This window comes from Camellia sinensis, chromosome 6 (assembly GCF_055761805.1).
Source record: "Camellia sinensis isolate YWXY chromosome 6, ASM5576180v1, whole genome shotgun sequence".
In the NCBI taxonomy this organism is placed as follows: Eukaryota; Viridiplantae; Streptophyta; class Magnoliopsida; order Ericales; family Theaceae; genus Camellia; species Camellia sinensis.
The window spans coordinates 51,297,985-51,358,932 of NC_138966.1; the positions used below are offsets into that span (position 1 = coordinate 51,297,985).

The 60,948-nt window shown below is 43.8% G+C and overlaps 1 protein-coding gene across 1 annotated transcript; it reads right to left on the reverse strand.

Moving 5' to 3' along the window:
- Positions 1 to 31,066: 31,066 nt before the first annotated feature.
- Positions 31,067 to 60,629, reverse strand: LOC145793298 (uncharacterized). Its single transcript, XM_082876091.1, has 5 exons — positions 60,495 to 60,629; positions 32,668 to 32,829; positions 31,982 to 32,575; positions 31,802 to 31,900; positions 31,067 to 31,593 (listed from the first exon to the last, which is right to left on the reverse strand). Exons 1-5 carry the CDS (start codon positions 60,627 to 60,629, stop codon positions 31,231 to 31,233), a joined length of 1,353 nt encoding a protein of 450 aa, XP_082732217.1. The 3' UTR covers positions 31,067 to 31,230.
- Between the last annotated feature and the right edge of the window lie 319 nt (positions 60,630 to 60,948).

A 60,948-nucleotide genomic window follows, 5' to 3' on the forward strand; every position in this document is an offset into this window, starting at 1 on the left:
ATGGCTTTGATCTTGGATAGGTCAACTTCAATTCTACGTTGTGTGATCAGAAACCCCAGCATCTTTCATGCAGTTACCCTAAAGATATATTTTTGGGGATTCAGCCTTAACTTGTACTCCCGAATCTTTTCAAAGAACCTCCTCAATGTGTCATAATGAACCTCTCGCTCCTTAGACTAGACAATCATGCCATCCACATATACTTCAACGTCTCTACTCTCTGGTAGGTGGCTCCAGCATTTTTCAACCCAAATGGCATGACTTGATAGTAGTAAGTCCCCTACTAAGTGGTGAATGTTGTCTTCTCTCTGTCCTCAGGTGCCATGGAAATCTTATTATACCCTGAAAACCTATCCATGAACAGAAGTACAGTGTGACCCGCAGTGAAGTCTACCAACTTATCGATTTGCAGAAGCAACAAGTCATCCTTAGGACTAGCCTTATTCAAATCCCTAAAATCAACATAGACTCGGATCTTGCCATCCATCTTCAGAACTGGCACAATGTTCGCCAACCACGTCGGATGTTCTGACACAATTAAAAACCCCGCGTTTATATGCTTGGTGACCTTCTCCTTAATTTTTAGTGCCTAATCTGGCCAAATTCTATGGAGATTCTACTTGACAAGTCAGGCTTCAAGATCAAGAGGGAACCTGTGTTGGACAATCTCAGGGTCGATTCTAGGTATGTCTTCGTAGGACCATGCAAAAATATCTTTAAATTCTTTTAACAAAGCGACTAATTGCCCGCGTTCCTACAAAGACAGTGTGAAACCAATTTGGACCATGTGAGGATCCTTCTCAGTACCCCCATTAATCGAAACAATCTCATTAATCAAAGGTTTTGCATGCCTTTCCTCTTCCCAATTAATCAAATTTTCAAAACCCGAGGAATTTGTTCCTCTTCATTTTCATCAAAGTTTTGAAAATCTTGGTCAATGCAATAAATTAAAGGCACAAAAAAGTAAGCACAACCTACATCATTCTCATTCATCAGGCCCAGTTCAGTAGTTACAGTGGACTCAAAAGAAAAAGAAAAGGACGATTGGGACAACACAGTGGCATCTTGGTCATTACTTCCAAAATTACCAGACCCCGACTCGAGTTTGACTTTGACTCTACATGCTCAAAAGAATTAGACTTGGACTCACTATCAGATTTAGAGCTCATAATGCAACCTTTCTCGAGTTGCCAAGTCGAATGAGGTGCTTCTGACGCATCCAAGATAAGGTCGCTACTGTCTACAGACAATCCCTTCCCGATCACAAAAATACTGGCATCCTCCAAACCCAGTAAGTCAATGATAACTTCAAAGTTGGCCAATGTCAACTCCACTTTATCCCCTTTGCTTTTTGTCCAGATGGTTGCTTTTGTTCTGGTTTACGCCACTAGCATGGTTCACTTCCTTATCATCATTCTCAGACAACTAGTGATCAAAGAAAACCTCAAATCTGGGGAGACGCCCCTTTGTCTCGAGGTTGACCCATGGTTTAGGAAAATCGCATAAGGGTTTATCTACCTCTTTGACAAAACACCCATTCAATGTTCCGTTGATTGGTTTATGTTGTAGTTCATACTGTTTGCTAGCCCTCTTAGCCTTAACCTTTTCTCTCACCTCATTTTCCTTCTTCTTCCAATCTTCCTTCATGGGTTTGTACCCTAATCCAAATGAATAGGGGTTATGGGTAACCTTTCCTGCCACTCCTTCCCAGCCCCATCCCTAGGATATGCCCTAACTTGCTCATGAAGTAAATTGATTTAGTGCTCAAGTACATCCATTCTTCATTAGCGATGATAGTTTAGACCAATTGGGCTTCAGCCAAAGTGAATCTATTCTTTCCCATGATTTATCTCTAATACTGGGGTTGTAACCTCGGGCGGAGGATTGATGAGTTCCCAAAAACAGTAGTGATTCCTCTAGCGTACGGGTAGTTCATCAGTTAATGCATTGTGGAGGAAATGACTTCCATCTGGTGCAGCTATGCCCTGCCTAACAACAAATTGAATGTCGTCGGCACATCCATGACGTGGAACTCAGTTTCATACTCAAATGGTCCTACCAAAATATGTACTTTGATGGTACCCATAACCTCTGGACTGGTGTTGTCAGATGCTAGAATTAACTAATTTGTAGGTGTGAAGTCTACCGGCTTCAACCCTATTACATAAGAAGTGCGTGAAGGCTACACATTTATGGTCAATCCAATATCAATTAGGACCACAGGTACCCATTTTTTCCTACATTCCAAAGACACATACAAAGGTTTGTTGTGCTCTGATCCTTCTGGGGCAAGTTCTTTATCAAAGAAAGTCATGGTTGGGATTAGCTCGATTGGTGTAATCAATTATACCAATTGATCTAGTGTGGTATCGATTCATAACTTTGGTTTAGTAAGTGTTGTGACCATAGCCTATCAGTGTTTTCGTGACGCCATGAGCAATGCCCAGATCGAGATGTTATCTTGGATCTTCTTTAGTTGCTTAAGGACCAGATCTTCCTCTGCTTCTTTCTCTTTTGCTTTCCCTTTTTCCACATCTTTTCCTGACGGCTCGCATTGATCTAGGTGTGAGGGTTTGAAGAAACACCCGCCCCTAGTTAGATAATCAATTTCCTCAGAATACCTGGTTTCTTATGGCATATTGTTTCCCTAGCCTTCATTAGTATGGGCGAGGTAGAGATCATTGTCTTCCTACTATTCTCCTTCACTTATATACAAGCAGTCATCTGGCTCAATATGTATCATTCCTATACTGTAATCATCTCCTTTTGGCTGGTACGGTGATGTTAACTGAATTTCTACAAAGAACTCTCTTCTTTTCATGTGCGCCTATGCCAAATTGGATCTCCATCTATCTTCTTCTATTGTCGACCCAATTAGTCCAGTTCTCTTTGGTTATGGTGTTACCCCTCCAATTTCCTCTCTCTCAATTTTTTGTCGACATTCCTTTCTCAGTCTCTTCTGCTTTGGATTATTCTGGCTTACTACTTTCCCTAGTTTTACCACTTTAGCTTGCCTTTTCCTTCCGCTTCACTTTTCTATTGGCTCATGCTTTGCTCCTTGTTCCCTCATCATCTCCCTCTATTTCTGAATCCCCTTCACTACTTGTCCATCTATGAATAGTAGCCAAATTGTTCAGGCTCCACCATTTGATTTGTACATCTTCTAGGCTCTTCCCTTCGAAGAAATGGAGTGTGATGACCCTAACATGCATATCATTATTGCATTTATGTTATTATGTAAATTTGAACGCTTATGTGCCTAATTTTTGTTTATACCTATTTGATTAGGGAATGTCTATTAGAATATTTGATTTGAATTAGAAATTGAAGACCTAAATGAATTTAGAAACATAAATTGACAATCCTAAAGCTAATTTGAATATTTAGAACTTTTTAGGAAAGTTAATTAAATTTTGGTTCAGATTAAATAATTAGAATTAAGCTAGATTAATTAGCCTTAAGCTTACTTAATTAACTTAACCTAATATAACCTATATATATATATATATATGTTATTAAGTGATGTTTGATTCTTCATCAATTTAGCTGAGATTTAGAGAGAGAAGGAGAGCAAACTCTAGAGAGACCGAGAGAAGAGGAATTCTGTGGAGAAAAAGAAGAATTGAATGGAATTGTGTTAGATTTCATCAAATTCAAGCTTAAGGTAAGGAATTGACCTTTAGACCTTACAATTAAACTATCTAAGAGTTGAATTCTAGAGATTATTAGGATCAATTCCATGTATTATAAGGATTTAACTCCATAATGAAAGATCATAAGGTTAATTGAAAAATTAAAACCTTTTGAACTAGAATTTCATCATTTTTGAGTTTGGTTTTCAAAAACCGTTACATGCATGAAGTTCACACTTTTTATTTTTAAGAATTGTTCATGAATTTACAGTCATTAGTTCATATTTAGACATTTTGAAAGAAATGAGTTGCAGTCTTTGCATGCATGGCTAAATTATGAAGTTTTGAGTTTGGTTTTGTGAATTGAAGGGGGTTTGGGGCCAAAGACTTGTAATTGATCAAATATACATGATTTACAAAGTGTTTTCATATGTTTGTACTAGCCATGCAACCTTTTAGACTTTAAACTTTTGTTTTGAAAACCCAATTTTCGACCACATCGTTCGACCAGTGAAGTTATCACTCAAGCGCTCTTTGCAACCATCTAGTAGATTTATAAAGTTTTGTAGGCCGCTTGACCGACCTTAGTTCTCATGTCTTATAGCTCGAGCGACCATCAAGCCTAGATTTTGAGCGTCCAAAACTTTTGCAAACTGACCAGACCGCTCGAGCGACTGAAGGATCGCTCGCCGCTCGAGCGAACACCCTATTTTCCGCAACTTTTGAAAAACACTTTCATGTGCATATTTCTATTCCCATGTTTTTTTAGTCATTCTTGGGTATTGTTTAGGCATCATTAAGAAAGAAGTAAGCTAAAAACCGATTTAAGGAATTGAATTGAATTGAATCGGAATAGGATTGGATCAATAAATTATTAAGTGGTATGTTTCATTGTATCTTTGTTATGTGTTTTGTGTAAGTTGGTCACCCGAAGCTCAACATCAGTTCAAGCCTGTAGACACCCCATTTTTGACCGTCCTCAAGACTTGGTTGTGCTTACAGGTACATCAAGCAACAAGTTTGGTTGTTCGCCGAGCATTCAAACTTCGCAGCGGGACGTCACAGGTTTGAGCTTTCCAAACCCTGTTTCATTTCTGCCCCATCTTTGGACCATGCTCTGGTCCCTCCCTATTGCTTGTTTTAGTGCACTGCCGGCCATGGTCTAAGCCCTGCCGGCCATCAATGAGGCACTGCCGGCCACCACTGGTGGCCGGCCGGCCACCATGTTTCAACAGATATTATTTTAGATCTTTTGGCCAGCTGTGGCTCACTCAGCCATCCTCCATACACGTATGGAGGGATGGAGGCAGGTTGAAGCTTGTCAAGCAAGTTTGTGCTTGCATTGCTCTATATAAGGGGAGCTCCCTCCCCCTATCTGAGGGTACACAAAATTTTAGAGACAAAATATCTCTCTCTCTCTAGAATTCTCACTCTCTCTCTATATATTGTGCTCAATAGTGTCTCAAAGTGTGTTTTCTCTTCACTTTTGCACTACAACACCTAGTAAAGCACCATCACTTCATTGCTGAGGTACTTGAGGGTCTTGTTTGGACTCAAAAGGCTAGTTTTGGCTCAGAGGAAGGCCTATTTTGCTGCTGTTCTTCAAGGGTGAGTGTATTCCCCTTTTAAGCTTATCTTTGTATGCCATCTTAGCCACCTTTGCATGCTATTTTAGGCTTGGCTTTCAACTACAAAAAGCTTTATTTTTAAGTTTTTAAAATGATTGTTTGAGGCCTTGTGGGAGTTGGGGTTGTTTCACCCCCTCGTATGCCTTATTTGTTAACCTTTGGAGCCATTCCTTGAAGCTTTTGTAGTGGCCTTTGCATGGCCTTTCTACCACTGAAACTCAGAGGAATTTTAGTGGTGGAAAGGTGTTTTTGAGGTCCAAAATGAGAGGGGGTGGTCCCCTCTCCTCTTGTCTTGCTTCCTTGCCTTGTTGGCTTCATACTTGAGCATGCTTTGCTACTTCTCTTAAGCTGAGTCCAAGCATGTTTTTGTGACATTTTGGACCTGCCATTACTCTATTTTTGGTTGATTTGGTCATTGGTTGCTTGCTTTTGGTACTTGTAGTGCAATCATGCTCTTTGGCCTAACATGCTTCATGCTTTAGTTCATCATTCTAGCATGTGTTAGCTTTGCTCCAGCACATTTTTGCCACTGATTTAACATGCTTAAGGTCTATTTTAAGTGGTCTTGGTCATATACGCTTAGCTTTGTATAGCTATAGTGTAGTTGGGCTTCACTAGCTTTGTGTTGGAGGTCCCTAGCATGCTTTGAATGTGATGATTGCATGCTTTAGCCTCATTTCTTACAAGATTTCAGTGCGTATAGTGTAGTCACACTCTCACATGTTCCACTCTTTCAATGCTTTTGAGAGATGTGCCTTATGCCTTCTTTGTAAGCCAATACGTATGCATGTTTGTCTAAGCTTTTGGGCCATCATTTCAGCATATTTTGGCCTCTGATTTGGCATGATTGAGCTCTGTCCAGAGCTGATTTGGTTGTTTAGGCCATGTATTGCATGCTTATTGTATAGTGCTCTTTACTAGCCTTATGCTTTAGGGCCTCTTGCATGCTATACTTGTGATGTTTTCATGATATAGCATCATTTAATACATAATTTCAGAACATATAGCCTTGTTATACTCTCATGTTTATCACTCTTTAATTATGTTTGAGAGTTGAGCATTGTGCCTTGTTTGTAGCCTAACATGTATGCATATTTGTCTAGTCCTTTGAGCTTCAATTCCAGCATGCTTAGGCCTTTGTTTTGGCATGCATAAGGTCTATTTGGGGCTAGTTTAGTCCATTGAGCATTGTATTGCATGCCTCTTGCCTATTGCACTTCACTAGTTTTGATGCCTTAGCCTTTAAACATGCCATGCATGCATTGCTTGCATGATAGAGTCTCATGCATGCCATCTTAACATGTCAAGATTAGCATGATTGTTTGCATAACATGTTGTTTGTGTGCATTGCATCGTGTTCAACCGGGCGTTACGTTGAACACAAGGCAGATTAGCCCACTTCATACTCAAAGTGATGAAAGTGAGCCAATCCCCTTTGTCTCCATTGCCTTTGAGCACTCATGATAAGGCCGTGGTCTTAGTGTCTTGTTTGTTGTGCATTCATTGAATGTGTATAAGATTAGATCTTTGGCCAACATGCATCACATGCTTGATTGATGGTCTTGGATCCAATTATGCCTCCGCATTGATGTTTTGAAGTGGTATGGAGTGGCACAGTACATACATGCCCTAGGGAGACCCTCCATTTCCTCTATTTTTGTGCTCTGTTGCAGAATGGTGTCACAGCACACCAGTGGCCGGCAGTGCCACATTGATGGCCGGCACCCTTCCATCCTTGGCCGGCAGAGGCCCACTCTTGGCCGGCAGGTGGCCGGCAGCCACCTTTCATGGCTGGCAGGCCACTGGTGCATTCCCCAGCCTTGATTTGGTAAGGTTCAGCAGCAAGTTCTTAAGGACACCCTGCAGACAGAGCCTCAAAAGAGCAATTAGAGAGCTTTTCGAGGCGGCAACCAAGAGAATGCATCCTTCATTGTTCAAGGCAGAAGCTGAGGCAGCCTAATTTGCACATCTTGCATGCTTATTTAGATGTCATGATTAGTTAATTTGTTAATTAATTAAGTGTTGTAATAATTAGTAAGTAGATTGCTTATTATCCAATTTGGTTGTGTAATAATTAGTCTAATTAGATTATTAGATTAGTTGATTAGTTTAGCTTAGATTAGCTTAGCTTTTATTCGGACCCTCCGTCAAGAGGGCAAATGTTGTAATAAGGGTGCGTTTGTGTGTGCATGTCTTCCAACCCCCATTTCTTTCTCCCTTTTACTTATCAGCTTTTGATGGTTAGTTTAGGGCATATTTCAATTAGCATACCTTATGTTTGCATGTGTGCATCATTCATTCGTATTGCATGCACCGGGCTCGGCGCATCATTCAAACTATATTGAATTTCAATACTTACTTGAATACATGTTTCAAAGCATGTTATCGAGTGTTGCATTCATATGCCATCTTAGAATAGCCGAGCCTACTTAGTTGCATTTTTCATGTGTTGCATTAGGCATTGCTTAACATAGCTAGGATCATGCATGATTTCTAACTAGCTTCTGTTTTGGCTTAGAGTACACTGTGAGTGTTTATGCTTTAGCATACTTGCATGAGTGTGAGTGTTGCCATGATAGCATGCTTGCCATGAGGCTATGTGCTTAAGTAATTAACTGCATGAATGCCTGTGGATGAAGGCTTTATTACTTGAATTGGAACAATTCATCAAATGCGAGTTTTAAGCCCACTTTGCGGAGTGGCACATCATGTTTTAAGCCCACTCGAGGGTGGCAAAATCCGCGCGTTAGCCTACTTGTGAGTAGTACTTCCAAACCATTTTCGAAAAACAAACATTAGATGTTTTGTTCCAAATCGAGCGATTTAGTCTATACTTGTATGTTGTACGCATCACATAGTAAGTTAGTTAATAATCAAACAAGAACACATGTGTTTTCAAAAACAACATATCATATTTAGTAGAGGCCGATCTTTGATCGGGCGAGTGGGGGTGCTCATTTCAGGACCTTCCCCTCTCGTACCCAAGTTCCCGAGCCGAGGCAACTTGGGTGATGATGGACATGTGGCCTTAGGCACGAGTCCGGGTTTCCTAAATTTCCCAAAACAAAATATTTAGGTGGCGACTCTGAAATCTGGCAAAGCAGTCCATGTTTGGCGCTTTTTGATTAAAATCGATTTTCCAAAACGATTTGCCAAATTTGGACTCTTTGGTGATTTATCAGTCTCACATTGCACTTTGTGAGATTAGATTTAGAACCATGACAGGAGTCCGAACTGTAATAGCTAGAACACAATTCGCGCCCTCTCCGAAAGGGGGGCGCGCAGAGCGAGTTCGGGCGGTCTACAAAGCCCATTGTGAGTAATATCTCTATAAAGATATGTTCAAATGTATTTGACTTGTTCAAGAATGATATTTTGAAATCTTATTTTATTTGAATGAATAAAGATCATTTTTGTTAAATGTATTTGTGGCATCCTTTAGTGAGGCATTTTCCTAGGAGACACAATACCATGGCCCTTCGATTATTGGAATTACAGAGATCTCTGATATTAGACCTGAGTAGTCCCTTTGTTAGATCTTTATGGTCCCTTTGATAGACCTTAATGGTCCCTTTGCTAGACCTTGATGGTCCCTTTGATTTAGGCCTTTTGGCCCTTCCGTTACTCTATTGGGTGTTACCATGTATGATATTTTGATAATGGATTTTGTTATGGAAAATACTTTTTTTGAATTCGATATATGATTCATTTAGAAATATAAGACATGTTTTATATTATGACGGACTTCATTCATTGACCTCCTTATTTTGGTATTATTCACTAGGCTCTAGCTCACCTCTTTCCCTTATATATATGTAGGTGAGCATGCAGATCGTCAAGTTTATAGTTGCTTTGGGAGTCCACTCTCTTTTGTGAAGCCGAATGAGAAGTGCCTCAATGATGAGGCGTTGCTTGGTCTCTAACGGAGACAATGTTTTGTCAACCCTTTCGTTTAATCTTTTGTTTTGTTATTTGAAGAACATATAATATGTATGTTGAAGAAGTTGAAGTTTAAGTATATTGTAAATATTATTTTGTGAATATGAATGAAACTCATGTTTCCTTTGAAAGATTATCATATAAGCACCGCTGAATGGGCTCGTTTCTCTATTGTTATTGCTTCCGCTAAGCCCCACTTATAATTATGTAATTGATTTCACTTTGAGGCTGTAGGTAATCTATGATTACTGGCCGGTCATGACCTAGACCTCTAGGGGCAGGTTCAGGTTGTGACATGGAGGCTATCCAAGTCTTCTTCCAAATCAACCAAATCGTCCAATCCCTACTCAAGTACATCCTCCCTGATAACACTAATGGAGCGTGCATCAAGCAAGATGACCTTTGGGTTTGGATGGCCAGCCGGTACCATATATCTGCTGGGATCATATCCTAGCACCTCCGTCATTTCTACTTTAGGTTTTGTCTCTTCTTTTATCCCATTTTGTTCTTCATTCTCTATCACTGCCTCTCATTCTCTAGATTCTGCCACCACAAGGATTTTGGGTTCTAGCTAAGATTGGGGTGCATCCATCATGCATAGGTCAATGCTCTTAGGAATGTGAACCTCAGGTTTAGGTAACTTAGAAGGAGTAATGTATATGCTAGGGTTAAAGGTGGAAAGTAGTGTATGAATAAGGTTAAGAAGGGAAGGTGGCGGTATGCAGTCATGAGTAGGCAATGGGTTGGTGGTGATATTTGGCCTTTGTGCTGGAGCTATGATTTTGCACTCTATGAGATCTTGAATCTCATGGCAGAGGCAAATGCATCGATCAGTTTCATGGCCTTGTTGCTAGTGGAAGGAATAGTATTTGGATGCATCATACCTGGGTGAAAGAGGGTCAAGAAGAGGGCAAGGATCAAGAAGTTAGATGGCCCTTTTCCACCAACATTTTTAGGGCACAGGTTGGGGTCATATAGAGCGGGTGGAAATTGTGGTTCAAGAATCGATTTTGATTATAGGGGTGTCAGTTGGCATCGGCAAACGGATTAGTTGTTTTAGCTGATGTGGCGACAGTACTAACTTCTGATGGCTTTGCGCCTGCATTACTACTGCTAGTAACATTGGAACAGCGAATAAAAGTCTTTCTTATGGGCTCTTTCTCATCTACAATGATTCCCTGTTTCATAGCATCTTCAATCTGGACTCCTATTTCGTGTAAATCTTTGAAGGTGAAAAGCGGGAGTACTATCATTTTTGTAACATCTTGCCATGAAGATTCCTCACCACCATCCAGATCTAATCCTTTTCTAAGGGTCTATTAGTCATCATGGCTGCCTTAGCCCTCCACCTTGTTACGAATTCAACAAAGCTCTCCTTAAGTTCTTGGCGGGTCACTTCTAAATCCTGAGTAGTTACTTCGATCTGTGTGTTATAGGAGTACTAAGCAATAAATGCCTCAGCCAACTCCTCCTAACTTTGCTTCACTTTATCATCCAGCTTGGTATACCAAGTGGTAGCAATTCCCTACAATGTCCTCCAAAACAGAGACAATTTCTAATGATGGTTCAGACCCATGGGTTTCAAAATATCTAAGAAAAAGTGGATATGCACCACAAGGTCCTCTGATCCATCAAACCGATCAACATGTGGTATTTTGAATCTTTCTAGTAATTTGACAGCTACTTCTATATACCCATCCATAATGTCAAGAATAGAATTGATCCCCTGAGACTCCTTGAACAACTTGTCTAACTTGATTATTTTCAACATAGTGATATTGTAGACGTCCCCGAACGTCCCGGGAGGGAACCCCCCCGTTTTGTTCATATGGGCTCACTACAGTTTAGGACTCAAATGTCACGGTCCTGTATCTAATCTCGCAGAGTGCAATGCAAGACCGATGAATCATCAAAGAGTCCAAATTCGGCAAATCGTTTTTGAAAACAGATTTTTTTGAAAGAAGTGCCAAACATGGACTGTTTTGCCAGATATAGAGTCGCCACCTAAATATTTTATTTTGGGGAATTTAGGAAACCCTGACTCGTTTTCCTAAGGCCACGTGTCCGTCATCACCAAAGTTGCCTCGGCTCGGGAACTTGGGTACGATTGGGGAAGGTCACTTCGTGAGCACCCCCGCTCGCCCGATCAAAGATCGACCTCTACTAACCATGATATCGAGTTTTGAAAACATTATGTGTTCTTATTCCGGTTATTAGCCTAGATTTACTACGTGATGCACACAGCATACAAGTATAGGCTAGATTGCCTGAATTGGAACAAAATATTTCATGTTTGTTTTTTAAAGTGGTTTGCTACTCGTAAGTAGACTTAAAATGCAGATTTTGTCACCCTCGGGTGGGCTTAGAAAACATGGTTTTGCCACTATCTAGTGGGCTTAAAACTCACAGTCAATGCATTTTTCCAATTCGGATAATCCAACCTTCACCCACAGGCATTCAGGAAGGTATATCAGATAAGCACATAGCCTCATGGTAAGCATGCTATCATGGCAGTCACTCACACACATGCAAGGATGCTAAAGCATAAACACTTACCGAGTACTCTAAGCCAAAACAGAAGCTATGTTAGAAATCCATGCATGATCCTAACTATGCTGAAATGCCTAATGCAACACATGTAGGAATGCAACTACAATAGGCTCGGCTATTCTAAAGATGGCATGTGAAATGCTACAACTAACACGTGTTCAACTTGGAATTGGAATACAATGCAGTTAGTATGATGCGCCGAGCCCGGTGCATACAATACAAATGAATGATGCAAACATGCAAGCATAAGTATGCTAATTGAAACATGCCCTAATCTAACCATCATAAGCTAGTAAATAAAAGGGAGAAAGACGTGGGGTTGGAAGACATACATCACACACACACACACTTATTACAATTGTGCCCTCGCTCGGAGGGTCCGAATAAATAATACAGTCCGAATAAATAATTAAATACTCTAGCTAATTAAATATTACAAAACCCTAATTAATTAACAAATTAACTAGGAAAACGAATAAACTAGCATGCAAGCTATAAAATGGACTGCCTCAGCTCTTGTTCCGAATGATGAAAGATGCATGCATGCTTGCATCGCCTCGTCGGTAAATTCCATCGCGATGCCTCACCTCACCCTTGTTTGCATTTGATCTCAGAAACTTGCACAAAGCTCCAGAAGGCTGAAACTCCACCTTAGGAAGGCCACCGACCAGTTATTAGCATGGGAGACCACCTGCCGACCACTTGTAGGCAGGCCCGCGGAGGGACCTCGCTACAGCTCGGACTCGATTTTCGTCAGTCGGTTCTTAATCTGAACCAAAGAGTCCAAATCCGGCAAATCGCTTTGAGAAAAACTGATTTTTGAAAGAAGTGCCAAACATGGACTGCTTTGCCAGATACAGAGTCGCCACCTAAATATTTTATTTTGGGAAATTTAGGAAACCCTGACTCGGTGCCAAAAGGCCACGTGTCCATCATCACCAAAGTTGCCTCGGCTCGGGAACTTGGGTACGATTGGGGAAGGTCACTTCGTGAGCACCCCCGCTCGCCCGGTCATAGACCAGCCTCTACTAACCATGATATCAATTTTTGAAAACATTGTGAGTTCTTATTCCGGTTTATTAGCCTAGGTTACTATGTGATGCGCACAACATACAAGTATAGACTGGATCGCCTGAATTGGAACCAAAACATTTTATGTTCGTTTTTTGAAAGAGGTTTTGCTACCCGCAGGTAGGTTTGAAACATCTGATGATTTATTCCAATTCAGATAACCCAACCTTCACCCACAGGCATTCAGGCAGATATATCACATAAGCAATTAGCCTCATGGTAAGCATGCTATTCATGGCATTCACTCACACGCATGCAAGGATGCTAAAGCATAAAACTCACCGGGTACTCCGAGCCAAAACAAAAACTGTATTAGAAATCATGCATGATCCTAATTATACAGAAATGCCTAATGCAACACATGCAAAGATGCAATTATAACAGGCTCGGCTATTCTAAACATGGCATATGAAATGCTACAACTATCATGTATTCAATTTGGAATTGAAAGTACAATGCAGTTAGTATGATGCGCCGAGCCCGGTGCATGCGAAACAGATGAATGAATGCAAACATGTTATCATACTGTATGCTAATTGAAATATGCCCTAATCTAGCCATCATAAGCGGATAAATAAAAGGGAGAAAGACGTGGGGTTGGAAGACATACATCACACTCACGCACACTTATTACAGTTGTTCCCTCGCACAGAGGGTCCGAATAAATAATACAGTCCGAATATTACAGTCCCGAATAAAAGAATATTACAGTCCAAAATATTACAAAATCCTAATTAATTAATGAATTAACTAAGAAAGCAAATAAAACTGGCATGCAAGCCAGGGACTGCCTTGCTTCTGATAGATGATGCATGTCCGGGTTGTCTTGCGCGGAAATCCACCGGAATGCCCCAATTAGCCTCTATTTACACCTGTTCTTGAAATGCGTGCCAAGCCTCCAAAAAGTTGCTGATTCTTTGTTTTGCTGCAACAGAGAGCAGGAAAGGGGCATAGCAATGTATTTGCACAGATATATGCATGTCTCGATCCTCGTGCCACCAATCACGCATACCGAGGCATGATGGCCGAGGAGTCGAAATGCACAACTCAATATAGGATGAATGCACATGAAACTACAGCTAAAACCTAACTCCATCATGGATAATCCGGAGTGTCGGTGACTGGGAAATTGAGACACATTCCGTCACTCGGAGTACGAAATGTACCTCGTTTCCCGTGCCTGGGCTAACTCCTATTCCGGACACGATGCAATATGCATGACATGCATGAAATGCAACTAAGATACAATCCTAACATACACAATGCTGTGAAAATGAGATGCCTCGAAATGCGTGCACACGGGCACACAAACCGGGGAAACACATGAATGCGATCTAAGATACAACCTAGTATGCACTATGCTGTGAAAATGAGATGCCTCAAAATGCGTGCACACGGGCACGCAAATCGAGGCGATGACAGAATGCGATGAAATGACATGGAAATGACAAATGGGCTTATACCAACATGAGTGAGCCTCAGCCACACTCACATAGGATGCCGGTGAATGAAAAATGAAGTGCCTCGAAATGCGTGCACACGGGCACGCAAACCGAGGCGATGACAGAATGCGATGAAATGACATGGAAATGACAAATGGGCTTATACCAACATAAGTGAGCCTCAGCCACACTCACATAGGATGCCGGTGAATGAAAAATGAAGTGCCTCGAAATGCGTACACATGGGCACGCAAACCGAGGCGATGACAGAATGCGATGAAATGACATGGAAATGACAAATGGGCTTATACCAACATGAGTGAGCCTCAGCCACACTCACATAGGATGCCGGTGAATGAAAAATGAAGTGCCTCGAAATGCGTGCACACGGGCACGCAAACCGAGGCGATGACAGAATGCGATGAAATGACATGGAATGGATAGCAATCATTCTAATGGAATTTCAGCACTAAAATATGTGGGAAAACAGTCCCGAAATGAGGCGAAATGACACGAAATGCATGAAATAGTCCCGAAATGCGATATTAGGTACCCGGAATGACCTATAGCTATGCCAAACATGCACAATATGGACATGCAATGCAAAGACAGAAGCTAGACAGTCCCAAAAAAGGCATTTTTACAGTTATAAACATGGCCAAACAGCAAGCATAGTGTAGACACCCCATTTTTGACCGACCTTAAGACTCAGACGTCACCGATGGAGCGCTCGGTGATGTTGCATAATGTGCTTGTTCAGAAGTTTCAGAGTCGCGGCCGTGAGCCCTGCCTCCGGACTTCCGAACCCTCTTCTGTGCCTTGCCTCGGTTTGCGAACCAGACTCGGTTTTCTCTGTTTCTTTTCTTGAGGGAAGGGAGAGGTCCCGTAGACCATCTCTCAATGTCCGTAGGGTACTTTTGGTGGCCGCAGGCCATTTTGCCCATTTCGGAGTCCGATTCCCGGTTTTCGGAGCTATCAGGCCGTGTGCCACGGTTCAAGACCGCTTAACCACCTCCTATTGCTCTGATTTTTGGCATGCATCTTATTTGCTCCCTTTTGAGAGACACTGGGGGCTGAGAAACCCACTTCGAGGTCGAATACCATTTTCGATGCTTAACAGCCCATTTTCGGGACCCCGAACTGCGTGTTTTGGCTCCCGAACATTCGTTTTGCAACGGTTTTCGTTCATTTTTGGCAGGTACCTCTGTTTTATCACAGGGAAGGTCACTGAAGGGTGGGAGGCCAGCAATTGTTGCAGCAACCAGTTATCTCTCCTCCGGAGCCTCCCGGCGCCCGTTTTTCGCACTTCCGGGCTAATGTTGAATACCTTGGAGCTAATGTTGCCAACTTTCAACCACATATCTGTGATCTACACACCTGGGAGGCCCCTAAAAGTTCATGGCCGGCCAGTAATTCGAATTGACCCTTTTGAACCCCTCTTTCTAGGCTAATGTTGAACCCCTTGGACCCATTTTCTTGGAATTTTAACCACATGGTTGTGTTGTACACACATAGGGGTACCTCTCCAGTAGCTGGCCGGCCAGAAAATCTCATTGACCCTTTTGACCCCTAGCCGGCCGGCTAGGGGGTGTGGCCGGCCGGCCACCTGCAACAAAAGTGATAGGCCGACCGTGTTCCTTGCACTGTGCACTTTACAGCTGTGGGGCAATATCCCCCAGATATTATCTGTATCTGGGGGATATTTTGTGGGGGAGTTTTGCTCTCCTTTTCCCCCACCTTTACACCCCCTTTTGGACCCTTATAACCAGCTGGTGGCCTCCTTTGTAAGGGTTAGAAAAACTCTCCTTCAAGCTTCCATAGCCAACTCCATCTTCTTCCTTCTCAATTCTTGAAAAAACCCTAAGTCCCTAACCATCATTCCTTCTACACCACCAAGCTCTACCACCACCATCTCATTTCCAGCAACAAGGAAGGATTCTTGAAGGCTAAAGAAGCTGCAAATCCATCCAAGAAGCAACAAAAGTTTGATTCTTCAAGGGTAAGTAATACTTTTACCCTTTTGAACCTTTTTCTTGATCTATTTCTAAGCCCCACTTCCTTTTTGTTTCAAGCTCCGGCCCTAACTGAAAAGGGCCATCTTTTGAGCTCATCTTCACTTTTCATTAAGGGCTCAACCCTATTTGAGCCCTCCATGACACACTTGCTTCATTGATCCTCTTGTATGTCATAGTTTTGCATGCTATTTTTAACCCATGAGAAATTTATTTTCGAGCATGTTGTAAACTGACATTAGGCTTATTTTGAGCCCCTCTTCAACATTGGAGAAGGGCTAAACATTTTTTGGTGTCTCCATGTGTCACTTGTAGTTATATCCCTTATTTGGCCCCATTTTTGCATAAATTGGCAGCCCCCTTTGCTTCTGTTTTTGGACCTTGGTCCGAACTAAAAGTGGCCTTTTTTTGGCCTATACTTCATTTTTCATTCACACGTTTTTTCTGTTTGGTGAATATTTTGTATACTTCATGTTATAGCCATTGTTGAGCCTTATTTTGCATCACATTTCTATCATGTTTGTATACTGATTTTGAGGCTTCCATATACTGTAAATGTTCATATTTGTGGTCCATCTTCAGTGTTGTAGAAGGAAATTTTTCAGTTTGGGTTTTGCTTATACCACTTGCTTCATTACCCCTCTTTTGGCCCCTATTCTTGCATGCTATTTTTGCCATATCTATGCTTGCTGTTTGTCCTTGTTTATAACTGTGAAAGTGCATCTTTTTGGACTGTCTAGCTTCTGTCTTTGCATTGCATGTCCATATTGTGCATGTTTAGCATAGCTATAGGCCATTTCGGGTGCCTAATGTTGCATTTCGGGACATTTCCTTGCATTTCATGTCATTTCGTTTCATTTCGGGACTGTTTTCCCCCATATTTTGTTTCTGAAATTCCATTAGCATGATTGTCTTCCATTTCATGTCATTTGCATTGCATTTTATCATTGCCTCGGTTTGCGTGCCCGTGTGCACGCATTTCGAGGCACTCTTTTTTATCCGCCGGCATCCTATGTGAGTGTGGCTGAGGCTCACTCATGTTGGTATAAGCCCATTTTTCATTTTCATATCATTTGCATTGCATCTGTCATCGCCTCGGTTTGCGTGCCCGTGTGCACACATTTCGAGGCACTCCATTTTTTATCTGACGGCATCCTATGTGAGTGTGGCTGAGGCTCACTCATGTTGGTATAAGTCCATATCATGTTTCCATGTCATTGCATCGCATTCCGTCACTGCCTCGGTTTGCGTGCCCGTGTGCACGCATTTCGAGGCACTCCATTTTCATCCGCCGGCATCCTATATGAGTGTGGCTGAGGCTCACTCATGTTGGTATAAGCCCATTTGTCATTTTCATATCATTTGCATTGCATCTGTCATCGCCTCGGTTTGCGTGCCCGTGTGCACACATTTCGAGGTACTCCATTTTTTTATCCGACGGCATCCTACGTGAGTATGGCTGAGGCTCACTCATGTTGGTATAAGCCCACTTGTCATTTCCATGCCATTTTATCGCATTCTATCATCGCCTCGATTTGCGTGCCCGTGTGCACGCATTTCGAGACACATATCATCGCCTCGGTTTGCATGCCCGTGTGCACGCATTTCGAGACACATATCATCGCCTCTGTTTGCGTGCCCGTGTGCATTCATTTCGAGACACATATCATCGCCTCGGTTTGCGTGCCCGCGTGCACGTATTTCGAGGCATCTCATTTTTCATAGCATATTGCATACTAGGTTGTATCTTAGATTGCATTCTGTCTTTTTCTCGGTTTGCGTGCCCATGTGCACGCATTTCGAGGCATTTCACTTCCATGACATTGTGTATGTTAGGATTGTATCTTAGTTGCATTTCATGCATATCATGCATATTGCATCGCGTCCGGAATAGGAGTTAGCCCGGGCATGGGAAACGAGGTACATTTCGTACTCCGAGTGACGGAATGTGTCTCAATTCCCCAGTCACCGACACTTCGGATCATCCATGATGGAGTTAGGTTTTAGCTATAGTTTCATGTGCATTCATCCTATATTGAGTTGTGCATTTCAACTCCTCGGCCATCATGCCTCGATATGCGTGATTGGTGGCCCGAGGGCCGAGACATGCATATATCTGTGCAAATACATTGCTATGCCCCTTTCCTGCTCTCTGTTGCAGCAAAACGAAGAATCAGCAACCTTTCGGGGCTTGGCACGCATTTCAAGAACAGGTGTAAACAGAGGCTAGTTGGGGCATTCCGGTGGATTTCCGCGCAAGACAACCCGGACATGCATCATCCACCAGAAGCAAGGCATCCCCTGGCTTGCACGCCAGTTTTATTTGCTTTCTTAGTTAATTCTTTAATTAATTAGGATTTTGTAATATTTCGGACTGTAATATTCTTTTATCCGGGACTGTAATATTTGGACTGTATATTTATTCGGACCCTCCGAGTGAGGGCACAACTGTAATAAGTGTGCGTGAGTGTGTTGTATGTCTTCCAACCCCACGTCTTTCTCCCTTTTATTTATCCGCTTATGATGGTTAGATTAGGGCATATTTAAATTAGCATACAGTATGACAGCATGTTTGCATTCATTCATCTGTATTGCATGCACCGGGCTCGGCGCATCATACTAACTGCATTGTACTTTCAATTTCAAAGTTGAATACATGATAATTGTAGCATTTCATATACCATCTTAGAATAGCCGAGCCTGCTATAGTTGCATTTTGCATGTGTTGCATTAGGCATTTCTGTATACTTAGGATCATGCATGATTTCTAATATAGCTTCTATTTTGGCTTGGAGTACCCGGTGAGTTTTATGCTTTAGCATCCTTGCATGCGTGTGAGTGACTGCCATGATAGCATGCTTACCATGAGGCTAATTGCTTACGTGATATAACTGCCTGAATGCCTGTGGGTGAAGGTTGAGTTATCTGAATTGGAATAAATCATCAAATGTTTCAAGCCTACCTGCGGGTAGCAAATCATTTTCAAAAGCAAGCATGAAATGTTTTGTTCCAATTTGGGCGACCCGATCTATACTTGTATGCTGTGCGCATCACATAATAACCTAGGCTAATAACCGGAATAAGGACACACAAAGTTTTCAAAAATTGATATCATGGTTAGTAGAGGCCGGTCTATGACCGGGCGAGCGGGGGTGCTCACGAAGTGACCTTCCCCAATCGTACCCAAGTTCCCGAGCCGAGGCAACTTTGGTGATGACGGACACGTGGCCTTTTGGCACCGAGTCAGGGTTTCCTAAATTTCCCAAAATAAAATATTTAGGTGGCGACTCTGTATCTGGCAAAGCAGTCCATGTTTGGCACTACTTTTTCAAAAATCAGTTTCTCAAAACGATTTGCCGGATTTGGACTCTTTGGTTCAGATTAGGAACCGTGACATTCAAGAGTCCGAGCTGTAGTAACCCCAAATGAACAGAACGGGAGCTAAACCCTCCCGGGGCGTTCGGGGGACGTCTACAGTTTCTGGCGACTCTGCTGGGGACTTAGAGAACTTGACTCGAACTCATGATATCTGTTTTTGACTACACTTGTGTGTTTCTTTGCATTGCATTTGCATTGGTGCGCCTAGGACACCGTGTTTGCCATCTGCTATTCCTGAACGGTTTGCCGGAGGCTTGTCTTGTCAAGGCATGACCATAAGGCTGACCGGTTGTGGGCTCTGCCAGTATGGGAACACAAACCCCAGTTTTACCGGGGCACCCTCTTTGACCATTCGACCTAGTGCATATTCGGATCCATAGTGACCATTCCAAATTAGGACAGGTTGCTTACCCGTTTATAAGTTGTTTGAAACCGCTGCGTGCGTAGTGAAACCCTAGCTCCTGACAAAATAGGACAGGGAAACCCTACCCCAACATAGGGGTGTTTTGGGCTCTCACTTATCTGTTATGTGCTTTAGAGTGCGTCTCTACAGGAATGCATGTATCAGTATATGAGTTTGGGCGTCAGGCCTGCGGGCATCAGTTCAGTATTGTCAGTATCAGGCCTGCGGGCATCAGATCAGTACATGAGTTTGAGTATCAAGCCTGCGGGCTACGGTTCAGTATTGACAGCATCAGGCCTGCGGGCATCAGTTCAGCATTATGGGTATCAGGCCTGCGGGCATCAGCCAGTATTTGAGGATTAGTTATCTGCGGATATCAGATTCTGTTTTGGGGACAGTGATACAGGGATGATAATCAGTGTTTGAGGACAGTGTGTATTCAGCTTATTGACTATGTGTTGATTATGCCCGACTGTATGTCATGCATTTTATTTTAAGCTGTAATGCTGCCCGTTTATCTGTTTATTTATTTCCTTTTCGCTTTATTTATCTTTTGCTAGGTCAGTTTTAGCACGATTGCTTCCAACCCAACAGGCATTCCCCAAGCACTTTGGACACGAGGTCGTCGACTCCATCGATCTGAGGATCTAATCGACGGACAGCCAGTGTTCCATTCTCTACCCCCTGTTACCAGAAGGAAGCCGAAAAGGCGCAGTGTGTCAGAACAGAGGTTGTCAGGGCAGTGGGTTACCCCGTCAGAGGACAACAGAGGTGAAGTCCTGATTAGTGCTATAAGAGTAGACATACCAGTCAGTCGAATGGAGCAGCAAAATACAACAGGGATGGAGGCCTTAATGCGCCAGATGCAGGAGAGTATGAAGCAAATGCATGACGATGCCGCCCGTCAAGCGGAATTCTCCAAACAGCAGGCCGCAGTCATGGCCCAACAGGCTGAACTAATCACCAGATTGCAACAGCAGAATACAGCATCTGCTTCACACCAAATCCCTCCTCCGGCAGGAGCCCCAATACCTGAGCAGGCACCTGCTATTCAGAACGCTCCTCCGAACACCCAGAATACTGTACCGACTGTCCAAAATGTACAAGAGGACACGAGTCTTCCAACGGGGCCAGCTCCGCCCCCGCTTCCACCACAACTGTCCAAGGTCCATACATCCAATCACCCGGACTCTCCATCCGAGGTTGAGGTTGATCATACAGCTCTGAAATTGAGCAAACTGGAAAAGCTCTTCAAAAAATCCCAAGGGGTCAAGGCTATGCCGGATATCGGAGATGGATATACCGAGGAGGCCGTAACGCTCCCCGATAGATTCAAAATGCCACAAATCGACCGTTTTGACGGGACCGGCGATCCCATGGTCCATATCCGACTGTTTGCGGATGTCTTGCGGCCAATAGGCCTAACGCGACAACAGAAGCTCTCACTATTCGGCCGAACCCTGTCGGGTGTGGCCTCCCATTGGTACGCAAGATTACAAGATGAAGTAAAGAAGAATTGGGATGAGATGGCTGAGGCCTTTGTCACGCAATATTCATACAACACTCAGATCGAGATCACAACCCGTGATCTTGAAACGACGAGGCAAGAGCCCAAGGAATCTTTCTCGGACTTTGTGATCCGCTGGAGGGCAAAGGCGTCAACAATGACTTTAAGGCCTACTGACAAAGATCAAATTCGGATGATTGTGCGCAATCTCCACCCAAAGCTAATGCAGAGGATGATTGTAGTCCCCTTCCCTACTTTTGCAGATTTACATGATATGGGGGTGCAAATCGAAGACGCAATGAAACAAGGTCTGTTTGACCAGGACAGAGAACAACCGAGGAGGACATTTAACCGTAACAACAATGCGGGCCCGAGTGGCGCTGCAAATACGAGAGCCTCGGAAGTTGGTATGGTCACCACCACTCCCCCTCCCCCTCCAAGGCCCATGACTGCCACACCCTTCTCCGGCGCGTCCGGAAGCAACGCACAAAACAGATTCCAACCGCGGGGCCAAAGAACCTTTACCCCACTATATATGCCTCTGACCAAAGTTCTGGGGATATTGATCAGAAAAAATCATTTAAAACCCCTGGAACCAAAGCCATTACCGAATCCACTCCCCCCCTCATATGACCCGTCAAAGTACTGCACATATCACCAACAACACGGTCACGACACCGACCGTTGTTACAGATTGCGTCATGAGATTCAAGATCTTATTGACAAACAGGTGATCGCGCCTCCTGATAAACCCAATGTCACAACCAACCCCCTCCCACCACATAACCAAGCTCCTCCTCCCAAAAGAATTAACTTTATCCAGACTGGGGTCGCATCTTACGATCCTAGCATCTATATTACGCCCACCCACCTACCCAAGCCGGAGGTGCTCCTCCCCGATTGCACTGATTTCTTGTGCATGGTGGACATCTCCAAAACCCAACCAGAACCGGTGGTGGTGACCGTCGAAGACGGAGTAGGGCAGATTTTGGGAAGAAATGAGATTGTTGAATCTGAGACTAGGCAGAATTTTGCTGAGGGAGTCTATGATCCAAGCAAGTACATCCTATCAATGAGCCGAATTGGGCTAAGTGTAGAATTGCCAGAGACAGGAGAACTATGCATGATCCGGGGGGATGGATCTGGGCTATGGGCAGATGAGCTGACAGCCGTCGAAGAAGACTTGGCCAACCTGCAATTTCTCGACGACCAGGAACTGGGGGATGCGTCAATTAATTGGTACGATTATGAGGGATCAGAGGAGGCCACGGGATGGCTCGAAGATCAACCGGATGCAATGGGGGAAGCCCAACCAGAACAGAGCCCGGCAGGGGCAGAAATATCAGTTGTGGCCGGAACGGCCGAAAATCAAGTTGTACCGCCGGAGAGCGCCGGTGTTAAGAATTCCGCTCAGGACATGGGCATTATGGATATGGGAACTGTTGAACAACCAGCTGTACTGACGCAACTAGAGCAAGGAAAGTTTGAGGAGGCTGAGAGAATTAGAAAAGCTAAAAGCCCCGAGGGGACCGAAAGTGCTGCGTGCACGAAAATGGAGAATGCTGCGAGCATATGGACAGAGAGCACTGAGAGTGCAACTAAACCGGAGCCAGACAGGTGTCTGTTGGCTGCCAGCGGAATGTGGTGGGAAGATGACGATTTGTGTCTTGCCCACACCGATGAAGACTGGGGGAATAACCAACCGGATGATACTTGGTATCTCGATGAGGTTGACCATATGACAAGAAGTGGGCGGTACTTCAAACCCCCACACCTGGACCAACCCGAGGCATCCGGGAAGGACAGAGAAGCAGAAAGACAGAAGGAGAAGCAGATTGAAGAGGAAGCTGTGCTGAAGCAATTAAAGAAAATACAAGCAAACATCTCCATCTGGGGACTGCTAATGGCATCACGAGTACACAGAGAAGCTGTCCTATCTGCTATGGACAAGTCCAAACTCTCCATAGACACCACGCCTGAACAGCTGGTTGGGCTGGTTTTTCCGGGAGGAGGTTCCCCGGCATTAACCTTTTCGGACAAGGAGCTACCGCCTGAGGGCACAGGTCATAACAAACCTCTCTATATTTCTGTGGAATGTAGAGATAAGTGGATACCGGTGGTACTTGTTGATACCGGGTCTGCGATTAATGTCTGCCCAACCAGAACGGCATATGCAATCGGGTTAAAACCCGCAGACTTCGTCCCAACTACCCAAGTGATCAGAGCATACGACAATACCAGCAGGGAAGTGATGGGGACTGTTAAAATTCAAACCAAGGTTGGTCCGGGACAACACAGCATTGAATTTCATATCTTGGACGTTCCCGCAACCTTTAACTTACTTTTGGGGCGACCATGGTTGCACCAGGTCAAAGCAGTCTCTTCCACTCTACATCAAATGCTAAAGTACCCCCACGGGAAAGGGGTAGCGATCGTTTTTGGGAATTCATCAATCCATCCCCCGCCAGAAGTGTCCACACCTGTCTTGGAGATCGAGCACGGCACGGAGGATGTGTTTTTGTCGGGGTTCACTTTGGCCGAGGCTCAAGTGGTTCAGAATGTCATGGCTGTGAATGAGGGCATGTATGTTAGTGCACAATCTATATACCTCATGAACAAGCTAAAACATACCCCCGGGATGGGATTAGGGAGAAGCGGCCGGAAGGGCGTCTCAGTATTGGCCGAAGTGCCACACAACCCTCACGCCTTTGGACTGGGTTATCTGCCCACCAAAGAGGATTGGGTAAGGAAAGGAAAAGAAATGGCCGGAAGGGCCAAGGCAAAGAAGGCCGGGAAGCCATTTGATTTAATGCACAGGCCCATCTGGGGTACCCTAAACGGACGTTTCGTCCGGGAGGGGGAAGATTTTCCATTCTGCGGCTTCCCGGAGCCATGGCTAAACGCGAAGGGGGAGCGCGTGCCTGGTTTTGAAATCTTCTTCGACATACAATTATCTGGGGATGACGTTGCCGAAACGCAGACAGACCCACCAACTGAGGTTGAGCAATGTGAAGCAGTGGATCCTGAGAGTACAGAGCTGGAAATGGGGGTAGCACTGGCGAGTCTACTATCAGATCCTCCGATCGGCCAAGAGTGCTTGGGGGATAACTCTTCGGTTTCTGTGATTGGAGATGAAATAGCTGCGGGCTTTCCAGCGCCGATCTTGGATGCATCTATCGCACCTTCTCTCATCTGGCAATATGAAGAAGGCTTTTTATCTAGCAGTTCCGGGTCAGGTAGTGAGCCGGAATCTGATTCTACCGAATCTTCTGCGTCGGAATCAGATTCCAGCTCGACTGTGTCTGAGTCCGGTATTCCTGGGGGTGATAACCCGGATACCACAGTCCTGTCTAGGTCGTCTTTTTCATTTTCTTTTGAGTCTGTTGTAACAGAGGAATCTGACGGCTTGGAAGTATTTAATGAGAATGATGTGGATGTGGTTTCCGAGTATTTTTCTGTGCCTTTGATTTATTGCTTAAATCAGGATTTTCAAAATTTTGATGAAAACAGCGAGGAAGAAATTCCTCCAGTTTTGCAACGATTAATTGATCAAGAGCAGGAAAGATTTGTCAAACCTTTAATGGATGAAATCACTACTGTGAATGTTGGTACTGAGAAGGACCCGCGGCTGGTCCAGATCGGGTCCACGTTGTCTTCAGAGGAGCGCGAGCGCTTAGTCGCTTTATTAAAAGATTTCAAAGATGTTTTCGCATGGTCCTATGAAGACATGCCTGGAATCGATCCTGAGATTGTACAGCACCGGATCCCTCTTGATCCCGAGGCCCGCCCTGTCAAACAGAAACTCAGAAGGATTCGCCCAGACTGGGCTCTCAAGATCAAGGAAGAGGTCACCAAGCAAATTGACGCAGGGTTCCTGCTGGTATCTGAATATCCAACTTGGTTGGCCAACATAGTTCCGGTGCCAAAGAAAGACGGCAGAATTCGGGTCTGTGTAGACTTCAGAGATTTGAACAGGGCCAGTCCGAAGGACGACTTCCCCTTGCCGCACATTGACGAATTGGTGGATTTCACGGCAGGACATGCCTTGCTTTCGTTTATGGATGGTTTCTCAGGCTATAACCAGATAGTGATGGCACCTGAAGACCGGGAGAAGACTGCGTTCACTACCCCGTGGGGTACATATTGTTATAGAGTGATGCCATTCGGGTTGAAAAATGCAGGAGCTACATATCAACGGGCAGCGACTACAATATTGCATGATATGATCCATAAAGAGGTCGAGGTGTATGTGGACGACATGATTGTCAAGTCCAAAGATAGAGAGGGCCACTACACTGCCTTACAAAAATTCTTTCAAAGGATCAAAGAGTTTCGGCTGCGACTGAATCCCCAGAAATGCACGTTTGGTGTTACAGCAGGGAAGATGCTAGGGTTTCTGATCACACAAAGGGGCATCGAGGTCGACCCTTCCAAAATCAAGGCCATCTTAGAAATGCCACCACCAAGGACTGAAAAGGAGGTGCGAGGCTTTCTGGGTAAAGTGCAATTCATAAGACGGTTTATTTCCAAATTAACCTTGACTTGTGAACCACTTTTTGGTCTCCTGAAGAAAGGAAAGAAATTCCAGTGGGACGGCCGATGTCAAGCAGCTTTTGAGCAGATCAAAGAGTATCTACAGAACCCACCCGTGTTGTCACCGCCAGAGCCGGGGAGACCGTTGATACTGTACCTTTCGGTAACTGAGACTACCATGGGCTGCATGCTCGCGCAGGAGTCAGAAGACAAAGTGGAAAGAGCCATCTACTATCTGAGCAAAAAGATGCTAGATTACGAGACCCGCTATACACCACTGGAGAAGGCTTGTTTGGCCTTGGTATGGGCAACCAGGAAGCTGCGGCACTACCTGTTAGCCCACTCTGTAATGTTGGTTTCGCGTTTGGACCCCATCAAATATCTCTTCGAGAAACCAGCACTTACAGGTAGGCTAGCTCGTTGGCTGCTGTTGCTCTCCGAATTTGATTTGAAGTATGTAACGCGCAAGTCAGTAAAAGGTAGAGCGGTAGCGGAGTTCCTTGCCGACCACCCGGTTGAGGGGGATGAAGCGATTGAGTATCTATTCCCAGATGAAGCTATTCTGCACGTCGAAGATGAAACTTGGACAATGTACTTTGACGGAGCGTCAAACCAGTATGGGTATGGGATAGGGGTGTTGCTAATAGCGCCTGATGATTCCCGTATCCCTTTAGCATTCAAGCTCCGGTTCAAAGTTTCTAACAATGAAGCAGAGTATGAAGCATGTATTGCTGGCCTGGAAGCAGCCCTAGAACTAGGGGCAAGACGATTGGACGTCATTGGGGACTCGAACCTTGTTGTGTCTCAAGCGAAAGGAGATTGGAAAGTCAAGGAGGAAAGGATGATAATCTACCACCAAACCTTGGATCTGCTAATTCCTCGGTTTGAGAAGCTAAATTTCACCCACCTCGTAAGAGAGAACAACAGGTTTGCAGATTCACTAGCAACTCTATCTTCTATGATAGACATCCCGTCCGGAGTCCGGATGCGTCCAGTCATTATTGATCAGAAGTTCATGCCGGCATACGAGTCAATTTCCGCCATAGATGAGGTTCAAGACGGCAACCCCTGGTACTACGATATCTGGAACTTCTTGGAAAAGGAGACATATCCACTAGGGGCAAATGCCAAGGATAAAAGGGCTGTCAGAAGAATGGCTGCTCAGTTTAGCATCTGCGGGGGAAAGTTATACAAAAGGGGTCATCTGGGAATGCATAAGCTCTGTGTCGAAGCTGAAGAGTCAAAACGCCTGATGGAGGCCATCCATGGGGGGGAGTGCGGTGCACATATGAATGGGGTAATGCTGGCTAGAAAGATTCTCAGACAGGGCTACTACTGGTCAACCATGGAGGAGGATTGTATTAGCTTTGTTCGGCGATGCCACAAGTGTCAAATTCATGCAAATCGCATGAACATCCCGCCGTCAAAACTGTACAACATGACTTCGCCGTGGCCTTTTTCAATCTGGGGAATTGATGTGATCGGAGCTGTTACCCCGAAGGGGTCAAACGGGCATGAGTTTATCCTAGTAGTGATAGATTATTTCACAAAGTGGGTCGAGGCCCAATCATACGCGGTGTTGAAGGCATCGCATGTCGCAAAGTTCATCAGGAACAACATCATCTGTCGCTACGGGGTGCCAAACGAGATAATTTCAGATAATGGTTCCCACTTCAAGAAAGAAGTGATAGACTTGTTGGAGAAATACAATGTGGCTTTTCATAAGTCATCTACATACAGGCCGCAGACCAACGGAGCGGTTGAGGCCGCCAACAAGAATATCAAGCATATACTACAGAAGATGGTGGAAACCTATCGAGATTGGCCAGACAAGCTGCCATTTGCTCTGTGGGGCTACAGGACTTCAATCAGAACTTCTACTGGAGCAACTCCATATTCGTTGGTCTATGGAATGGAGGCTGTTCTACCCATTGAGATTGAGGTTCCGTCGTTACGAGTATTGGCTGAATGCCAGATAGCCGAAGCAGATTGGCAGCAAAGCCGATTCGAAGAACTCATGCTCTTTGATGAAAGAAGACTGAAAGCACTGTACCACATCCAAGGCTATCAACGCAGAATTGCCTGGGCTTTCAACAAGAAGGTTAAGTCCAGGAATCTGAAAGAAGGAGATTTGGTGCTCAAAGACAACCGAGCTCCCATCCACGACCCAAGGGGTAAATTCAAACCTAATTGGACTGGTCCTTACATCATCAAAGCTATCTGGTCAGGTGGAGCTGTGGTTCTGATGGATCTAGATGGCTTGGAGTTCTCACAACCGATCAATATGGACAAGTTGAAGAAATACTATCCTTGAGAGGCTCGCTAGGCCGAAAACCCGAAAGGGCGACCTAGGCAAAAGTCAGAGCACAAAAAAATTAGAAAATATAAAAACTGAGCTCGCAAGGTTGAAAACCCGCAAAGGGCGGCCTTGGCAAAAGTTAGAGCGCAAAAGGAGAGTGAAAATACTCGAGTGAACCTTAGCCTGAACTACGTAAGGCTTGATTCCCATCTTTGGGATACGTAGGCAACTTCACCTTGAAGTTCAGCCATAAACTTTTCCCCGATCAACTCTGTCCATTTTGATCATCTCAGTCATCTTTATCCATCAGCATTTATCGTGATCTCCGGTACAGTGCTGTTCAAACTAGGGGCAACTTTCCGTTGCCAAGACGGTGCAAAGTTATTCAAACAAGGGGCAACTTTCCGTTGCTATGAAGTGCCGCTTTGTTCTTCAGACTAGGGGCAACTTTCCAGTTGCAGGGATCTGGGGTTGTGCATCTCAGTGACAGACTTTCGGCGTGTCCAATTCTGATCCACATCGAAAATGGTTTTGAAAAGTTTTAATAAAAAATTGACTGTGTTCAAATTAATCTTTTTACGACTAAGACCATTTTTGGACCAAAAGTGAAAAATTTTCAGTACCACAACTTTCAATTTCATTGATTTCAAAATAGAGTTCTCCTGCTCTTGCATTATAATCCAGGTTGCTTATTTTAGTACATTCATAAAGAAAACTTGAAAATGCTAAATAAGCAATAAATTTGGGGCATAGTTGAATCAAGTATCTCTGCGTCCCCTCCCAGAGCTGGACGAAGCATTTGATGCCAAGCTGGGCCCAACTTGTGCCTCCTCATTGAGCCAATCCACGCACTCATCGGACAAGGTGCAACTGAAAGTTGAAGCAGGGGCCAGGAGCTCTCTAGTCCTCCATGCCGTGGCATATCGGGCAAGCTGTGCACCCCGGATCGGGAAAGCGGCTGGATACTCAATCCCCTCCAGTGGACAGGTCTGATCGTGGCCAAACTGACGCAGAAACCGGAACGGAAAATAGAATACGTAGTGGGTTAGACCAATCAATTGGATCCCAATCAGCCGAGACATACTATAGCTCATTGCCGGGAGGTTGAGCCAAGGGCAACGCCAGGCAATGCTGTCTGCGGACAAATTACACATCCAATCGAACCACCACCTTTCGTCGAGAGCATTGACAAGGCGCTGCCGAAAGAAGTAACCTCGAGCTGAATAAGCCGGGCAAGAGTCCACGACCTGCAACTTATCCATTAACCATACCTGGGGGAGGGATGGAAAATGAGAGAATAAAGAATAGAGAGATGTACGATGAGAGAAAAGTAAGACAAGGGTTTTGTGAGAAAAACCGAACCTGAGGGTCGAGTGATGTGAGCAAATATATATGTGAGGTCGGGTGGGAAACATTACCTGCAGCAGCAGCGGACTCCCAGCAAACCTAGTCGCCTCCCGGCGATAGACAGAATCTAAACCCATCAGAGTCTCGGCCAAGGTCATGGCAATACAGCTCTTTCCTTCTCTCAAACCTTGGGCGACTTCAATCAGGCGAATGCTAGCCCCGCCGAAGCCCGAGGAAAGCAGAAAGTGAGACAACATACATAAGCAGAGGGCGTGTTGCCGGAAACCCTGCCAATAATGGTTGCTGCGGTCACCAGCGTCGGAAAAACGATGGATCAAGCCGAGGATGTCCAGTTCCCCACTGCAGATCAGAGATCGAGCATCATGCGCCGTGAGCCCACACATCCGCCCTAAAGCCTGGGCGTGACCAAAACGGAGCTGGGGCAAGATCACTTCAGAGCACTCAGACTCCATCAAAACCTGAAAATCTTCGAAAGTGGGACACACCTCTTGGCCGCCAAAGCTAAAAACGTGCGTCACTGGATTCCAGAACCTTGCCGCGGCATGGAGAAAAGGGAGATGTAACGGAGTACGGCTCAATGTGAATAGTGCATTCAAGCCGAAACCCCGAAAATTCAGCTTTTCCGAGCCATCTAGAGAAGAGATCCAAGAGGTGACATTTTCTGCGAGAAACGCCTCCATCTTTGTCTAAAACTAAGATGAAATGAATGTTCCCGAAGTTGAGGCTTTTATAGAAGGAAAAACACTGTTCACGGGGACACGTGTCAAAAATCTGGTGGCTGCAGGACTGAGTGGCCGGCCGGCCACCTTTTCTGGCTGGCCAGCCATTCTCTTTTTCAAAAAATGGCCGGCCGGCTCCCAGGGATAGCCAGCAATGCTGCAGTGTATCTCCTTGGCCCTGTTTTACCCTTCGAGGGAGAATTCCAAGTGTTTCCATGCAACGGGAGAGTCAAAGGCCTCCGTTTCGGATGCGTTCCGGTACCCAGATCGTCAGAAGTACACTTTGTCGTTGTTGAGTTTTGGTTATCGAGTTGTTGCATTTTGCTTATCGAGTTGTTTGTCGAGCGGACGCGTTTTGTGTTTTTGAGTCATTGCTCTCTGTTTAAGCAATTTTTGTTAAAGTCTTGTTTATTTGTGTTGTTGCATTTTGCTTATCGAGTTGTAAACTTGCTAAAGATTCTGTTATATCTTAGTAAGTTGAGTTGCTTAGTTTGTTGCGTCGGTTCACTACCTGACTTAGTGATTACACAATGCGCATTTCCATTCAATTTCATTTTTGTGCAAAATAAAATGATGCGATACGATGCTAAAAATACAAACACCTTTTCAAAAGCTATTTCATTTCATCATGCTTTACAACAAACAAAGGTACAAGTTTTACAAAAAATAAAACTGCCTAACAATGTGCAAAGTGCTACAAACTACTAGTAAAAAACGAAAAAGGGAAAATAAAGCAGGAAATAGCAGCATCAAAGTCCTCGAGAGCGGGAACGAGAAGCGCTCCTCATCCTCTTCTGCGGGACAATCTCCACAGCATCATCATCATCTGAGTCGGAGTTGTCATCCTCAGGATCCTCCTCAGCCTCCTCCTCCTCCTCCCCGGCAGACGTCTCGGACTGACGATCTGTGGCCTCCTCCTCCTCCTCCTCCTCAGGCTCCACCTCCACGACATGAGCCCTGCGTCTGCGGACAGGCCCCCCTCGAGCTCCTCGAAAAGGCCTAGATGGTCCGGCTCCTCGGGATGGCCCCGCCCCCTGAAAAGGCCCAGATGGCCCAGCTCCCCAATGAGGCCCAGATGGCCTGGCCTGCGGCTGACCGGACCATGAAGGCATCTGAAAACAAAGAATTCAATTCAAATGCATCAATCCAAATATATACATCAGATGCAGATACAAGCAGAGGCTACGTGAAGTAAGTGCATGTAAATACAGTGTACAAGTGGAGTGTGTGTCAGATGTGCTCTACACAAATAGTCTATCGATGCAGTAGAAATCAGCATGTCATCAGAAGTATGATAAATGCCAGAAAACTGAAGGGTACCTGGATGCCCGCGACAGACAACTGTGCCTCCCTACGCAGGACCATGCCCTCGAGTGTGGCCACCAGTCCAACCACCTCCTCTATGTACCCTCGCGATGGCTGCAAAAATGAGCTCATAATCATCAGTGAACAGAAGAGTGTCTAAACATCTGAATGACAAATGAAAAAAGTGGAGCGTACCGGCGGTGAGTCCGGATCAATGGCGTATCGATCGCTGGGCATCGGAGGCTCTAGCGGGATCGGGGTCGGAGAGATAGCCCCATACTGCCACGCCATCAACTCAGTAGGCATATCTGGCCATCCGACATGAGGATGAACCGACGGAGCCGGAGGAACCGGTCTACTCCCACCTCTAGATGTACCGGCCCTGCTAGAAGAAGGGACGTCTGTAGCTCGAGCCTGAGCCTGACCCGAGGATGACATACCGGCAGGCCTCATCATCGGGATACGAGCTTCCGTCAATGGAGGCATCAAATATATGTGACGGTAAGTGGCGTAGTCCCCCTCCTCAATATGCAATAAAGCATCAGTACCCAGCATGGCGCCGACTACCTCTGAGTAAGAGAGTCTATCAGCGGTCCACATACTGGCTGGGGGTACTGCAGGAATATCCTGAGAAAGATACCCCCATACCTGGCGCAGAAAGCGCTCCCCCAGGAACCATGCCCTGCCAACCGGCCCTTCGAGCAGGACCCTATACTGAGAGATGTCCGATGCTCCGGTATACTGAAGTCGGAGACCATCACCCAGGGACACCCAGGGCTGCCATGTAATCTGCGGATGACAAATGCATAAACCGATCAGAAATCAGAATGTACAGAGCAAATCAAAGATGAAAATGAAAAGAACTGAAAGTTCTGAAGTACCTCTGAATGTCGCACAGTGTCGAAGTACTGTCGCAGGCGAAGGAGGGTCTCTCGAGGCCTCGGCCGGTGCGGGCCCTCGAATATCAATGAGTATGGGGTCACGGGGATCCCTACCACCTCCAGCTCTGGGGCTAATGATGGGAAGTATACATAAACCCATAGCTGAGAAAAGCAGTGCAGAATGTAAGTACGAAATGCTGAGAGCAAAATACATACTGTAAAAGTGCGCTGTGTGTGCAATGTACAAATGATGAAAAGCAGAAATGTAAATCAACGGGACAGAAAGTACCTCCCAGGCTCTCCAGTAGCCGCCAAGCAAATCGCCCCGCCCACGGGAGGTCGCGCTCATATAAAAATAAAGGGTAGCCAGGCCGACGCCACCCCAGTCATATCTATGGACCTGTGATAGGTCGACTAGAGCGCTCAGCAGATATAGCCCGACGGTGTTCCCTCTGTCGGCGAACAGGGTAGTCCCGAAGAGGAACATCAGGAAACCACGAGCATACTGCTCCGTCTCCTCGGGAGTCTCAGGCACCATCTCCGCCCGCCGGAAATGGGAAGAGAACCAAGTATATCGGACTCTCCCAGAGACCCTATCAACAGGTGGGTGAGCCCCCAATAAATACATCCAAGCGGCCTCTCACTCGCCCATATCCTCATCGTAAGGGATGGACCAACCTCCGACGTCTAAACCAGTCAATACAGCGAAGTCAAAAGGGGTCATGGTCATATCCCCGGTAGCAGAGAAATGAAAGGAATTGGTGGTGTCCCACCATCTCTCTACCAAGGCTGCCATCAATGTCCTCCTGGCGGGACAACGTGACAACCCGACGCAGAAGGGTCCAAATCCCGCCAAGTCTACTAAGTCTCTGACGCCCTCCGGGAGCTCAGCATACCAATCCCGCGCCATGGTGGAACCATATCCCCGCACACTCCGGGAACAAGCCTGCATTCAGAATGAATACATGTGTCAATAATGAAATGAATGGGCTGTGTGCCAATGAAATGAATGGGCTGTGTGCCAATGAAATTTGAATGGGCTGTGTGCCAATGAAATGAATGGGCTGTGTGCCGATGAAGTGAAATAAGCTACATGCAAAATCTACCTGGGCTGCGTGTTCAGAAAATTTGAAATTTGGGCTGCGTGTTCAACTTTCAGTTAAATTGTGGGCTGCGTGTTCACTATCTACCTGGGCTGCGTGTTCAGAAAATTTGAAATTTGGGCTGCGTGTTCAACTTTCAGTTAAATTGTGGGCTGCGTGTTCACTATCTATCTGGGCTGCGTGTTCAGAAAATTTAAAATTTGGGCTGCGTGTTCAACTTTCAGTTAATTTGTGGGCTGCGTGTTCACTATCTACCTGGGCTGCGTGTTCAGAAAATTTGAAATTTGGGCTGCGTGTTCAACTTTCAGTTAAATTGTGGGCTGCGTGTTCACTATCGACCTGGGCTGCGTGTTCAGAAAATTTGAAATTTGGGCTGCGTGTTCAACTTTCAGTTAATTTGTGGGCTGCGTGTTCACTATCTACCTGGGCTGCGTGTTCAGAAAATTTGAAATTTGGGCTGCGTGTTCAACTTTCAGTTAATTTGTGGACTGCGTGTTCACTATCTACCTGGGCTGCGTGTTCAGAAAATTTGAAATTTGGGCTGCGTGTTCAACTTTCAGTTAAATTGTGGGCTGCGTGTTCACTATCTACCTGGGCTGCGTGTTCAGAAAATTTGAAATTTGGGCTGCGTGTTCAACTTTCAGTTAATTTGTGGGCTGCGTGTTCACTATCTACCTGGGCTGCGTGTTCAGAAAATTTGAAATTTGGGCTGCATGTTCAACTTTCAGTTAATTTGTGGGCTGCGTGTTCACTATCTATCTGGGCTGCGTGTTCAGAAAATTTGAAATTTGGGCTGCGTGTTCAAACTTTCAGTTAATTTGTGGGCTACGTGTTCACTATCTACCTGGGCTGCGTGTTCAGAAAATTTGAAATTTGGGCTGCGTGTTCAACTTTCAGTTAAATTGTGGGCTGCGTGTTCACTATCTACCTGGGCTGCGTGTTCAGAAAATTTGAAATTTGGGCTGCGTGTTCAACTTTCAGTCAAATTGTGGGCTGCGTGTTCACTATCTACCTGGGCTGCGTGTTCAGAAAATTTGAAATTTGGGCTGCGTGTTCAACTTTCAGTTAAATTGTGGGCTGCGTGTTCACTATCTATCTGGGCTGCGTGTTCAGAAAATTTGAAATTTGGGCTGCGTGTTCAACTTTCAGTTAAATTGTGGGCTGCGTGTTCACTATCTACCTGGGCTGCGTGTTCAGAAAATTTGAAATTTGGGCTGCGTGTTCAACTTTTAGTTAATTTGTGGGCTGCGTGTTCACTATCTATCTGGGCTGCGTGTTCAGAAAATTTGAAATTTGGGCTGCGTGTTCAAACTTTCAGTTAATTTGTGGGCTGCGTGTTCACTATCTACCTGGGCTGCGTGTTCAGAAAATTTGAAATTTGGGCTGCGTGTTCAACTTTCAGTTAAATTGTGGGCTGCGTGTTCAGAAAATTTGAAATTTGGGCTGCGTGTTCAACTTTCAGTCAAATTGTGGGCTGCGTGTTCACTATCTACCTGGGCTGCATGTTCAGAAAATTTGAAATTTGGGCTGCGTGTTCAACTTTCAGTTAATTTGTGGGTTGCGTGTTCACTATCTATCTGGGCTGCGTGTTCAGAAAATTTGAAATTTGGGCTGCGTGTTCAAACTTTCAGTTAATTTGTGGGCTGCGTGTTCACTATCTATCTGGGCTGCGTGTTCAGAAAATTTGAAATTTGGGCTGCGTGTTCAACTTTCAGTTAAATTGTGGGCTGTGTGTTCACTATCTACCTGGGCTGCGTGTTCAGAAAATTTGAAATTTGGGCTGCGTGTTCAACTTTCAGTTAATTTGTGGGCTGCGTGTTCACTATCTATCTGGGCTGCGTGTTCAGAAAATTTGAAATTTGGGCTGCGTGTTCAAACTTTCAGTTAATTTGTGGGCTGCGTGTTCACTATCTACCTGGGCTGCGTGTTTAGAAAATTTGAAATTTGGGCTGCGTGTTCAACTTTCAGTTAAATTGTGGGCTGCGTGTTCACTATCTACCTGGGCTGCGTGTTCAGAAAATTTGAAATTTGGGCTGCGTGTTCAACTTTCAGTTAATTTGTGGGCTGCGTGTTCAAACTTTCAGTTAAATTGTGGGCTGCGTGTTCACTATCTATCTGGGCTGCGTGTTCAGAAAATTTGAAATTTGGGCTGCGTGTTCAACTTTCAGTTAATTGTGGGCTGCGTGTTCACTATCTATCTGGGCTGCGTGTTCAGAAAATTTGAAATTTGGGCTGCGTGTTCAACTTTCAGTTAAATTGTGGGCTGCGTGTTCACTATCTATCTGGGCTGCGTGTTCAGAAAATTTGAAATTTGGGCTGCGTGTTCAACTTTCAGTTAAATTGTGGGCTGCGTGTTCACTATCTATCTGGGCTGCGTGTTCAGAAAATTTAAAGTGTGGGCTGTGTGTTCACTTTCGAATTCTGGCTGTGTGTTCGACAAATCAGTGTTTGAGCCGTGTGTTCTAATGTGGGCTGTGTGTTCGCAATTAATTGGTGAGCCAAGTGTTCAGAAGTTCAAGTGTTGAAACTACATACTCAAGATGTAAGCAAAGTACTATGTCATAAGCTAAACTGCATGTTCAAGCATGGCAAAGATGCGAAATGTAAAATACAGAAGATGAGGTAAATACCTCTCGGGCCTCGTGAGAGAGATGCTGCTCCGGCTCTCTGAGAAGCAGATCCCCGGGTGCTCGCTCGTCAAAACTGGTAAAGTGACGAAAGACAGCACGAGGGAGGACATGTGCTGCCGGACGGTACCTCCCGGGAATGAAAGGTCGGGTCCTCGGGGGTAGAGTCATAGGATCGAAATCATCGCCGGCACCTGAAAAACCTCCGCCGTGAGGAGAATTGCCCGCCATTTTCAAGAATCTGCAAAAGGGAGGAAAAATGAGCAAAATGGGCAAAAATTGGAAAAAGTCAACAAAAGTCAACTCTCGGGAAATAAAAAGTCAACAAAAGTCAACTCCCGAGAAAATCTTCCAAATATTAATATAAACTTACCTCAAGTGGTGAAAATGCAAAAAGAAGCTCCGAAGCCGGAATTTAATCGCTCCAAAATGCTTAAAACTGAATGTTTTTGCGAAAACAATTTGCGCGGGGCGTTGGAAAACGCGCGTAAAACTCAGATCTGGAGAGGAAAGCGTTGTAGAAGGCAAGAAAATGAAGGGGGCTCGGCTGCCTTTTATAAGCCTCAAGTCTTGGTTGAAGAGGCATGCCAAAAGGAGGGAAAAAGACCGAAATGCCCCCGGAAAAAGGCCATGGCCGGCCGGCCCCTTTTTCTAGCTGGCCAGCCATCTGCTTTTTGCAGAAATGGCCGGCCAGCCATTAGCTTTAATGGAAAACGGTTGGACACCCCCCCTTGGGAAGATGAACGGCCGGCCATGCTCCCCACATGCTCACCTAGCTCTCTGCAAATTTTGAGGAAGATCGGAGTTCCCGGGACCTGAAAAAGTTCAAGAAAAGTACACTTCCGGTCGCGAAATAGCTCCGTCGGGACTTCGGTTTCAAGTTTTGACATGTGGCTCATCATCATTCATCGAAATCAAAGTATATCCTTTTTGAATGAGTTGTAACCTTTCAATGAAGCGGATCGGAGGCCGTGATCGAGTTACCTTCGCCGAAACACGCATTTCCGTACTCGTTGTTTCATGACAAATGAACACCCTGATTCATGTTTCATTTTGTACTTTCATGCACAAAACTTGCATTCTCATGAGCATACTCACATTGTCATGTACATTTCTTGATATTTGTATACCTCTGTGTTTGAGCATGCGTTGTCACGCATGTTCCATTCTTGCATTGCGATGCATACACTCATCGGCACTGCGTGTGTTAAATACATGTTGTTAGCATATTGTGCTTGTTGCAATTTCTCTCTTTTGCAGGCACGATATTGTATGTACGGTTCAATTGAGGCTGGTGCGACCAGACGAATCGCGCAGGTATCGTATCATCTCCGTGTGAGACGTGGCGGGGATTGAATAATCCTCCGCATTCTTAACTGCATGAAATGTAGTTGTTGCTTTGCATTCTTGCTTAAAACTGTTGCATCTATTTGCGAATACTTGCTTCATTACAGCTTACTGCATTTGCATGATCATTGGGTTACCTTCGGCTTCTTGCATATCATTTGCATTTTGCCCCCTGCCTGCGGGCATGCCTGCGGGCACATCTCTGTTTATCCTGTATATTTGTCTAAGTCTTCGGCCTTGTCAAAAATGGGTCGTCTCTGGGCTTTGACATTCACTCCCGTCACTTGTGACTTCCGAGTTCTGTCAAAGAGGGGCAACTGTAGACACCCCATTTTTGACCGACCTTAAGACTCAGACGTCACCGATGGAGCGCTCGGTGATGTTGCATAATGTGCTTGTTCAGAAGTTTCAGAGTCGCGGCCGTGAGCCCTGCCTCCGGACGTCCGAACCCTCTTCTGTGCCTTGCCTCGGTTTGCGAACCAAACTCGGTTTTCTTTGTTTCTTTTCTTGAGGGAAGGGAGAGGTCCCGTAGACCATCTCTCAATGTCCGTAGGCTACTTTTGGTGGCCGCAGGCCATTTTGCCCATTTCGGAGTCCGGTTCCCGGTTTTCGGAGCTGTCAGGCCGTGTGCCTCGGTTCAGGACCGCTTAACCACCTCCTATTGCTCTGATTTTTGGCATACATCTTATTTTCTCCCTTTTGAGAGACACTGGGGGCTGAGAAACCCACTTCGAGGTCGAATACCATTTTCGGTGCTTAACAGCCCATTTTCGGGACCCCGAACTGCGTGTTTTGGCTCCCGAACATTCGTTTTGCAACGGTTTTCGTTCATTTTTGGCAGGTACCTCTGTTTTATCACAGGGAAGGTCACTGAAGGGTGGGAGGCCAGCAATTGTTGCAGCAACCAGTTATCTCTCCTCCGGAGCCTCCCGGCGCCCGTTTTTCGCACTTCCGGGCTAATGTTGAATACCTTGGAGCTAATGTTGCCAACTTTCAACCACATATCTGTGATCTACACACCTGGGAGGCCCCTAAAAGTTCATGGCCGGCCAGTAATTCGAATTGCCTTTTGAACCCCTCTTTCTAGGCTAATGTTGAACCCCTTGGACCCACTTTCTTGGAATTTTAACCACATGGTTGTGTTGTACACACATAGGGGTACCTCTCCAGTAGCTGGCCGGCCAGAAAATCTCATTGACCCTTTTGACCCCTAGCCGGCCGGCTAGGGGGTGTGGCCGGCCGGCCACCTGCAACAAAAGTGATAGGCCGGCCGTGTTCCTTGCACTGTGCACTTTACAGCTGTGGGGCAATATCCCCCAGATATTATCTGTATCCGGGGGATATTTTGTGGGGGAGTTTTGCTCTCCTTTTCCCCCACCTTTACACCCCCTTTTGGACCCTTATAACCAGCTGGTGGCCTCCTTTGTAAGGGTTAGAAAAACTCTCCTTCAAGCTTCCATAGCCAACTCCATCTTCTTCCTTCTCAATTCTTGAAAAAACCCTAAGTCCCTAACCATCATTCCTTCTACACCACCAAGCTCTACCACCACCATCTCATTTCCAGCAACAAGGAAGGATTCTTGAAGGCTAAAGAAGCTGCAAATCCATCCAAGAAGCAACAAAAGTTTGATTCTTCAAGGGTAAGTAATACTTTTACCCTTTTGAACCTTTTTCTTGATCTATTTCTAAGCCCCACTTCCTTTTTGTTTCAAGCTCCGGCCCTAACTGAAAAGGCCCATATTTTGAGCTCATCTTCACTTTTCATTAAGGGCTCAACCCTATTTGAGCCCTCCATGACACACTTGCTTCATTGATCCTCTTGTATGTCATAGTTTTGCATGCTATTTTTGACCCATGAGCAATTTATTTTCGAGCATGTTGTAAACTTACATTAGGCTTATTTTGATCCCCTCTTCAACATTGGAGAAGGGCTCAACATTGTTTGGTGTCTCCATGTGTCACTTGTAGTTATATCCCTTATTTGGCCCCATTTTTGCATAAATTGGCAGCCCCCTTTGCTTCTGTTTTTGGACCTTGGTCCGAACTAAAAGTGGCCTTTTTTTGGCCCATAATTCATGTTTCATTCACACTTTTTTTCTGTTTGGTGAATATTTTGTATACTTCATGTTATAGCCATTGTTGAGCCTTATTTTGCATCACATTTCTATCATGTTTGTATACTGATTTTGAGGCTGCCATATACTGTAAATGTTCATATTTTTGGTCCATCTTCAGTGTTGTAGAAGGAAATTTTTCAGTTTGGGTTTTTCTTATACCACTTGCTTCATTACCCCTCTTTTGGCCCCTATTCTTGCATGCTATTTTTGCCATATCTATGCTTGCTTTTTGGCCTTGTTTATAACTGTGAAAGTGCATATTTTGGGACTGTCTAGCTTCTGTCTTTGCATTGCATGTCCATATTGTGCATGTTTAGCATAGCTATAGGCCATTTCGGGTGCCTAATGTTGCATTTCGGGACATTTCCTTGCATTTCATGTCATTTCGTTTCATTTCGGGACTGTTTTCCCCCATATTTTGTTGCTGAAATTCCATTAGCATGATTGTCTTCCATTTCATGTCATTTGCATTGCATTTTATCATTGCCTCGGTTTGCGTGCCCGTGTGCACGCATTTCGAGGCACTCTTTTTTTATCCGCCGGCATCCTATGTGAGTGTGGCTGAGGCTCACTCATGTTGGTATAAGCCCATTTGTCATTTTCATATCATTTGCATTGCATCTGTCATCGCCTCGGTTTGCGTGCCCATGTGCACACATTTCGAGGCACTCCATTTTTTATCTGACGGCATCCTATGTGAGTGTGGCTGAGGCTCACTCATGTTGGTATAAGTCCATATCATGTTTCAATGTCATTGCATCGCATTCCGTCACCGCCTCGGTTTGCGTGCCCGTGTGCACGCATTTCGAGGCACTCCATTTTCATCCGCCGGCATCCTATGTGAGTGTGGCTGAGGCTCACTCATGTTGGTATAAGCCCATTTGTCATTTTCATATCATTTGCATTGCATCTGTCATCGCCTCGGTTTGCGTGCCCGTGTGCACACATTTCGAGGTACTCCATTTTTTTATCCGACGGCATCCTACGTGAGTATGGCTGAGGCTCACTCATGTTGGTATAAGCCCACTTGTCATTTCCATGCCATTTTATCGCATTCTATCATCGCCTCGATTTGCGTGCCCGTGTGCACGCATTTCGAGACACATATCATCGCCTCGGTTTGCGTGCCCGTGTGCACGCATTTCGAGACACATATCATTGCTTCTGTTTGCGTGCCCGTGTGCATTCATTTCGAGACACATATCATCGCCTCGGTTTGCGTGCCCGCGTGCACGTATTTCAAGGCATCTCATTTTTCATAGCATATTGCATACTAGGTTGTATCTTAGATTGCATTCTGTCTTTTTCTCGGTTTGCATGCCCATGTGCACGCATTTCGAGGCATTTCACTTCCATGACATTGTGTATGTTAGGATTGTATCTTAGTTGCATTTCATGCATATCATGCATATTGCATCGCGTCCGGAATAGGAGTTAGCCCGGGCATGGGATGTGTCTCAATTCCCCAGTCACCGACACTCCGGATCATCCATGATGGAGTTAGGTTTTAGCTATAGTTTCATGTGCATTCATCCTATATTGAGTTGTGCATTTCGACTCCTCGGCCATCATGCCTCGATATGCGTGATTGGTGGCCCGAGGGCCGAGACATGCATATATCTGTGCAAATACATTGCTATGCCCCTTTCCTGCTCTCTGTTGCAGCAAAACGAAGAATCAGCAACCTTTCGGGGCTTGGCACGCATTTCAAGAACAGGTGTAAACAGAGGCTAGTTGGGGCATTCCGGTGGATTTCCGCGCAAGACAACCCGGACATGCATCATCCACCAGAAGCAAGGCAGTCCCTGGCTTGCACGCCAGTTTTATTTGCTTTCTTAGTTAATTCTTTAATTAATTAGGATTTTGTAATATTTCGGACTGTAATATTCTTTTATCCGGGACTGTAATATTTGGACTGTATATTTATTCGGACCCTCCGAGTGAGGGCACAACTGTAATAAGTGTGCGTGAGTGTGTTGTATGTCTTCCAACCCCACGTCTTTCTCCCTTTTATTTATCCGCTTATGATGGTTAGATTAGGGCATATTTAAATTAGCATACAGTATGACAGCATGTTTGCATTCATTCATCTGTATTGCATGCACCGGGCTCGGCGCATCATACTAACTGCATTGTACTTTCAATTTCAAAGTTGAATACATGATAATTGTAGCATTTCATATACCATCTTAGAATAGCCGAGCCTGCTATAGTTGCATTTTGCATGTGTTGCATTAGGCATTTCTGTATACTTAGGATCATGCATGATTTCTAATATAGCTTCTATTTTGGCTTGGAGTACCCGGTGAGTTTTATGCTTTAGCATCCTTGCATGCGTGTGAGTGACTGCCATGATAGCATGCTTACCATGAGGCTAATTGCTTACGTGATATAACTGCCTGAATGCCTGTGGGTGAAGGTTGAGTTATCTGAATTGGAATAAATCATCAAATGTTTCAAGCCTACCTGCGGGTAGCAAATCATTTTCAAAAGCAAGCATGAAATGTTTTGTTCCAATTTGGGCGACCCGGTCTATACTTGTATGCTGTGCGCATCACATAATAACCTAGGCTAATAACCGGAATAAGGACACACAAAGTTTTCAAAAATTGATATCATGGTTAGTAGAGGCCGGTCTATGACCGGGCGAGCGGGGGTGCTCACGAAGTGACCTTCCCCAATCGTACCCAAGTTCCCGAGCCGAGGCAACTTTGGTGATGACGGACACGTGGCCTTTTGGCACCGAGTCAGGGTTTCCTAAATTTCCCAAAATAAAATATTTAGGTGGCGACTCTGTATCTGGCAAAGCAGTCCATGTTTGGCACTACTTTTTCAAAAATCAGTTTCTCAAAACGATTTGCCGGATTTGGACTCTTTGGTTCAGATTAGGAACCGTGACATTCAAGAGTCCGAGCTGTAGTAACCCCAAATGAACAGAACGGGAGCTAAACCCTCCCGGGGCGTTCGGGGGACGTCTACACATAGGTATGGCAAAAATGGCATGCAAGAATAGGGGCCAAGAGAGGGGTAATGAAGCAAGTGATATAAGCAAAATCCAAACTGAAAAATTTCCTTCTACAACATTGAAGAGGGACCAAAAATATGAATATTTACAGTATATGGCAGGCTTCGAATCAATATACAAACATGCTAAAAATGCAATGCAAAATAAGGCTCAAAAATGGCTATAACATGAAGTATACAAAATATTCACCAAACAGAAAAAAAGTGTGAATGAAACATGAAGTATAGGCCAAAATAAGGCCACTTTCAGTTCGGACTAAGGTCCAAAAACAGAAGCAAAGGGGGCTTCCGATTTATGCAAAAATGGGGCCAAATAAGGGATATAACTACAAGTGACACATGGAGGCACCAAATGGTGAGGGGCCCTTCAAAAATGTTGAAGAAGGGCCCAAAATAAGCACATTCACAGATTATATCATGCTCAAAAACAGATTGCTCATGGGCCAAAAATAGCATGCAAGATTATGACATATAAGAGGATCAATGAAGCAAGTGCATCATGGAGGGCTCAAACAGGGTTGAGCCCTTAATGAAAAGTGAAGATGAGCTCAAAAGAGGGCCCTTTTTAGTTGGGTCCGGAGCTTGAAACAAAAAGCAAGTGGGGCTTACAAATGGATCAAGAAAAAGGGTCAAAGTGAAGAAATGTTACTCACCCTTGAAGACTAAGACTTTTGTTGCTTCTTGGATCAATTTGCAGCTCCTTTGGCCTTTGAGAAGCCTTCCTTGTTGCTGGAAATGAGGTGGTGGTGGTAGAGCTTGGTGGTGTAGAAGAAATGGTGCTTATGGACTTAGAAATTTTTAAGGAAATGAAAGGTATAGAGATGGAGTTGTGTATGGAAGCTTGAAGGTGAAGTTTTCTAACCCCAACAAATGATCTAACTTGCTTGCTGTATAGGCCAACAAGGGGGTGTAAAGGTGGGGGAAAAGGAGACAAACTTTCCCCCACAAAATATCCCCCGGATAAATATCTTTTCTGGGAGATAAAGCCTCACAGCTGTAAAGTGCATAGTGCAAAGAGCTCGGCCGGCCTGTTACTTTTGCTGCAGGTGGCCGGCCGGCCACACCCCCTAGCCGGCCGGCTAGGGGTCAAAAGGGTCAATCAGATTTTCTGGCCGGCCACTAATTGATGGTGTCCTCCTATGTGTATACAACACAACCCTGTGGTTAAAAGTCCAAGAAAGTGGGTCCAAGGGGTTCAACATTAGCTCGGAAGGAGGGGGTCAAAAGGGTCAAGCAGCATTAATGGCCGGCCACCAACTTTTAGGGTCCTCTCATGTGTGTACATCACAAATATGTGGTTCAAAGTTCGAGAAAATGGGCCCAAGGTATTCAACATTAGCCCGGAAGGAGGGGGTCAAAAGGGTCAAGCAGCATTAATGGCCGGCCACCAACTTTTAGGGTCCTCCCATGTGTGTACATCACAAATATGTGGTTCAAAGTTCGAGAAAATGGGCCCAAGGTATTCAACATTAGCCCGGAAGTGCGAAAAACGGGCGCCGGAGGGCGTCGGAGGATGTATAACTGGTTGCTGCAACAATTGCTAGCCTCCCACCCTTCAGTGACCTCCCCGGTGACAAAACAGAGGTACCTGTCAAAAATGAACGAAAACCGTTGCAAAACGAATGCTCGGGGACCAAAACGCGCAGTTCGAGGTCCCGAAAATGGGCTGTTAAGCACCGAAAGTGGCATTCGGCCACGAAGTGGGTTTCTCAGACCCCAGTGTCCCTCAAAAGGGAGTAAACAGGAAGTATGCCAAAAATCGGAGCAATAGGAGATGGTTAAGCGGTCCCGAACCGAGGCACACGGCCTGACGGCTCCGAAAACCAGAAACCGGACTCCGAAATGGGAAAAATGGCCTACGGCCACCAAATGTAGCCTACGGACATTGAGAGATGGTCTACGGGACCTCTCCCTTCCCTCAGGAAAAGAAACAGAGAAAACCGAGTCTGGTTTGCAAACCGAGACAAGGTACAAAAGAGGGTTCGGAAGTCCGGAGGTAGGGCTCACGGCCGCGACTCTGAAACTTCTGAACGAGCACATTATGCAACATCACCAAGCGCTCAATCGGTGACGTCTGAGTCTTAAGGTCGGTCAAAAATGGGGTGTCTACACCACCCTTTGTGGTGGAGACCAAAGAGGGTGGTCGGCCTACCAGAAAATCTGGTCGGCCGACCAGTTTCCACCTCTGGTTTCTAGTTTTTCTGCAACAAAGGCAAGAGAGAAAAAAGGCAATGTATTTTCAACAAATGTGTGCATGACCACTCTCCCCGTCCTTGCACAAGCTCAAGGGAGTGTAGTTCTCGATCCTCGTGCCACCAATCACGCATCTCGATTCATGATGGCTGAGAAGTCGAATTGCACGACTCAATGGGACGTGAATGCACATATAAGCAAGTAAAGCCAACAACTCTATCATGGATAGTCAAGAGTGTCGGCGACCGGAAATTGAGACACGTTTCGTCACTTTGAGTACGAAACGTCCCTCGTTTCCTGCGTTTGGACTAACCCTACTCCAAACACAATGCGATGAGATGGCATACACAATGCGACTAACATGCAACCCTAAATGCAATGCAACCTAATCATGCTGGCATGCGAGGGATGATATGCACACATGCAACCTAGCATACGCAATGCTATGGACTAAAATGGCATACACAATGCACATGGGCTATATGGCATACACAATGCACACATACGAAGATGGACATACACAAACATAATCAAAACATACGCAATGCGATGGTCAGACATGCAACAACATGAACCAAATGGCATACACAATGCAAGGTGGACTTAAACCAATATGAGTGGACCTCAGCCACACTCAAATCAGTGGCCATACGATGAAAATGAGACAACCGAAATATATGCAGACGTGCACGAATGCAAAGGACCGATCCTAAGGCATCAAATGCCACTCTACCAAAGCATGGCAAGGGATGAAGTATGGCATACAAACACACATGACACAGCTCTGAAATGGCATAAAAGATGATCCCAAAACATGCGAATATGTCACACAATGCATGCTAGATGGCCCGGGTACCGAAACTAGTGAAGCGGGTTACATTAGAGGTACACAAAGCAATGCACCAATGAAAAATCAACCCCAAATAGACCCTAGGCAGGTCTGAAACAGTGAGGAAATGGCCTAAAATGATGGCTCGGAATGCAAAGAAATGGAGCTCATTCAATGGTCAGTAAATGAGGCATACAAGCCCGACTCTCAAAAGCATTTAAAGAGTACAAAACATGGGAATACGGCATTCACATAAGCTCTAAAATATGATGTATAATGGCCCTAAAACAAGAAAACATCTCAGCATATGCATGTAGTGGACCTCAAAACTCAAAGCTAAGCATGGACATTGAACGACAAGCTTGCAAAACAAGCATCATTCGACCATGAGACCCAAAAGCAGAGCTAAGGCAGTCCAAAATATGCACAAAATCAGTTTAAGGCATGGCCAAAAAGTGCTAAAATCAAGGGTCAACAAAGCATGCAAAGAAAGCTAGTGAACCATGAGTTGTACTACAACTATATGAAGCATATGAGAGCTCACCAAACCAGCCAAAAATAGAAGTATTCCATGCCAAAATATACCCAAAAACCCACTGAAACTCAGTCAATGCATGCAAGAATGATAGGCACCTTTAGAAGGCCATGCAAGGGGTTATTCTACACATGTATGATGGACACACAAAATGGAAAAACCACCTCTGGAAAGAGGTTATGAGGGTCCTAAAACCCACCAAAAAGGTCCTGAAATTAGTCTAGGAAGCATGCAAGTGAAAGCCCCTTTGAAAGGCCTTGAATAGGATTGTTCTACACATGCATAATAGACACTTTATATGGAAAGATAGGCTCTGGAAAGAGCCTATGCAGACCTTAAAACTCACCAAATAGGGCCTGAAATATGGCTTTGAAATATGCAAGTAGGAGCCCCTTTGGAAGGCCAACAAAGCTAGTAAACAAATCAAGGGGTGAGAGGGTCACCCCTCTCTGATTTTAGGGCTCAAAAACACATGTTAGCCACTGAAAATCCGCTGGATTTCAATGGCTAAAAGGCCAAACCAAGGCCAACACAAATGCTCTAACGTATAGCCCTAAACATGAGGAAATGAAGCATGCAAAGGGGAAGATGACCCCAAACAGAAAAAATGTCTTAAACAAACATGTTTATAAGCTCAAAACAAAACTTTTTCAGTTTATGACAAAATCCAGAAATGCTTTCAAATAAGGCTAAAGAATGAAGCAAAATAAAGCTACAAAAAGGGAAATGGTGACTTACCCTTGTAGCACAGCAATGCAGCAAGCTCTGGACCAAGAAAGTGAGCCCTCAACCTCTGAAAAAATAGCTCCAAGGTACTTAGGATGGTAGTGGAGGTGTTGTGCCTAGAGGTGTAGTGCAAATGGCCAAGAACCATGGAGCTATGGAGCTTGGATGTAGAGATATAGAGGGAGAGTATATGTATGCCTCAGCAAAAAATGTTCAACCCTTGCAAATGGAGAAGAGAGCCTCTCTTATAGAAGAAGAGGTCCAAGGCTTCTTCGAGAAGCCTCAAGCAAAGGGACCAAGCTTCTAAAAGAAGCTAAACCAAAAGGGTCATGCTTCTTGAGGAAGCTAGACCAAAGGGGTCAAGCTTCTCTTAGAAGCTAACCAAAAAGGGCCAAAGCTTCCTTAAGAAGACAAACAAAAGGGTTAAATCTCGGAGGATGGGGCAAATGCCTCCCAGCTGGCACAGTTGTATGCAACTCAGAAAGGCCAAAAAGGAGATGGCTGGCCGACCACTTCCCCTGGTCGGCCGACCAGGGGTCAAAAGGGTCAATAAGAAAAGGTGGTCGGCCATGCCAAAAAGGTGGCCTCCCAGGTGAATGCAACACAGTGGTGGTATGAGAGACCAGAAAATGTGGCTCAAAAGTGAGGGAGACCAAGGGGTCAAAAGGGTCAAGCACCAAAGGTGGTCGGCCATACCAAATAGGTGGCCTCCCAGATGAATGCAACACAATGGTGGTATGGGAGACCAGAAATTATGGCCCAAAAGTGAAGAAGACCACCTCTCTAACAAGAAAATCGGGCGGCGAAAAGAAAAGTGGTCTCCAAGAAGAAAAGGTGGTCTCCCACCATACTACCACCTTTCTAACAATGAAACTAGGGTCCATGCCAAAAATGAACCCTAACCGATGCAAAACGAGGGTTCGGGGGCCAAAACGCGCAGCCGGGGGCCCCAAAAACTGACTGTTAAGCGCCGGAAGTAGTGTGCGACCCCAAAGGTGGTCTCCCGAGCCACAGTGTCCCTCTAGGGAGAGGAAACAAGGTGTGTGCCAAAAATCGAAGCAAACGGAGGTAGTTAAGCGGTCCCGAACCGAGGTGTGCGGCCGACGGCTCCGAAAACTAGAAACTGGTCTCCAAATGGGAAAAGTGGTCTACGACCACGAAACGTAGCCTAAGGCCACTAAGAGATGGTCTACGAGACCACTCCCTCCCTTCGAGAAGAGAAAAATAGAAAAAACAGGACCTGGTTTGCAAACCGAGGCAAAGCACGAAAGGGTTCCGAAGCCCGGAGGCAAGGCTCTCAGCCGAAACTTTGCAACCTCAGAACGAGCACAATATGCAACATCACCGAGCGCTCAGTTGGTGACGTCTGAGTCTTAAGGTCAGTCAAAAATGGGGTGTCTACAGATATCAAGGGGAAAAAACCCTTCAACTGGATGCACTAGAGCTCTAATAGCGAGAGCTTGGGCCAGCTCTTCTGGTTAGCCAAGACCTAGGAAATTCATGATTGGTGGATGTGGGTCTGGAACTGAATGATTAACTGGTAGCGGATGGGCGACAGTTGCCTTGCCTGGTTATTGCATCCTGGCAATAGCATTGCCCTGGACGACTACCGTGTGATTAATAGTATCCATGCACCGCTGGAGATTAGCGATCATTTCCACAAGATCTAGTGGATTTTGAGTCATTACAAAGTCCAGAGAGCAGACAACTGGGATATTGAGCAAAGGAAATTTGAGACATGACTAATGTAGGATCTGTGAGAAGATCTGAGGGGTGACCAATATGGACTTTGAACTAAATTTGCCTATCTGATTCTCCTTCTCGATACTGATGGAAGTGACACTAACATGGGCCAACCTTGAACCAGATTTATAGTTTTACAGAGCCTACCAGCACGAGTCCATAGGGTTTTAAGGATGTTAGAATTTTCTGAAGCTATGATGAACTAACTACCTAGTGAAAGGAAAATGAACAAAGAAAAAAAACATACATCAAACACAAATCTGGCAGCATTTCGACTCATAACACATATATTAGATATGAATGTAGCATATCATATATGAATCCGACAGTATTTTGGCTTAATTATTATATCTGTACCATTAACCACTGTATACCCCACCAAACTATTCTCAACCCAACCATTGATATATCTGAATCACGGATATGAAATAACAAACCCCTGCATTGATCCTCATACATAGTGTATAGCAAGTAAGGCGAACAAAACACCCCTACGGAGGCTTGGGTTACGCTGTCCTAATTTTACAAATAACCTAGAGCTTCACTATTCAATCAAGTGGCATCACTACATCTTAGACAAGGGAAAGCATCTTGTCTTAACTGTGGAAGTTGCTAGAGCTCAATATATGCACTAGGTTAGTTTGGTCAAAAGGGATACCTTAATAAGACATCGATATACCTACCCTACCCAACACGTATAAGTGAAGGGAGGATCAAGTAGTACGTTGGTGATCCAAATCTGAGGCTTGTATTCCCACTATAACAGAGCCCATGTCCGGAAAGCCATCTGGGATATCAGATGGAAAATACAATGAGTTAAGTGCACCATGCATGAAACGTAATGAATATGCATATATATATGAAAAATAAAAATCCACGTCATGAAGTTTGAGTCAAGTTCCCTTAGCTTCCCCAGTAGAGTCGCTAAAACTGTGGAATGCCTTTGGGGTTAACAAGCGTGCCCTAGAGTTCAAATTCCTGATCTCCTGATCTAGTCTCACTAGTGCAATGTGAAATCGAGAATGAGAGTCCATTTATTACAAAATATGTCAAAAATGGACTATATTACCAGATCTCAAAGTCGCCACCTAATCTTTTGGGAAAACTAGAAAACCCATGACTCATGCCAAAGGCCACCGTCCGTCATAACCAAAGTGTCTCAACTCAGGAACTTAGGTATGAGGGGGAAGGTCATTAATTGAGCACCCTCGCTCACCTGATAAAAATATTGACCTCTACTAAGTCATGATATGGTTTTTATAATCAATATATAAATTCATGTGGTTCTGAATCTGGTTTCACTAGTGCAATATGAAACAAAAAACAAATGAGAGTCCAAATCTAGCAAATCTTTAGAAAATTCATTTATCATCAGAGATATCAAAAATGGACTGCATTGCCAGATTTCAAAATCAACACCTAAATATTTTTGAAAAATTTAGGAAACCCGTGACTCATGCCAAAGGCCACTTATCCGTCATAACCAAAGTGTCTTGGCTCGGGAACTTAGGTATGAGAGGGGAAAGTCATGAATTGAGTACCCCACTCACCCGATCAAAGATCGGCCTCTACTAATCATGATGTGATTTTTATATACATTATATGCTCATGTTCTTATTATTATGCTAACTTACTATGTGAGGCACACAAGTATAGACTACATCACCCACTTTGGAATGCTTTGATTTTATGTTTGTTTGAAAAGAGTTTTGAATATGTGCTACTTGAAGAAAAAGTGAGCTCACATGTACACTAATCAAAGTCATTCCAACTTAAGCAAAATTGCCTTCATCCAGAAGCATTCAAAGAGGTATTTCAAATAAGCACGTAGCCTCGTGGTAGTATGCTAAACATGGCAACACCAACACACATGTGATATGCTAAAAACAAAAATGCTCACCTAGTACTCCGAGGCAAGCCAAAGGAAAAGAATATGGTTAGAAAAATGCATGATCCTAACATTGTACATGACTAATGCAACACATACAAAATGCAACTATCGGATTCGGCTTCTTAACATGACATATGAATCAATTCAAGGCATGCGGTAGCGCATGTATTCAAGCAAGAAATACTCGATGTTATCAAATATGATGAGCCAAACCCTAATGTATGCAAAAAAGGATGCAAATCATGGTAATGATATGAAAAGAAAATATGATACTACATGCAACCACGGTAAACAAGTAAATAAAAGGGAGAAAGAAATGGGGGTTGGAAGACATACACATACTACAAGTTTGCCCTCGCACAAGAGGGTCCGAATGAATGTCCTAATTAACTAATTATTACAAATCCAATTGAATGAATTAATCAACTAATTCTTACAAGTCCGAATGAAAGCGCAACTAATTATTTACAAATATGAATCTTAAAGCTACTAATCTAATGAATTTGGACAAGAGGCGAGGAACCGCATGTGCGCAACTGAGAACACCCTCCAGAAACCTCTCTGTTTGCTGCCAGAACCTGCTTTGTTTACACTCAAAAAAGTGTTATGTTTTGGCCTTAGGATCTACCCTGTTCTACTGTAAAAATGCCACTGCCTGTACAAAAACTGGTGGCCGACCGGCCAGAAAGAGTGGTCGGCCGTAAAAAATGATGGTTAGCCGGCCACTGCTCCTAAGGAATACCCTCCTGCAACAGAGCTGAAACATAGCAAAATAGAGTGTTTCCAAGAGATGTTTATCCTCTCTGCCCTTCCCTAACATGAAGATGATCAAGAGAGGAGTAGATTCGATTCCCAAATCATCAATCGTTGCAAATTTGTTACATGATGATCTTAAAAATGATAAGACAAGAGCTCAATAAATGAATCGAAAGATAGACAATGCCTCCTCCCTATCATGGAGTTACCTCAAGGGTGGGGATAGACTTATGTAGACACCCCATTTTTGACCGTCCTCAAGACTTGGACGTCACCACTTGAACACTCGGTGATCATCCTTGTTTGTGTTTGTCTTGAGTTCCCGAAGGTCTTGGCTACGCGCCTTGCCTCAGGATCTCTCGGCTCGACTGTTTTGTGTCTGGTTTTGCACCAAACACTTGTGCTTTGCCTTTGAGGGGCAGAGAATGGCTTGTTAACCTTCCTCACACATCACCGGCCATGGCTTGAGGCCACCGACCATTGGTTTGTTGCCACCGGCCAAATGTTTGGCCGACCGGCACTCTAGATGGTCAACCGGCCATCTATTTTGGTCAAATTACATTTTTGGTTGGCCAACCACTGTTCATCTGCTTTTGCAGATATTTTTATGCCAGTTGTGCTAGCTGGCATACACTTTGCTCCCCTCCATACACGTGTATGGAGGGATCTCCCTCTTGACTAGCTTGTTTGGAAAGCTTTACAAGAGGGATTGTCTATAAGAGGGAGCCTCTTCTCCCTCCATTAGGGTTAGAAAAAAATTTCAGAGCTTTGAGTTTTAGGGTTAGGGTTTGTTCATACTCTATCTCTATATCTCTCCCTCTCTTGAGTGTTGTGTGTGTGTTTAGTCTTAGTTTTGCACATAAACACCTACCATTACACCTTCCCTTAATTGCTGAGGCTTTAGAGGGTTGATCTTGGACTTTTTGAGCTGGTTTTGATCCAAGAAGAGGTCTGACCTTGCGATCTTAGAAGTGTTCTTCAAGGGTGAGTGTTCTTGCCTTTTATTCCCCATTTGTGCATAGCTTTTTTTCCTATCTTGCAACTGTTTTTAGACTTTGTATATAACTAATAAAAGTCTTGTTTTTACTTGCTTAAAATAGTTGTTTAAGGGTGTTTTGTTGTTTGGGGTTGTTTGACCCCTCTTAGGGCTTGTTTGGCCTCTTTTTTGTGCTATTTTGGTGAGCTCCGGGATCACCTTGTTCGGGCCTCCTCACCACTGAAATCTTGAGGGATTTCAGTGGTGAGGATGGTGGTTTAAGGTCCTAAGAAGGAGAGGGCCACCCCCTCTCCTTGTTGTCTTCAATAATGGTCATTTAAGCCTCATTAGTGAGCACCTTGTTTAAGTGTATGTTGGCCATGCCTTAACTGTTTTTAATGACTATCTTGCCATGATATAGCATTGTTGTGAGTTGGTTTAGGTATACCATGCTTTCTTAGCATAGGTGTCTTGTAATGCCATGAATTGCCTTAACATGCCTTGTGCTTTGAGCCTTGTTTCTAGCATGTTTTTGGCTTAGCTTTGTGAAGCTTTTATGCTTGTTTTAGCATGCTAAAGGTTTGTTTTTGGTCATTTGGGTTGTCCATGCTTTGCTTTGTATAGCTACCATGTAACCTCTCTTGTATGCCTTAAGCATTGACCCCTCTAGCATGCCATCCTTGCATCATTTCAATGGTTTGGAACCACTTGTTATGTCATTTCAGTCCTCATGATATGCTCGTATGCTTGCATTTGATGCCCCTTTCATGCTTTAAAAAGTTGGTGTTTCTCGCTCCATGTTTGTGCCATTGTGTATGCCTTTAGGATTAGATCATTTAGATGCCATCTAAGTGATTTTTGGGGCTTACTTTTGCATGATTTAGGACTATTTTAGTTCATTTTGGTCATTTGCTTCATATGTCATATGGCCATGGTTTAAGTCCTTGGGCTTGGTGGCATGCCTAGCTTGCATTGTAGATTGGTTTGGCACCTTCTCTAACATGACTTTCAGAGCTTATAATGCATGCCATTTGTCTATGTTTGCATCCTCTTAAGTGTGCTCGAGAGTTGTTTCTATATGCCTAAGTGTTGGTCCTTGTGTGCATGCATGTTTGCATGTCATTTTGCCTTCATTCTTGAGCATATTGGCCACTGTTTTGGGCTTAGTATAGAGCTGCCCAAATTAGTTTAAGTCCATAGTTCGCATGTTGTTGCATGCTCACCTTGTGTGTTGTTGCATACTTGTATGTTGTCACATGTTTAGGTCGTCTAACATGTTTGCTCCATGTGTTGTGGCATGATTGAGTGAAGTCACATGCTTGCTGGCATGCTTGAAAATCCACATTGCATCTTGCACACTTGTTGGTTTGCATTGCCTCATGCCTTGCATGCTTGCTTACATAGGTTGTATGCCTAGTATGCATTGTGCATTGCATGCCCATGTTGCATACTTAGTTAACATGCCTAGGTTGCATTGCATTGGCATTCATGCTTTGCCTCTTGAATTGAGTATGATAGAGGTTGAGCCTCACTTGTTTGTTTGATGTGCATCTCATTTGAAATCAAAGTGCATACTTGGTTTCTTGGGCCATCACGCATTGAAATACGCAATTGGTGGTCCGAGAATCGAGAACCATGTCCCTTTAAGTCACAAACATGATAAGGGATGTGTTGATGCACACATTTGCTTGAAATGCATTGTCATGCCTTGTTTTGCCCTCTGCTGCTGTCAAAACAGGTTCTGCAAGAAGATTTGGCCGGCCAGCCATCTTTAGTGCCGACCGACCAACAATTGGTGGCCGATAGCTTAACCAGTGGCTGGTGATCATTTCCTGTGGCCGGTGACCATTTCCCTTGGCCGGTGGTATCCCACAGGGTTCATAGAGTACACCTTGGGAATTTTGCAATGATCAGAGAAGGAAAACAGTGTGGACAGAGGCAACTTATGCATGGCAATGGACTTCCGAGCGGAGCCGAGCACGCATTGCATTGGGCCCTCTCCCCGAGGCTGTTTACTGTTTTATTATATTAGTTAATTTGCTTAACTAGTTTAATTGGTCTGTAATATTTAATTAGCTTGTAGGTTAGTTAAATCTATATTATTCTTTCGGTCCTTCCGAGCGAGGGCAAATTTGTAATAAGTGTGGGTGCGTTTGTGCATGTCTTCCAACCCCCACTTCTTTCTCCCTTTTACTTACCTGCTTTAATGGTTAGTACTAGGGCATATTTAATTTAGCATCCTTATGCTATGCATGCGTGCATCATTCATCAGTATTGCATGCATCGGGCTCGCCGCATCATCCTAACTGCATAGTATTTCAAATCTAGTTGAATATGTGCATCAAATGAGTGCATTTCACATGCCATCCTAGGATTAGCCGAGCCTATCCTAATTGCATTTTGTACGCGTTGCATTAGGCACTTAACATGGACTTGGATCATACATTGATTGCTAACGAGTTCTTTGTTTTGGCTTGGAGTACACTGTAAGTATTTTGTGCTTTAGCATCTCGCACGAGTGTGAATGTTAACATGACAGCATGCTTACCATGTGGCTAGATGCTTATGTGATATGAACTTCCTGAATGCCTGTGGGTGAAGGTTGGATTGCTTGAGTTGGAACAACTCATCAAAATCCGTGTTTTAACCTACTCGCGAGTAGCAAATTTCAAAACATTTTCCAAACAAACGGATATGCGATGCTTTGTTCCAAATTAGGCGATCTAGTCTATACTTGTTTTGCTGTGCGCATCACATAGTAATTCTAGCTAATTAACCGGAATAAGAACACATAACGTTTTCAAAATTGGATATCATGGTTAGTAGAGGCCGATCTTCGGATCGGGCGAGAGGAGGTGCTCATAGCTGACCTTCCCCAATCGTACCCAAGTTTTCGAGCCGAGGCAACTTTGGTAATGACGGACACGTGGCCTTAGGCAAACGAGTCAGGGTTCCTAAATTCCCCCATTAAAAAAAATATTTAGGTGGCGACTCTGTATCTGGCAAAGCAGTCCATGTTTGGCACTTCTTTTCTAAAAATCTGTTTTCTCAAACCAATTTGTCGGATTTGGACTCTTTGGTTCAGACTAAGAACCGTGACACAAAAAGGGAGTCCGAACTGTGGCGGCATAAAGCCCGATGGCGCATCCACAACTTCCTTCATGAATCATCGAACATCACTAAAATAGTATGTGATGACTCAAGACACAATAGGTTCCGTATAATGCCCGACTAAACCTAACCAAATTTTATTATCTTTAAACTTTTTTTACTCTAATTTTATCAGCCCCTTTTACTTTACCTTTCCATTTTCTTATCTTTTCTTCTTTTTTGTCCAAAGGTGATGATTACGTCCACTAAGTCCAAAGAAATAAAGAATAGCAAGCATGACTTGACCCGAGAAATGAGTTTTTCAAGCCCTTTTTTACGAGGGAAATTACAAAGGAAAAATTAAACCCATTTACGAGCGATAATGAATTCAGAGTCAAACCCAAAACAAACAATAATGACTCCAAATACAAACCCGATAATAAACTATAATGACTCTTTCCTTTGTGATTTCCAAGGGTCTAACTAGGAAATTAGTCCCTTAGAAGAAATACACCGACGATAAAGAGAAGTATCAAACAAGGATCATGGTTAGCATAAGAGAGATGTAATGCCCTGGTAATGAACCTCCGAAGAGATTAAACTATTTAGCATGAGGGGTCTCTTTCTTATGCCTTGAGCGATAATCTTTGGTTTGATATAACTCTTAATCAAAAGAAACAAAGAAAGGAGGGAGGTTGCAGATTATGAATGAAAAGGTGGATGATTATAATGACATGAATATGTATATAAAAGCTATAAAAATGAAGGAAAATGTTATCAACTCAAATGGATTGGAAGCTATGGCCTATACACCAAATCCATGAGGACTTACAACAACACAAGTGTAATATTCAAAGCATAAATTAAATAAACACTTAAAACAACCCCTAAACTCCAAAAAACAGTGGCTAAAACCAAAAGAAACAAAGTGGAAAAAGGCAAAGCCACAAGCTATGGAATAAGGCCTAAGAAAGGGTGGCTAATCCCTCCTCTTTTGTGACTTTAAATCACATTTTTAAGCTTAAAATAGCTTTGAAATCAGTATGAATATACAATAAAAAGATGGAGAAAAGACGGTTAAAGAGTTCAAAGTTTACCCCTTTAAAAAGAGGAAAAGCTTCCTAATTAGCAAACCATAAGCTTAACACTCTCTAGCAGCTGAAATTGTGTTCAAGAATCTCAGCAAAAGCCTCAAGTTTTAGCTTAGAAGGTGCATGTATAGTTTATGTATATTGCAAGAGATGAGGAAAGTGTGTTGGACAAGTTCTGGCTCTTGGTGAAATTTTCTAACCCCAAACCATAAAGGAAGGCCTTGTATTTATAGAAAAACAGGTTCTCACATCGAAAATATCTGTAAAGAGATAGTTAGTGAAAGGCATGCACATGGGGACAGCTAGCTGCTGTCAAATTATCTGCATGCGCTAAACATGGCCGACCGGCCATGAAGGGGGTTGGCCGGCCCAATGAAAATGGCCAGCCAGCCATTTGTTGGCCAGCAATTCTCTGAGGGTTTAGGCTAGAAAAAATAAGGTTTTGGTTTGAAGGGGGTATAAGGTTTAGGTTTTAAAGCTTGAAATCGAAGCCTTTTGCTGAAGAAATTGAATGATTGCACAGCGTAACAATTTATCATTGAGTGTTCAGAGTAAGGCACCCACGTCTTAAGGGCAGTCAAAATGGGGTGTCTACACTTGGATAGTCTCCACTTATTCGAAGAACAAGACCTATGAGAGGTATAGATTGAATGGCGGAACTCGAATGATCAAACCAATGTTCACAGTTAGACAAGCAGTGAGAAGGATTCAAAAATAGAGGGAATTGATAAACAAACAAAGAAAAAGGCGTGAGCTAGTAGGAAGGCAAAGGGGAAGGAATATATATGAAAAAATGTTAAAACCTGGGAAAACAATAAGCCAGAAGAATTCAAAGAAAAAGAGACTGAGACAAGAATGCCAGAAAAAATTGAGAGAGAGGAAATTAGAGGGGTAGCACTAGAACCAGAGAGAATTGGACCAATAGGACCGACAGTAGAAGAAGATAGATGGAGATCCAATCTAGCATGGGCGCACCAAAAAATAAGGGAGATGTTTGCAGAAATCCGGCAAACGTCACCATACCAGCCAAAAGGAGATGATCATAGTATAGGAATGATACATGTTAAGCCAGATGACTACCTATATATAACTAAAGGAGAGTGGTGGAAAGACAATGATCTACACCTCGCCCATACTGATGAAGGTTAGTGTGAAAACTGACCTTTCATGTATATGCATATCAAGTCATTCATGTTTGTTAATATCATGTTAATTGCTTACTTGCTTGAATTAGAACTTGATAGGAGCATAAGAGAATAAGAAGTTAGCTTGAAAACCTAAGCTTAAAAAATATTGTGTGTTCTATGCTTTGAAAACCATAGGAAATGCTTTAACCTTAATTGAGGAGCTTAAGGACCTTGGTCTAATGTACTTGTACATGTCATGCTATTTGGAAAATTGGTAAGTAGGATTAATTAGGATAAGTATAATTAGGATAAGATTAGATTATTTAGTTTTAAACTTGGTTAATTAAGCCTAAGTTAGGAGATTAGCTAACTAATGAATAAAACAACTTTTGCCCTAACTGCACACAATAAAACCTCATGTTCCCAAAACCAAACAAAGAGAGAGTTTTCTGGAGGAATTCAAGAACAATCGAGACAAGAGAAAGAAATGAAGAAGAAAAGAGGAAAAAGAGAGAAAAATGGAGGAAATGGAAGAAAATTCGAAAGAGCTATGGATTCAAGCCTAGAAATTCTAAGAAAATCACTATGAGGTAAGAAACTCGATCATCTTCCTTATTTTCATATTAAAACTTGGCCAAAAATTGATTAGAAATAAGTTTTGGAAGATTAAAATAGAAAGAAAATAGGAGAGTTAAGAAATTAGAAAAGAGTTTGAAGAATTCATAGAAAAATCATGTTTTCAATCAGTTTTATGTGAGATTTCCGCAACACAATTGTTATGCTATGAACCTACACAATTTATTTGTGACTAGGAAGCCTTAGAACTTGTTTTTTAAGGATTGGAAGCATTGAATAAAAGAAAAGTTTAAAAAGATTGAGAACTTGAATTTAAACTATCTTTTACTTGTTTACTCTTCAAATCAATGCATAATCATAAGTTTTTATTAGTTTTTCATCATATATATGTATATTAGGATGTTATAGAACAAGTTTTGGGATTTGAAACCTTGAAAAATGAGTTTGGCAGTGCTAAAACAGCGAAGAACATCCCTTAGAAGACAGCAGAATTTCAAACTGTAGGTTTTTCTTCATCACCGCTCAAGCGGTGGAAGGACCACTCGAGTGAACTTCATGATCATCTAGTACTTTGAACTTTTGCAAGTGTGTATCTCTATTTGAGGTCGGTTAACCACTTGAGCAGATAAAGACTCGCTCCAGCGCACTTTGGACACTCTCAAAATCTCTTTTGCAGGCCTGAACTTTTGGGAGGTACTTGATCACTGCTCGAGCGGTGTAAAGACTGCTCGATTGGACTAGCCAAAATCAGTAAAGTTTAAGATATAGTTCCATTCATTTTTATTCCTTTCCTTGGACACTTTTTGGTATCTTTTGGACCTAGATACAAGAGTGACATAATTTGAACCCAACTTGAATCATGTTTAAATAAAAAAGAGGATTAAAGTCCAATTGCATGATATATTACTATAAGAAGCTTAAAGGTTTTCCAAACTTCAATGTTTTGTTATTGTTCTATGTAGGTCAAGCCTTGGAATGAAAAAACCTTGTCTAGCCGAGCTATTTGTAAGTAGTAATTCAGTAACGCTACGTTTAAGTAAACATGTTTTTGACACAAACCTTGATTATGTTTACAAACTTGATATATCCTGTCATAAATGAACATTTATACTCTTTTATCGTGTACTTAGGCGGCATTCTTGGATCATGTCCCACAATTGGGGGAATATCCAATCATGTATTATGGACGAGCTTATCTTGTTACATTTAGCCGGTACCTGGGCCGGTTAAGCACCTTGTAATCCTTGAAATACTCATCATTATATATTTTGTTCGCAAGCCAAGCTATGTTTTGTCTTGTTAAACTTATATGTCATTTTGAAAGAATGTTAAAGTTTTCAGTGTTCATTCATTTACTGCCTTACTTTATTACTATTCACTGGCCAATAGCTCACCTTTCTCCCTTATATGTATGTAGGTGAAGATGAGTGACAAGGACACAAAGAGGAGTCGCACTAGAACCCTTTTTCTTTTATTTTGTCTTTTGAGAAGTTGTAACCTTGGAACTAGATTTTGTCTATATGGTTTGGTTTTTGTAAGGATGTCTTTTGATGTTGTACCATTTTCTTTTGTTGTTTGGACATGTAACTATTAAAGTAAATGAATAAGAAGTTTTTTTTTTTTTTTTTTGTTATCATCCTATTTATGCACTTGCTCTAAATGGATCTTGGATTAAGATAATGAACAGGTTATTCTATATAAGCCCCAAGGTTATAGTCCAATCTTGTCTTGTCTTGTTAGGCCTTTGGTAGTCAGACACTATTGGTCGATCATAACTACTATCCTATTTGGGGTGGGATAGGGTTATGACAGAGTGGTATCAAAGAACAAGTTTGTACACACACACACACTTGTCCTTCAGTGCATAAGATTTCCCTAGAAGAATTTTAGGAATGCATTCATGATGAATGTTTGTGAAGAGATGTACATCTTACATGTTATTTGAAGCATCATGTGCATATTTATAAATGTTTAACTTATGTTTCATGTGCATAGCATCATGGTAAGAGAAAGAGGAGAATCTTCAGCTAGTCGTCTGGATCGTTTGGAACGATTAATGGAGGGCATAGTAGAGACAAAGAGATCAAAGAGAACAACAATAAGAACAACAGCAACCACCACAAAAGCAACCATAACCATAACAGCAGCAACAATTACTGCAACAATAGATTCCATTGCAGATGGACTTTCCAAATCAAGGGACGGTGGCATTGATTAAAGAGTATACGAAAATGAAATCAACCCAGTTTGAGGGAGGTGTAGATCCATTGAAGGTGGAGGCTTGGGTGTTGGAAACTGAAAATTTTTTTGAAGTCTTTCCATGTATCGAGACCCAGAAGGTTGTACTTGCTACATTCACTCTAGCAGAAGAGGCACATAGGTAGTGGATGTTAGTGAAGGGTCAATATGAAGGTATTACTTGGAACTGTTTCTTGGAAGTCTTTTAGAACAAATATTTTTCTTAATCCATCAAGAAAGAAAGGTTGCAGAGTTCCAAGCATTAAAGCAAGGATGAGACATGGTCTTGGAG

Bases quoted from the DNA above. Each gene is read 5' to 3' on its own strand.
- LOC145793298 (XM_082876091.1), bottom strand. From the start codon at position 60,629: ATGCCACCGTCCCTTGATTTGGAAAGTCCATCTGCAATGGAATCTATT. The intron at 32,576-32,667 runs GTACTTCAGAAC...TGTCATCCGCAG, and splicing joins ACACTGTGCGACATTCAGAG to ATTACATGGCAGCCCTGGGT. The intron at 31,594-31,801 runs GTACCCTTCAGT...CTTTGTTTTCAG, and splicing joins TGTCTGTCGCGGGCATCCAG to ATGCCTTCATGGTCCGGTCA.